Raw genomic sequence first — 72,089 nt, 5'->3', positions numbered from 1 at the left:
GGGTTTGTCCTTATTGGAATAAGGAGCAGTGCAGCAAAAAATAACTTATCCCCTATCCAAAGAATAGGGGATAAGTTATAAGTTACAGGGGGTTTGAGAGCTGGGACCCCTGGGGATCTCCTGAACGGGGCCCTGGCGCTCTGCCAGATGCGGCTGTTCCGACCTCTGCAGGAAGTCACTGCTCTCTGTAACTTATCCCCTATTCTTTGCATAGGGGATAAGTTATTTTTCACCACACAACTCAGCTATTAACCATTTGGATCCCTCTGTCAAAACTTACAGCGTCATCTAAACGGCCTTTATGTGCATCACTGGTGGTACAGTTATTCAGTTGCATTTTGGGGAGGTGATTCATTTTAGTTCTCATGGCCGCTTAAAGGGGTTCTCCACTGCCTTGCTTCCGGAGCTCCGCTCCCGTGCGTCTGGAAGTTTATTGTTCCGAACGCTGTGTGCGGGCTTCTGTGTTCAGGGCCGCCTCTCGTGACGTCACGTCCGCCCCCTCAACGAAAGTCTATGGGAAGGGGGCGTGATGTCCTGCGCCGGCTCCCGCGATATGAAGCGGGATCGCGCCGCGATCCCGCATCATATCGCGTCGGTCCCGGCGCTCATCAACGGCCGGGACCCGCGGCTAATACCACACATCGCCGATCGCGGCGATGTGTGGTATTAACCCTTTAGAAGCGGCGGTCAAAGCTGACCGCCGCTTCTAAAGTGAAAGTGACCCGGCTGCTCAGTCGGGCTGTTCGGGACCGCCGCAGTGAAATCGCGGCATCCCGAACAGCTGACAGGACACCGGGAGGGCCCTTACCTGCCTCCTCAGTGTCCGATCGGCGAATGACTGCTTCGTGCCTGAGATCCAGGCAGGAGCAGTCAAGCGCCGATAACACTGATCACAGGCGCGTTAATACACGCCTGTGATCTGTGTAAAAGATCAGTGTGTGCAGTGTTATAGGTCCCTATGGGACCTATAACACTGCAAAAAAAATGTAAAAAAAAAGTGTTAATAAAGGTCATTTAACCCCTTCCCAAATAAAAGTTCGAATCACCCCCCTTTTCCCATAAAAAAATAAAACAGTGTAAAAATAAATAAATAAATAAACATATGTGGTATCGCCACGTGCGTAAATGTCCGAACTATAAAAATATATCATTAATTAAACCGCACAGTCAATGGCGTACGCGCAAAAAAATTCCAAAGTCCAAAAAAGCGTATTTTGGTCACTTTTTATACCATTAAAAAATTTATTAAAAGTGATCAAAAAGTCCGATCAAAACAAAAATCATACTGATTAAAACTTGAGATTACGGCGCAAAAAAGGAGTCCTCATACCGCCCTGTACGTGGAAAAATAAAAAGTTATAGGGGTCAGAAGATGACATTTTTAAACGTATAAATTTTCCTGCATGTAGTTATGATTTTTTCCAGAAGTGCAACAAAATCAAACCTATATAAGTAGGGTATCATTTTAACCGTATGGACCTACAGAATAATGATAAGGTGTAATTTTTACCGAAATATGCACTGCGTAGAAACGTAAGCCCCCAAAAGTTACAAAATGGCGTTTTTTCTCTTCGATTTTGTCGCACAATGATTTTTTTCCGTTTCGCCGTGCATTTTTGGGTAAAATGACTAATGTCACTGCAAAGTAGAATTGGTGACACAAAAAATAAGCCATAATATGGATTTTTAGGTGGAAAATTGAAAGGGTTATGATTTTTAAAAGGTAAGGAGGAAAAAACGAAAGTGCAGAAACGGAAAAACCCTGAGTCCTTAAGGGGTTAAGGCCTCTGTGGGTGTCAGGACTCTTCCTATGGCAGCCTCTAGCACAGTGTTTCCCAAACCAGGCAGCCTTCCAGGTGTTGCCAAAACTACAATTCCCAGCCAAAGGCTGTCCAGGCATGCTGGGGGTTGTAGTTTGCCAACATCTGGAGGCACCCGGGTTGAGAAACCCTGCTGTAGCCATAGAGCACGGATGTAATAGATCAATGAAGTGCCTTCATACTGCATTGATCTGTATGAGCAATCCAAAGATTAACTCATACAAGTCCCATAGAAGGATTAAAAAAGTGTAAACAGTAAATTGCAAACATGGTTTTAAAAATATAAATCAACTTCTTTCATAATAAAAGTTTAAGTCACCTCCAATAAAAATGTAAAAAAAAAAAAAAAAAAAAACACCAAAAATCTTATTTGGTTTTCCTGTAAGAGCTCTTAAAATATGTACCTATTGATCCCGTACAGTGTAAGGAAAAAACTAAGCTAAATGACAAAAGAGCATTTTTTGGTCACATCCCAGAAAAAAAAATTCCGATCTACGCCAAATTGTTCCCAATAAAAACGACATGGAGCAGCCCTTTTTTTTGCAATTCTGACCACCGTCACTTTATGTATTAATAGGTCTAAGATGCTTTTACCGATTTTTCTGATTCTGAGACTGTTTTTTCATGACATATTCTACTTTATGTTAGTGGTAAATTTTCGTCGTTACTTGCATCCTTTCTTCGTGAAAAATCCCAAAATTTCATGAAAATTCTGAAAATTTTGCATTTTTCTAACTTTGAAGCTCTGTGCTTGTAAGGAAAATGGATATTCCAAATAAATTATTTATTGATTCACAAATACAATATGTCTACTTTATGTTGGCATCATAAAATGGACATATTTTTACTTTTTGAAAAAATTTGAGGGCTTCAAAGTAGAGCAGCAATTTTCAAAATTTTCATGAAAATTGCAAAATCTGAAGGGACAGATGTTACAAAACTACAACTGTAATAGTGGTCTCCAAACTGCGACCCTCCAGATGTTGCAAAACTACCACTCCCAGCATGCATCTGGGCATGCTGGGAGTTGCAGTTTGGCAACCACTAGAAGGGTAGCAGTAAAGACCGCTTACTGCCCCCAACCCCCCCCCCCCCCCCACCGTTGTTTCCCTACCTGTGCCACTGATCTCCGCAGTCTCCACCGATGATCGGCGGTCTCCACGGCATCTTCTGTTCAGGTACCCGCCGCCATCTTCTCCCCTCCATTCTGCCTGACATCCAGGGGTGGGCAGAGCGGGGGGGGGGGGGGTTCCATGGCAACCCCCTGTTGTTCACTGCCATTGGTCAGAATTCATTTCTGACTAATGGCAGGGGATATGAGGAGATTGCAGCGCTGCAACCTTGCTCCTATCCCTCAGGATGATTGGGGCTGACAGCTCCGATCATCCCTATTTTCTGGGCAATTGGGTCACCAGAGACCCAGTCAGCCCGGAATTGCAGAAAATCGCATGTCTGAATTGACATGCGATTTTCTGCGATCGCCGACATGGGTGGGTCTCAGGACCAACCTCGGCCATGTGCCGTGATGCATCTTGAATGATTTCAGCAGGCATCCCAGACCGTCCCACACCGGCTAGCGGTGAGGACTGGAATTCCCACGGGCGTATGCATACGCCCTACGTCCTTAAGGACTCGGGATGCAGGGCGTATGCATACGCCCTACGTCCTGAAAAGGTTTTTGAAACAGTTTCAGGGATCAGAAAAATTGTAGGCATACACATTTTTTTAAACTAGTAAATCATAAAAAAAAAAAAAACACTACATAAATTGGTTATTGTAATCATACCGACCTGAAGAATAAAGATAACCTGTCCCTTTTACTGCATTGTGACCGGCATATAAACAATCCACCACATAAGGAAAACATTGTATTTCAGCTCACAAGCAACTTTCTTTCTGTTTCGCAGCACACTTTATGGTAAAATGAAGGATGTCATTACAAAGTACGATTGGTCCCCCAAGTGGTTAATGCTGTATTTCCCAACCATGGTGCCTCCAGCTGTTGCAAAACTATAACTTTCCTGGTTGGGAAACACTGGGTTAATGAGTAGTGTTGGGCGCGAATATTCACAATGTGAATATTTATTGCAAATATGGCATATTTGTGAATTCTCGAATATTGTGAATATAGCGCTAAATATTTGCAATTACGAATGTTCGCATTTTTTTTTCACAGTACATATCACAGTGATCATCCCTCCCTGCTTCCAGCTCGTGGTGTAAACGAGGCTCCAATATTAGTTACTGCGTCAGACTGCGAATATTGATTTTCGCGCATATTGATCCCTTCCTTTTTTTTAGTTCTTTCCCCACGTGATATTGCGCATACGCATGCAAATTTTATGGTGAATGCACATGCAAATTTTATGGCGCATAGTAAAAAAAAGGCAGAGAATATTGCAAATATGCAAATGTTGCGAATATATGACAAATATTTGTCCATATATTCGCCAAATATCGCAAATTCGAATATGGCCTATGCCGCTCAAAACTATTAATGAGTGGTACACTACTGAGTGGTCTGTCAGAGATGAGGGTCTCTTGGTGACAGTACTGTGGAGGCACTGAGGCTGGCACTTTTGCTGGGCCTGTAAGTATGGATGAAGTGTTAGGCTGGGTTCACACCACGTTTTCTTAAATACGGTTCCCGTATACGGCTGGGAGAAGGGGGCGGGGCTTAATCGCGGCGCCCGCACTCAGCCGTATTCGGCAACCGTATTTATTGCATGTCTATGAGCCGACCGGAGTGAACCGCAGCCTCTGGACGGCTTCCTTTTCGGCCGTATGCGGTTTCCCGACCGTAGGCAAAAACGCAGTCGACCACGTTTTTGCCTGCGGTCGGGAAACCGCATACGGCCGGAAACAAAGCCGACCGGAGGCTGCGGTTCACTCCGGTCGGCTCATAGACATGCATTAAATACGGTTCCCGAATACGGTTGAGTGCGGGCGCCACGATTAAGCCTCGCCCCCCCCCCCCTCCTCCCAGCCGTATACGGGAACCGTATTTAACAAAACGTTGTATGAACCCAGCCTTACACACTGGCACCTTAGCTGACTGACAGTGGTGACACATAGGTCAATGTTTTGCACATCCTTTAGACATAAGTATAACCTGTGGTCATGGTCTGTAGGCTCTTCCCTCATGTAGTCCCATCGCTCCCTCTCACATTCTGCCGCCATGTCTCTTCTGTTCCCTGTGACAGGACAGGCTGCTCATAAACTGATAACACCCGGGAATCTGTGCAGCAGCTCCCTGCACTGACCATAGAGATGAGTATAGGGAGAGGACAGAGAGGACTGTGGAGCTACATGCTGCACTGCTCTCTCTATGATCGGGACAGTCTTAGGACAGTGGTTTCAAAATGAAAGAAGCGATCTGATTGGTTGCTATAGGCAACTGGCCAACTTTTCCTTTACACAGGTTTTGATAAATCTCCCCCATTGGCCCTTATTTACTAAGAGTGTTGTGTAGGTTTCTTTGTGGGTTTTAATTCCCTGCAATTTATTTTCTAAGGTTTCCCTACATTTTCCACTTTCCCTACACTTTGCTATTTTCACGCACGCTCTGATCTGTGGGGTTTTCCTCAGCTCAAACCCACCACATTTTACGTGGAAACCTTGGTAAATATGTTGTTTTTTGTGAAAATGTCAGGAACATGCCCCTTTCGGAGATCATTTTCCAGGCGGCCACACCCCTTTTTTGGGGTTTTCTTAGCAAAATGGAGAGTTAGTAGGGGTTTTTCCAATTCTGGGGCAAATTCTGGCGCAATGCGACAGAATCTGGCGCACAACCCGACAAAACATGTTGGGTTTGCAGTAGTAAATTGCAGAGGGCCATTTTGTAATGATTATAGTATAATTCATAGGCTTTACTTTTCTCTATAACAGGTAGTGTTGAGCGGCATAGGCCATATTCGAATTCGCGATATTTCGTGAATATATGGCCGAATATTGGTCATATATTCGCTAAATTTGCATATTCGTAATATTTGCGTTATATTTTTGCATAAGCGAAAATTTGCGTATGCGGAAATTAGCATATGCAAAAATTAGCATAAACGAAAGTACGCATGTGCGAAAATTAGCATATATAAAAATTTGCATAAGTGAAAATTTACATATGCGAAAATTTGCATATGCTAATTTTTTCATATGCAAAAATTCGTACGCCAGTCTCACACAGTAGTATTAGAGCCTTCTTTACACCACACAAGCTGGAAGCAGAGAGGGATGATCACTGTGATGTGTACTGTGTAAAAAAATAAAAAATTACGAATATATAGTGCTATATTAGCGAATATTCGCCTATTCTCGAATATGCAATATTCGTGCATAAAATTTGCATTGCGAATATTCACGAGCAACACTAATAACAGGCCCCCTGTTCCTCTCCCAATCTCCCCAGTCCCTCGATTTACAGTTAATGTCTTCTCTAACCGGAGTTGTTTACTTTTCTTCACTATCTGGCCTAGACCGTCATTAAGATTTCTCCCATACAAGACTTCTCCATAGAACCAACCAAACAAACATTTTAGGCTTCTCTCTGCAGTACAATACCCACCTATTTACAAACCCCCCATGTTTATTGTCACATACAGTAATAGCACCCGCTTTGCATTCCCATAAAATAGTTAAGCCCCCTCTGAGCCCCCAAATATAGCTGTAGGCCCCCAAACTTCCCCCATATATAGTTGTAGGCCACCATACTGTCCCGTTTTGTTGCTCCACTGCTCCTCTGGTCTGGGGACCCATTGTTATGGCTCATAGTAGTAGGTCCCCGGTCTGCAGGGGCAGTGGAGCAACAAAGCTGATGGTAGTTACTGCAGCAGCAGCCCAGTGCCCGCACTACCCCTTTGCTGTCCTCCTGCTCCGCTCCTCGGAGCAGTGACGTCAGACTACAATTTCTTTCAAAGTGGTCCAGACCAGTAACCAGTGGCTGTGATTGTGTACCCTGGGGGGTACTGGTACCCCAGGATGAGAACCGCTGGCTTAGGAGCCTCTGCCCAATCATAACTCAGCTTCAGTTTCAGGAAAAACAGGTTTTAATTGGGGGGGGGGGGGGGGGCACGGCCTGATCTAAAGGGGGTCATGGCCCCCTCTGCCCCCCCCCCCCCCTAGTGACGCCAGTGTGCCCAGGCAAAGTTGGTTTTCCTCCTTTTTCTATTGGTAAGAAATTGTGCATAACTCCTCTCTCCAGTTGCATTGTCAGCACATTAATGGATAGAATAATTGACCAATAGGACATCAAAAGCAAAGAGAAATAAATGCCAGATCATTCTGTCCTGGGGGACAATTAGACCTGTAATAGGGGACTCATTTTGACCTTTGCTATGGCGCCCTCTCTTTCCAATGAACGTCATTGAAGAAAGGCGTTACACTAAACACTGAGCTCACATATTAAACATGGAAGGGAAACGGAAATTTACATGAGTTAGTCTACCCTTCACATTATAAATATATACAGTATATCCCATAAGTGACTCCACCCTTCACATTATAAATATATACAGTATATCCCATAAGTGACTCCACCCTTCACATTATAAATATATACAGTATATCCCATAAGTGACTCCACCCTTCACATTATAAATATATACAGTATATCCCATAAGTGACTCCACCCTTCACATTATAAATATATACAGTATATCCCATAAGTGACTCCACCCTTCACATTATAAATATATACAGTATATCCCATAAGTGACTCCACCCTTCACATTATAAATATATACAGTATATCCCATAAGTGACTCCACCCTTCACATTATAAATATATACAGTATCTCCCATAAGTGACTCCACCCTTCACATTATAAATATATACAGTATATCCCATAAGTGACTCCACCCTTCACATTATAAATATATACAGTATATCCCATAAGTGAGTCCACCCCTCACATTATATATACAGTATCTCCCATAAGTGAGTCCACCCCTCACATTATATATACAGTATCTCCCATAAGTGACTCCACCCCTCACATTATATACAGTATCTCCCATAAGAGAGTCCACCCCTCACATTATATATACAGTATATCCCATAAGTGACTCCACCCCTCACATTATATATACAGTATATCCCATAAGTGACTCCACCCCTCACATTATATATACAGTATCTCTCATAAGTGAGTCCACCCCTCACATTATATACAGTATCTCCCATAAGTGAGTCCACCCCTCACATTTTATATATATATACAGTATCTCCCATAAGTGAGTCCACCCATCACATTATATACAGTATCTCCCATAAGTGAGTCCACCCCTCACATTATATACAGTATATCCCATAAGTGTGTCCACCCCTCACATTATATTTACAGTATATCCCATAAGAGAGTCCACCCCTCACATTATATATACAGTGTCTCCCATAAGTGAGTCCACCCCTCACATTATATATACAGTATATCCCATAAGTGACTCCACCCCTCACATTATATATACAGTATATCCCATAAGTGAGTCCACCCCTCACATTATATACAGTATATCCCATAAGTGACTCCACCCCTCACATTATATACAGTATCTTCCATAAGCGAGTCCACCCCTCACATTATATATACAGTATATCCCATAAGAGAGTCCACCCCTCACATTATATATACAGTATATCCCATAAGTGAGTCCACCCCTCACATTATATATACAGTATCTCCCATAAGTGAGTCCACCCCTCACATTATATATACAGTATATCCCATAAGTGACTCCACCCCTCACATTATATACAGTATCTTCCATAAGTGAGTCCACCCCTCACATTATATACAGTATATCTCATAAGTGACTCCACCCCTCACATTATATACAGTATCTTCCATAAGTGAGTTCACCCCTCACATTATATACAGTATCTCCCATAAGTGAGTCCACCCCTCACATTATATACAGTATCTTCCATAAGTGAGTCCACCCCTCACATTATATATACAGTATATCCCATAAGAGAGTCCACCCCTCACATTATAAATAGTATCTCCCATAAGTGACTCCACCCCTCACATTATATATAGAGTATCTCCCATAAGTGAGTCCACCCCCCACATTATATACAGTATCTCCCATAAGTGAGTCCACCCCTCACATTATATATACAGTATCTCCCATAAGTGAGTCCACCCCTCACATTATATATACAGTATCTCCCATAAGTGAGTCAACCCCTCACATTATATACAGTATCTCCCATGAGTGAGTCCACCCCTCACATTATATATACAGTATATCCCATAAGTGAGTCCACCCCTCACATTATATATACAGTATATCCCATAAGTGACTCCACCCCTCACATTATATATATACAGTATCTCCCATAAGTGACTCCACCCCTCACATTATATATACAGTATCTCCCATAAGTGAGTCCACCCCTCACATTATATACAGTATCTTCCATAAGTGACTCCACCCCTCACATTATATATACAGTATATCCCATAAGTGAGTCCACCCCTCACATTATATATACAGTATATCCCATAAGTGAGTCCACCCCTCACATTATATATACAGTATCTCCCATAAGTGACTCCACCCCTCACATTATATATACAGTATCTCCCATAAGAGAGTCCACCCCTCACATTATATAAAGTATATACCATAAGTGAGTCCACCCCTCACCTTATATATACAGTATCTCCCATAAGTGAGTCCACCCCTCACATTATATACAATATCTCCCATAAGTGAGTCCACTCCTCACATTATATATACAGTATCTCCCATAAGAGAGTCCACCCCTCACATTATATATACAGTATATCCCATAAGTGACTCCACCCCTCACATTATATATACAGTATATCCCATAAGTGACTCCACCCCTCACATTATATATACAGTATCTCTCATAAGTGAGTCCACCCCTCACATTATATACAGTATCTCCCATAAGTGAGTCCACCCCTCACATTTTATATACAGTATATCCCATAAGTGAGTCCACCCCTCACATTATATATACAGTATATCCCATAAGTGACTCCACCCCTCACATTATATATACAGTATATCCCATAAGTGAGTCCACCCCTCACATTATATATACAGTATATACCATAAGTGAGTCCACCCCTCACATTATATATACAGTATCTCCCATAAGTGAGTCCACCCCTCACATTATATATATACAGTATCTCCCATAAGTGAGTCCACCCCTCACATTATATACAGTATCTCCCATAAGTGAGTCCACCCCTCACATTATATATACAGTATCTCCCATAAGTGACTCCACCCCTCACATTATATATACAGTATATCCCATAAGTGACTCCACCCCTCACATTATATTTACAGTATATCCCATAAGAGAGTCCACCCCTCACATTATATATACAGTATATCCCATAAGTGAGTCCACCCCTCACATTATATATACAGTATATCCCATAAGTGACTCCACCCCTCACATTATATATACAGTATATCCCATAAGTGAGTCCACCCCTCACATTATATACAGTATATCCCATAAGTGACTCCACCCCTCACATTATATACAGTATCTTCCATAAGTGAGTCCACCCCTCACATTATATATACAGTATATCCCATAAGAGAGTCCACCCCTCACATTATATATACAGTATATCCCATAAGTGAGTCCACCCCTCACATTATATATACAGTATCTCCCATAAGTGAGTCCACCCCTCACATTATATATACAGTATATCCCATAAGTGACTCCACCCCTCACATTATATACAGTATCTTCCATAAGTGAGTCCACCCCTCACATTATATACAGTATCTCCCATAAGTGAGTCCACCCCTCACATTATATACAGTATCTTCCATAAGTGAGTCCACCCCTCACATTATATATACAGTATATCCCATAAGAGAGTCCACCCCTCACATTATAAATAGTATCTCCCATAAGTGACTCCACCCCTCACATTATATATAGAGTATCTCCCATAAGTGAGTCCACCCCCCACATTATATACAGTATCTCCCATAAGTGAGTCCACCCCTCACATTATATATACAGTATATCCCATAAGTGAGTCCACCCCTCACATTATATATACAGTATCTCCCATAAGTGAGTCCACCCCTCACATTATATAAAGTATATCCCATAAGTGACTCCACCCCTCACATTATATACAGTATCTCCCATAAGTGACTCCACCCCTCACATTATATATACAGTATATCCCATAAGTGAGACCACCCCTCACATTATATATACAGTATATCCCATAAGTGAGACCACCCCTCACATTATATATACAGTATATCCCATAAGTGAGTCAACCCCTCACATTATATACAGTATCTCCCATGAGTGAGTCCACCCCTCACATTATATATACAGTATCTCCCATAAGTGAGTCCACCCCTCACATTATATAAAGTATATCCCATAAGTGAGTCAACCCCTCACATTATATACAGTATCTCCCATAAGTGAGTCCACCCCTCACATTATATACAGTATATCCCATAAGTGAGTCCACCCCTCACATTATATATGCAGTATATCCCATAAGTGAGTCCACCCCTCACATTATATACAGTATCTCCCATAAGTGAGTCCACCCCTCACATTATATATACAGTATATCCCATAAGTGACTCCACCCCTCACATTATATACACTATCTCCCATAAGAGACTCACCACCTCACCTTATATATACAGTATCTCCCATAAGAGTGTCCACCCCTCACATTATATAAAGTATATCCCATAAGTGAGTCCACCCTCACCTTATATATACAGTATCTCCCATAAGTGAGTCCACCCCTCACATTATATACAGTATCTCCCATAAGTGAGTCCACCCCTCACATTATATACAGTATCTCCCATAAGAGAGTCCACCCCTCACATTATATACAGTATCTTCCATAAGTGAGTCCACCCCTCACATTATATATACAGTATATCCCATAATTGAGTCCACCCCTCACATTATATATATACAGTATCTCCCATAAGTGACTCCACCCCTCACATTATATATACACTATCTCCCATAAGTGAGTCCACCCCTCACATTATATACAGTATCTTCCATAAGTGAGTCCACCCCTCACATTATATATACAGTATATCCCATAAGTGAGTCCACCCCTCACATTATATATACAGTATATCCCATAAGTGAGTCCACCCTCACCTTATATATACAGTATCTCCCATAAGTGAGTCCACCCCTCACATTATATACAGTATCTCCCATAAGTGAGTCCACCCCTCACATTATATACAGTATCTCCCATAAGAGAGTCCACCCCTCACATTATATACAGTATATCCCATAAGAGAGTCCACCCCTCACATTATATATACAGTATATCCCATAAGTGAGTCCACCCCTCACATTATATATATACAGTATCTCCCATAAGTGACTCCACCCCTCACATTATATATAGAGTATCTCCCATAAGTGAGTCCACCCCTCACATTATATATACAGTATATCCCATAAGTGAGTCCACCCCTCACATTATATATATACAGTATCTCCCATAAGTGACTCCACCCCTCACATTATATATAGAGTATCTCCCATAAGTGAGTCCACCCCTCACATTATATACAGTATCTTCCATAAGTGAGTCCACCCCTCACATTATATATACAGTATATCCCATAAGTGAGTCCACCCCTCACATTGTATATACAGTATCTCCCATAAGAGAGTCCACCCCTCACATTATATACAGTATCTTCCATAAGTGACTCCACCCCTCACATTATATATAGTATCTCCCATAAGTGAGTCCACCCCTCACATTATATATACAGTATCTCCCATAAGAGAGTCCACCCCTCACATTATATACAGTATCTTCCATAAGTGAGTCCACCCCTCACATTATATATACAGTATATCCCATAAGTGAGTTCACCCCTCACATTATATATACAGTATATCCCATAAGTGACTCCACCCCTCACATTATATACAGTACATCCCATAAGTGAGTCCACCCTCACCTTATATATACAGTATCTCCCATAAGTGAGTCCACCCCTCACATTTTATACAGTATCTCCCATAAGTGAGTCCACCCCTCATATTATATACAGTATATCCCATAAGTGAGTCCACCCCTCACATTATATACAGTATCTCCCATAAGTGAGTCCACCCCTCACATTATATACAGTTTCTCCCATAAGTGACTCCACCCCTCACATTATATATACAGTATCTCCCATAAGTGAGTCCACACCTCACATTATATACAGTATATTCCATAAGTGACTCCACCCCTCACATTACATATACAGTATATCCCATAAGTGAGTACACCCCTCATAATATATACACTATCTCCCATAAGAGACTCCCCACCTCACCTTATATATACAGTATATCCCATAAGTGACTCCACCCCTCACATTATATATACAGCATCTCCCATAAGAGAGTCCACCCCTCACATTATATATACAGTATATCCCATAAGTGAGTCCACCCCATACATTATAGATACAGTATATCCCATAAGTGAGTCCACCCCTCACATTATATATACAGTATCTCCCATAAGTGAGTCCACCCCTCACATTATATATACAGTATCTCCCATAAGTGAGTCCACCCCTCACATTATATATACAGTATATCCCATAAGTGAGTCCACCCCTCACATTATATATACAGTATATCCCATAAGTGACTCCACCCCTCACATTATATATACAGCATCTCCCATAAGTGAGTCCACCCCTCACATTATATATACAGTATCTCCCATAAGTGAGTCCACCCCTCACATTATATATACAGTATCTTCCTTAAGTGACTCCACCCCTCACATTATATATACAGTATATCTCATAAGTGAGTCCACCCCTCACATTATATATACAGTATATCCCATAAGTGACTCCACCCCTCACATCATATATACAGTATATCCCATAAGTGACTCCACCCCTCACATCATATATACAGTATCTCCCATAAGTGAGTCCACCCCTCACATTATATATACAGTATCTCACATAAGTGAGTCCACCCCTCACATTATATATACAGTATCTCACATAAGTGATTCCACCCCTCACATTATATACAGTATATCCCATAAGTGACTCCACCCCTCACATCATATATACAGTATCTCCCATAAGTGAGTCCACCCCTCACATTATATATACAGTATATCCCATAAGCGAGTCCACCCCTCACATTATATATACAGTATCTCCCATAAGTGACTCCACCCCTCACATTATATATACAGTATATCCCATAAGTGACTCCACCCCTCACATTATATACAGTATATCCCATAAGTGTCTCCACCCCTCACATTACATATACAGTATATCCCATAAGTGACTCCACCCCTCACATTATATATACAGTATATCCCATAAGTGAGTCCACCCCTCACATTATATATACAGTATATCCCATAAGTGAGTCCACCCCTCACATTATATATACAGTATATCCCATAAGGGAGTCCACCCCTCACATTATATATACAGTATCTCCCATAAGAGAGTCCACCCCTCACATTATATATACAGTATATCCCATAAGGGAGTCCACCCCTCACATTATATATACAGTATATCCCATAAGTGACCCCACCCCTCACATTATATATACAGTATCTCCCATAAGTGAGTCCACCCCTCACATTATATATACAGTATCTCCCATAAGAGAGTCCACCCTCACATTATATATACAGTATATCCTATAAGTGACTCCACCCCTCACATTATATATACAGTATCTCCCATAAGAGAGTCCACCCCTCACATTATATATACAGTATATCCTATAAGTGACTCCACCCCTCACATTATATATACAGTATATCCCATAAGGGAGTCCACCCCTCACATTATATATACAGTATCTCCCATAAGAGAGTCCACCCCTCACATTATATATACAGTATATCCTATAAGTGACTCCACCCCTCACATTATATATACAGTATATCCCATAAGTAAGTCCACCCCTCATATTATATATACAGTATTTCCCATAAGTGAGTCCACCCCTCACATTATATATATAGTATCTCCCATAAGTGAGTCCACCCCTCACATTATATATACAGTATATCCCATAAGGGAGTCCACCCCTCACATTATATATACAGTATATCCCATAAGTGAGTCCACCCCTCACATTATATATACAGTATATCCCATAAGTGACTCCACCCCTCACATTATATACAGTACATCCCATAAGGGAGTCCACCCCTCATATTTTTTCATAAATATTTTCTTCTATCTTTTCATGTGACAACACTGAAGAAATTACTTTCTGTATCATAACTCTTTCATTCCTGTATGCCATGATATTTTGCTTTGGATTATTCATGTTTTCTCTAATAAAACATTGTTTAACCCCTTCCCGCTATAGGACGTATGCATACGTCCAATCATCCAACACGTTTGCACAATTGGACATATGCATACGTCATAGCGATGTCCGCCACTGCCGCGGCCAGTGCAGGAGATCGGCGACGGGACCTGGCTGTTAATCCCGGCCGGAGTCCCGCCGCAGCTGCTGTAGCCGCGATCGTGCTGGTCCCAGCATTAACCCCCTAGATGCCGTGATCAATCCTGATCACGGCATCTATGGTGTTGACAGGGGGAGCGCTCTCCCTTTGTTCGCAAACGGTGGTGCCGCGATGCCACAATGCCAAGTCCGTAATGATGTGTACTATAAAACTATAATGTAAATGATCCTGCACGGTTAACGCCGTTAAAAAAAAGCATTAAAAAAAGCACAAAATTAGCCAATTTTGGTGCAAATAGCGGAATAAAAAAGATCAAAAGGTAGCACGTAGCACAAAAATTATACCAATAAAAAGTAAATCTCATCCCGCAAAAATAATCCCTTACTCAATGGAGTCAGACGAAAAATAAAAAAGTTACGGCTGTTGGAAAATGAAGGGCAGAAAAAAAATTTTGCTCATAAAGGGAAAAAGAACATAGAAAGCTATATAAAATCGGTATCGCCATAATCCTGCTGACCCACAGAATAAATATAACATCACTTTTACCACACAGTGTACATCATAAAAATAAAAAAAGCCAGAAATTTTCAGTTTTTTCACAATATTTAACTGTTTTTCACAAAAAATGCTGCATGTGTCAACAAAAATGCAGCACTTATATAAAGTACAATATTTCACGAAAAAACAATCTCAATCGCTCTGCTCACAAAAAGCGTTCTAAAGTTATTACCATTTAAAGAGATGCATGTCAAATTAAAAAAATAGAGTCTGATCATTGAGGTAAAAAATGGGTCCGTCCTTAAGGGGTACTCTGCCCCTAGACATCTTACCCCATATCCAAAGGATAGGAGATAAGATGTCAGATCGCCGCAGTGCCGCTGCTGGGGAGCCCAGGGATCCCCGCTGCGGCACTGCGCTATCATTACAGCACAGAGCGAGTTCGCTCTGTGCGTAATGATGGGCGATACAGGGGACGGAGCCGCGTAATGTCATGGCTCCGCCCCTCATGACATCACGGCCCGTCCCCTTTATGCAAGTCTATGGCAGGGGGCGTGACGACCGCCGCGCCCCCTCCCATAGACTTGTATTGAAAGGGGCGGGCCATGATGTCACGAGGGGCGGAGCCATGACGTAGCGATGCTCCGGCCCCTGTATTGCGCGTCATTACGTGCAGAGCAAACTCACTCTGTGCTGTAATGATAGCGGGGTGCTGCAGCGGGGATCCCGGGGATCCCCAGCAGCGGCACCGCGGCGATCTGACATCTTATCCCCTATCCTTTGGATAGGGGATAAGATGTCTAGGGGCGGAGTACCCCTTTAAGGGGTTAATTTGGATACTCTGGTGCCACGTGGAATGATTGTTGACTTTGCAATGTTTGCCTTTTTGGAGCGGTGAAAAATATTTCTGTTGGTGAGAAACGATTGACAATGCCGCTATCACAATATCTTGAATGAAACTTATACAGGTAAATATATAAGGAACACAGGAGTTGAACCCAAACATCACTGACAAAGGAATCTGTGTAATATCAAAACACATTGGAGATTTTTGGTTCCCTTTGTGTCTTGTAAATATGTCACTTATGGCTGGAAAATACATCAGTAAGCTGTGGGGGAGGTTGCAAGACGCCACCAGTCAGGGCAGTCTTCTGGTGCCATCCATAAACACAAGGCAGCAGTGTGGGCAATAATACACGTATTAACACAACCATCCAGCGCCAATGTAATCACATATTCCAATTATAAAGTGTGCAAAATTTCCTTTGGCATAGCCACCAATAATTTTTGAGTTACTTTTTTCTTAGGCTAAGTTTGGAATACATTGGCCCGGATTTACTATTGTAAACCCGACTTGTTTTGTCAGGTTGTACGCCAGAATCTGGCACATTGCACCATAAATTCTGTCTGCACCAGAATTTGCGCCCGAATTCTGTCTCATTGCGAAAGAAATCTATCTACGACAGAATTATGTCTGCGCCAGAAATGAAAACCCGACCAACTCTCCATTTTACTGTGAAAACCCAAAAAGGGGCGTGTATGTCAGGAAAGGGGGCATGGTCACATAAAAGGGGTGTGTTCCCAGTCAGAGTCAGCGCACGACTGGCTGGGATTTGTAGTCCCTACACACATTATCTTATGCAAAATGTAAGAGGTGCAGATATATATATATTATATAGCACTCCAGGGTAGCAAAACACAGTTGGTGTGTGCAAGCGATCACTGGGGCCGTGGTCCTGGGTCCAACAAGGCAGATAGCAAAAAGAGGACTTGACAATGGCGGTGAGAGAAACGTAGTCATTGTACCTATGGAATAAAGCTACAAATTTTCTTGGATATGCTGCAGTCAACCTTTTTGATATATTGTAGGGAACAGCTCACACGGTTCGGTCGACAATGACAGTATTCACACAGGCAGCAGGTTTCAAACATCCAAGAGGATGTTTATTTAACTGATTTTAGGCTCAAAGCAGGAAGGTTCAGACCTGGTAGGTTGGAGCTGCAGTTCTGGCTGTGGCTGCTTCTCATCTCAGTCTCTCTCCAGCACTCAAACCCGAACAGACGCTTGTTATATGGCTTCCTCCCTTGTAATCAGCACAGGAAGCCTCACCTGAGAACACCTTGGAGTAGGGAAACCCGTTGTGGTCTAGGGGTGTGGACTGGAGCACTCCCACGTCCAACCTTAAATACAAAATAACATTAATGCTTATGAAGAAATATAAAATCCCATGCCTTCCCCAATATCGTGCCACACCCCTACCCTTCAATTCCCTGGTTGAACTTGATGGACGTATGTCTTTTTTCAACCGTACTAACTATGTAACTATGTAACCTGTCCTCCAGTCCAGGAGATCCAGCCCATGTAACTTAAACAAAAGATCCCCAGCAAACTATGCTCTGCTAAAGCAGCATATAACCTTCTGGATTTCCTTTTTTGTGCCTTGCTGAGGAAACCAGGTGAAATATATACCCCATCCACCACTTTCCCGTACACTTTGCCACAATATGTATATATACACACATATATATATATATATATATATATATATATATATATATATATATGCGCTAAGAGCCTCAATTTTTTGACCAATGTGTGCTGCTGCAATCCTCTTTTTTTGTATACTCTGCATTTGCCATGGCAGTGTGCACCCGTGTATTAGGCTGTTGTGCTGGCTATCTTTCTTTTTTCTTGTATGTACAATTCAGGGGGAAATGGCACCCTCTTTAGCTGTGCACCCCTCCCCCTTTTTAACAGGTGGAGTTTTAAATGGATCCAGCATGTCACCCAGTCAGAGGCTATATGCCCAGCAGAGGTGAGTGGATAGTTGAGCGTTAGGCTCAGAATTTGTGTTAGGGTCCCATCCTAAATGAGGCCACCTCCCCGTGGTGGATGGGGGACACGTTTTGATCAAAAAGTGCGCTAAGAGCCTCACTTTTTTGACCAATGTGTGCTGCTGCAATCCTCTTTTTTTGTATTCTCTCTCACTCTGTGTTTCAGGATCAGATCAGGGCTGGGTGATCACTCAGTAGTGGATCTGTCATTTATATGTGTGATAACAACTCAGCATGATTTACATGGGACTGGCAGTGATCTAACATTGTGTTTAGAGTTTACTTTGGCAGGAGATGACTATGAGCATCTTCACATAAGGCTCCCAATATTGTCCATTCTTACCCATGTTGTACAGTCAGGACTTATGGAGCACCAAACTATACAAATCCTTAATATCCACAACACACTTCTACCTGAAAGGGTTAAATACACTCCATCTGCAGCCACTGACCTGCACAGGTGAATGCTCTCTATTGCCCCCTGTTATCAGCCATCTGTCAGGCTAAGCTTGTAATATATTTTGAGGAACAGAGAACTACTATCTGTTACAGTATGGCTTCTATTATGTGAGAACCTGTTGTAATAACAGTGGAGTTATTGTGTGGTGGGCTGGACTACTATAAAGTATATAGGCCCCATGTAATGGCTTGGCCTTTCCTACTATACAATATATATGCCATAATTAAGGGCTTGGCCTTTACTGTACAATTTATAGGCCCAAATTAAAGGCTCGGCTAGTACTAATCAATATATAGGCTCCAATTGAGGGCTCAGCCTGAACCATACAATATATAGGCCCCAATTTAGGGCTCGGCCTGTACTATACAATATATAGGCTCCAATTGAGGGCTCGGCCTGTACTATACAATATATAGGCCCCGATTGAGGGCTCAGCCTGTACTATACAATATATAGGCCCCAATTGAGGGCTCGGCCTGTACCATACAATATATAGGCCCCAATTGAGGGCTCGGCCTGTACTATACAATATATAGGCCCCAATTGAGGGCTCTGCCTGTACTATATAATATATAGGCCCCAATTGAGGGCACAGCCTGTACTATACAATACATAGGCTGGGTTTTTGGAAAAGGACAAACCATAACTGGAAGAGGACATAGATGAAAATCGAGGATGATAACTGTAGTTACAATAGAATAGCGACATCCCTGTAGAGCAGTTATCCTGGTTATTATTTGCACATTTCTCTAGGGGCAGATAAACTGCCCAGTCAGTCTAAAAACTAGACACAAAACACCTCAAATATATTGTTCAAGTGACTGATTAAGGTGTTCGTTTTGACCGTTGGTTTCAGGGTTAAAGGCAGAGGAGAATGGTAAAGAGATGTTACATTTTTCTACAGAAAGCCCTTCAAAATGTTTACATAAATTGGACACCCCTGTCAGACAAAACATTCAGTGGAATACCATGCAAGCGAACAAGATGCTTCAAAAATAGCAGTGGGCAATTGACAAAAGGAGAAATAAATGGCACATTTTGCTGAACCTGTCAACTACCACCAAGAAAACATATTTACCCTGCAGGTTAGGCAAATCCATAATGGAATCCATGAACAAATGTGACCAAGGTCTCTAAAGTAAAGCAACTGACAGAGTTGACCCACTAGTCGAGTTCTAGTCTTAGATCGAGCACAAGTTTCACACGCAAAGACATAGGCCACAATATCCCAAGTCATGGATGGCCACCAGTACTACCTGGAGACCAAATGCTTAGTACCACTGATGTCAGGGTGACCAGAGTGCACAGAGCCATAGCATTCCTCTAGCAAATTTAGATGTAACTGACAAGGCCCAATAGTTTTCCATGAGGAACATTGTTGGGAGCTAGATCTTGACCTCCTCTTAGATCTTAGCTGAAAACGTTAAATCCACAGTTAACACCACAATATCTGCAGGCAGAATAGTAACAGGTTTATACCGGGTAGGAGGGCTGTTGTTATAAAACCTACTAGACAGGGCATCAGCATTAGCATTGCTTTACCCAAGTAGATGATCACACACTTAAATCCTGGTTTTGCCAGGAATTAACAACAAAGACCACCTAAGAGTGTGTTTTACCCGATAAAATGCTCATAGGTAACAACAATAACTGTGCGCCTAAGTGACCTCCCCGGTGACCACTTAGGCACTTAGGAAATGTCCAGCTTTGTCAAAATATAGACACAGATTCTTACATAGCCTTCATAGCTCATAAAGGAATCAATGTGGAACAAAGTTGCATGGGTTCTTTCTCATATGTAGAACAAGAACCAGGACCAAGCCAGGGGCTTGGTGGGGCAGCAGTGAGGCTGCCTGGCCACTGGATCATTCCCCATGCGGGCTGGGTGTCAAGGGGGCTGGTGGTCGCCGCCCAGCGCTATGCCAATGTAAGGTTAGGGACCCACTCTGACTAGATGGCTTTGACGTGGCGAGTGGGCTGTACTTTATGATCAAAATGTATACTAACAACCTATTAGTTTTTGAAATTTTGTTGAGAAGCGAGTAGATTAAAATACAAATGGTGGATATTTCTGTTTCCCTATTTTTGTTCTTCCTCTTATGTAGGTTGACAAGTGGGAGTGGAGAAGGACCTGAAAAATGTCATGGCCTGGTTAAATGTGTTAGGAGAGAAATAGCTATCCCACAGATTTCTTAAGAAATCAGCCAAACCCAACCTAAACTGACAACACAAGGCAGGTTCGTTACACGGGAAAGCCATGCAACACTTTTTGAAATCCGCACAGTAGTTCTCTACAGGCCTACGACTATGTCTTAATGTAACCAACGGTGACTATCGAAGCAGCCCTACCATTCTTGTCATAGTAACAACCCAAACCATACCTACATAACTATTCCTACTCTTTGTGCCTCAGACCCTGAGGAAATAGGATTCAAATGAAAGATTGCAACTTTCTCTAAACATTACAAATGTTTTCCTTTCACCGGAAAAGTGGCCCAGAAGCTTTACCTGTGGTTTGAAGGGAACCAAGGAAAGGGTGACAGGAACTTGTTATTTTCTAATATCTAACTCTCAAATTTGTGTGGCTCATGATGCTGCTTGGATAGGGTACAGTGCACACATATGCTTGAGCCAACCACTGTCCCAACATAATTGGACGATCCACCATAAATGGTAGTCCTCATAAGGCGATGGTCCCTGCACGGGGCTAAGTGCTCAGTACTTGAGGGAGGTCAGAAAGGCCAGTTCAACAACACAAGGGTAGATAAACCACAGGGCGGGCAGAGTTATGACAAGCAAAGGTCAGACCTAGAGAACAGCAAAATACAATGGTAGCAAGTAAAGTGATAGTCAGGTCACAAGGAGAGGTTAGGGTACACAGGTTTGGTCACAGAAGATACAAAGAACAGGAACGTTAGTGAAAGGTAAGAACCACTATCACAGGCAACTCAGCTTGACAACTCCCTGTTCTCCCACCTCCAGGAGTGAGCAATGGCGCTGCAGCTGATTGGCCAGGTGCTCCAACATCCTGCCTGGCACGGACCAGCCTCATCAATAGACAGGGCTGTCATTCTGAAAACACACTATGCTGCTGGCCACAGCAAATAAAGGCTGGAGGCTGTGCTGGATCCCACACATGTAGACATGTTACATATCTGCGTCCCAAAACGGCAGTGTCAGCACTCAATCCAAGCTGCCCTGAGCCCAGTTTTACAGGATCTTGATGAGTTAAAAGCCAGCGTGTGCTACCTCGGCCACAGCTTTGAACATGGCCTTACTGCCATTAGGTACTGAGGTGAGATCCTCAGACCCCTTGTGAGACCATATGCTGGTGCGGTTGGCCCTGGGTTCCTCCTAATGTAAGACAATGCTAGACCTCATGTGGCTGGAGTGTGTCAGCAGTTCCTGCAAGAGGAAGGCATTGATGCTATGGACTGGCCCACCCATTCCCCAGACCTGAATCCGATTGAGCACATCTGGGACATCATGTCTTGCTTCATCCACCAACGCCGCGTTGCACCATAGACTATCTAGGAGTTGGTGGATGCTTTAGTCCAGGTCTGGGAGGACATCCCTCAGGAGACCATCCACCACCTCATCAGGAGCATTCCCAGGCATTATAGGGAGGTCATACGGGCAAGTGGAGGCCACACACACTACTGAGCCTCATTGTGACTTGTTTTAAGGACATTACATAAAGTTGGATCAGCCTGTAGTGTGGTTTTCAACTTTCATTTTGAGTGTGACTCCACATCCAGACCTCCATGGGTTGATAAATTTGATTTCCATTGATAATTTTTGTATGATTTTGTTGTAAGCGCATTCAACTACGTAAAGACAAAAGTTATTCAAACGATTAGTTCATTCATTCAGATCTAGGATCTTTTAGCTTAGTGTTCCCTTTATTTTTTTTGAGCAATGTACTTTATTCTGTAGATCCATATGATTAAAATGATAACCAACTTATATAAGTTTGCTTTAGTTTTACTTCTTATAAAAATACTTTTTGTCTGAAAATTTTTACAATTGTCCTATTCTGACTGCTATAACTTTTTTATTTTTCCATATAAAGGGATGTGTTAGGGCTAATTTTTTTTGCCGTGATCTGTAGTTTTTATTGCTACCATTTTTGTTTTGAAGGGACTTTTTGCTAGCTTTTTATTCATTCTTTTAATGCATACTGAGTGACCAAAAATATGCAATTCTGGACTTTGGAATTATTATTATTATTTTTTTGGTGTATACGCCATTGTCCATGCGGTTTAATGTTTAGTGCCGGAGTACCCTTTTCACTGTGGTGAATATGTAGAAGATCTGACCCACAGTTAGCTGTATTACGATTTCCAATCACCGGGCATTAAGCAAAATGATCATGACTTGCAATACACTTAACACTGACTCCTGCCGGAATCAAATATAGAGTCCTGTGGCAACAGAAGAGCATTTGTACAGCTTCTATCTTTTCTGGATTGAGAAACTTCTCTCTTTTCGTGAAGTTAAAATATAAATGTAGAAATAGATATCCCTTTAGTGTGGACTGGAAAGTTCATGTTCTTGGGTAAATAATTACCCAAACTACACATGGGGTGATGTCTCACTGAGAATAACCCAGAGCTAAATTGACTTAGTTAGCAACCTAAAACAGGATTAAATGGGTTGACCAGTAGAAATTTTAACATTTGCTATTGCCACCAGCCTGCCTACAAAAAAAAAAACAAAAAACAAACAAACAAAAACAAAAAACTTTTTAACTTACCTTTCTCCACTCCTCTTTCCACTGGGATCAGAATGCCCCATCTACGCTCTGTGCTGACAGTCTGCTTCACTGAAGCTGTAGAAGTGACATCACATATCTGCTCAGCCAATCCCTAGCTGCAACTGTGTCCCACCTCGTCTAGTGACTGGCGAGTGGCAAGATCAGTTCTCCTGGCTGTGGATGCTACGCTCTGCAAATGCAAAGTCATAGGCCGCAGATGCACCGTGAAACCAGAGCTACAACAACCAATTGCTACTTCCCCATCTTTTCAATGAAAAGAAAAAAAAATGTGCAGCAACATTTAGAACGTCCCTCGTACATTGAATTACACAACAGTATCAAAGAGCACAGTTGACTACAGCCTGACTGCGTTGGTAATGGCCTGAACTGACAGATGTCCACCGGTGAGGTGGATATACAACTCTGTTAAATTCACTGAAATTGGTCAAGCAGAAGGGAATTACTACTCCTTCATCCATTCTACATAGTACTAGTAAGCTTATGTGCTGCTGTGTTGTATCGATCCATTATTGTAGGTAGTGACAATTCGGAGTAAGAGGGGGAACATTGACTCAAACAAAAAAGCAGTCCATCCATAAAAAAATATGCAGCCAGAAGAGCTGCATAATCTGAAGAATAAACTCCAACAAATGGAAAAAACTAAGCCCATACATGAGGTCTGTTATCATTTATAGGTTTAGATTAGACTGACTAATAACAAAGCTCTTTCCTCCAGGGCTCAACAAATCCCAAGCATCAAGTTGTCATAGTGGTTGAGAATTTCATCTTGACATCTATGTGTTTGACATCTATGAAATATTCAATTCGCCATGAATGCGAATATCGCCGCGATTCTATCACGCAAATCGCTTCATTAAACTTCATTTACTGTGGTCCAGGCCTCAGGGTATCTAAAATGGCGGATCCACATGTCAGTACACGGGGCAAGGAACGCTGGGAAGGCAGGAAGGGAAGTAGGCGGGATGACCCTGAACCACATGCAGCATGCAGTCTATCAGCAGACAGTCACCCCTTTGATGTCACAGCCCTATATATTCGGCAGCCAATTTGCGGCTCGTCATATCATTCATTACACTGCATAAATATAGGACAGAATTTGCTGTGTGTGTTACACAGAAAAACTCATTCCAGCAGCGTTTTACATCCTAGTCACATGAGCGTTCTGGTGGACAGAGAGCAGTGTTTTTTTCACTGAAAAGGATTTTTACTGCAGCCATTAATCTCCCAGTCACTTTCTACAGCAGTGTATTACAGAGAGGGGCAGAGAGCTGTGTTTTGCCTCATACATTTCAACAAGCTGCCTCAACTTTATAAACCTTAGCAGAGGAGGCAGGAATAATTTTTCAGCGCAATTCTGTGTCTTTGTTCCTCAACAAATCATCTGCTGGTTATACTAGTCTGTAGATGGTATAATACCCAGTAGTCAATTCCTAATAGTCTTAGACAGAGTGCAATTTTGTGTTTAGTACACAGCTTTTTTGTGCTGCAGCACTGTTGCGTACTGCTGGTCTTGTGCAAAAATAGTTTTCTTTAAGCGTACTGTACCACATTTTTCAACTCTCATAAGTGCATACCACATACGTACATCTAAGTAGTGTACTATTTTGTACTTGTTAATCTGTCAAGGGCCTAGATACTGTGAAAATCCAAGCAAAAGTAATCACCGGCTGGTGTTTTACGAAAATAAGTTTCTTTAAGTGCACAGTAGCGCATTTTTCTGCCCTCATAAATGCATACCACATACCTACATCTAAGTGGTGTACTATTTTGTGCCTGTTAATATGTCAAGGGCCTAGATACAGTGAAAGGACATGAAAAAGTAATCACCGTCTGGTATTTTACTAAAATACGCTTTTTTAAGTGTACTGTACCACATTTATCTGCCCTCATAAGTGCATAACTGCATATCAAATAAGTACATCTAAGTAGTGTACTATTTTGTACCTGTTAATCTGTCAAGGGCCTAGATACAGTGAAAGGACATTCAAAAGTAATCACCAGTTGGTGTTTTACTAAAATAAGTTTTTTTAAGCATACTGTACCGCATTTTTCTGCCCTCATAAGTGCATACCACATATCTACATCTAAGTAGTGTACTATGTTGTACCTGTTATTCTGCCAAGGGTCTAGATAGAGTGAAAGGACAGCTAAAAGTAATCATCGGCTGGTGCTGTACTCCATTACGTCTATTGAGCATACTGTAGCGCATTTTTCTGCTCTCATTAGTGCATACCACATACGTATATCTAAGTTGTGTACTATTTTGTACCTGTTAATCTGTCAAGGGCCTAAATACTGTGAAAGTCCAGGCAAAAGAAATCACTGGCTGGTGTTTTACAAAGCGTACTGTGTACTATTTTGTACCTGTTAATCTGTCAAGGGCCAAGAAACAGTAAGAGTCCAGGAAAAAGTCATCACTGGCTGGTGTTTACTAAAATACATTTCTTTAAGTGTACAGTAGCAAATTTTTCTGCCCTCATAAGTGCATACCACATACCTACATCTAAGGGGTGTACTATTTTATACCTATTAATCTGTCAAGGACCTACATACTGTGAAAGGACAACCAAAATTTATCACCGGCTGGTGTTTTACTCCAATACGTTTTTTTAAGCGTACTCTACCGCATTTTTCTGCCCTCATAAGTGCATAACTGCATACCACATGTGTACATCTAAGTAGTGTGCTATGTTGTACCTTTTAATCTGTCAAGGGCCTAGATAATGTGAAAGTCCAGGCAAAAGTAATCACCGACTGGTATTTTACTAAAATACGTTTTTTTAAGTGTACAGTAGGGCATTTATTCTTTTCTCATAAGTGCATACCACATAACTACATCTAAGTGGTGCACTATGTTGTGCCTGTTAATCTGTCAAGGGCCTACATATTGTGAAAGGACAGCCAAAAGTAATCTGGCTGGTGTTTTACTCAATACATTTTTTAAGCATACAGTAGCGCATTTTTCTGCCCTCATAAGTGCATACCACATTCCTTCATCTAAGTAGTGTACTGTTTTGTTCATATTAATCTGTCAATGCCCTGCATACTGTGAAAGGACAGCTAAAAGTTATCACCAGATGATGTTTTACTCCAATACGTTTATTAAAGGGGTACTCCAGCATTTAGACATCTTATCCCCTATCCAAAGGATAGGGGATAAGATGCCTGATCGCCGGGGTCTCACCGCTGGGGACCCCGTGATCTTGCACGCAGCACCCCAGTTAAAATCAGTCCCCGGGGCATGTTCGCTCCGGGTCTGATTACCGGCGACCATGGGGCAGGCTGCGTGTGATGTCACGCCTCCGCCCCTCAATGCAAGCCTATGGGAGGGGGTGTGAAAGCTGTCATGCCCCCTCCCATAGGCTTGCATTGAGGGACGGAGCGTGACGTCACACGGGGGCGGAGGCGTGACGTCACACGCCGCCTGCCCCGTGGTCACCGGTAATCAGACCCGGAGCGAATATGCTCCGAGGACTGATTTTAACTGGTGCATGCAAGATCACGGGGTCCCCAGCGGCGGGACCCCCGCCATCAGGCATCTTATCCCCTATCCTTTGGATAGGGGATAAGATGTGTAAGCACCGGAGTACCCCTTTAAGCATACTTTAGCGCATTTTTTTGCCCATATAAATGCATTACACATACGTACATCTAAGAAGTGTACTATTTTGTACCTGTTAATCTGTCAAGGGCCTAGATACAGTGAAAGGAGAAGCAAAAGTAATCAACTGCTGCTGTTCTAGACAAACACCGATTTAAGAGTAGTGAAGTGTTTTGCACTCGCCTCATATACGCACTAAGGATGTCAGGCAGAGAAGTGTCAGGATGTGCACAGGGGAGTGGCAGAGGCCTAAATTCATCAGGCAGAGGTCGCAGCAGACTAGGGGCGAGTGGCAGCAGGAGTTGCCACGAGAGGGAAGAGCTCCCGGTATCAGCTAGCGGTCGTGTCTTGACCAGCAACCCATCTGCCGTCGATTGGTTAACACGGTCATCCACTTCATCACAAGTGACATCTGATACCCCTAGTCAGCAGTCGGTGGGTTCCTCAGAAACAACCCTCAGCTGGCATGGCCCGGGAGCAGTCCCTGTCCTCCCATTGCCTCTGTCCTATGCTGTTCCCTCCCCTAAAGAATTACCTTATTCTGTGGGTTCAGCTTCCCTATTCAATGAGGACGATCTAATAGAGGACAGTCAGCAGCTACTGCCCAGCCAAGAAGAGGAGGAGACATCTGCTGCTTCCCCCCGCTAGGCGGGCAAGTAGTGATGAGGAGAGTGACGTGGGAGGCGGTGTTGCCAGGGTTCAGGGTCCTGAAGCAGACACTGTTGAGGAACCTGAGGAGGACATCAGTGAAGTGCAGATACTTGTTGATGATGATGAAGCCGATCACATTTGGGAGTCGGGTGCAGAAGGGGCTTCATCATCATCAGGAGAAGAGAGTTGCAGGTTGCCCGTGAGGCAGCAGCTGAGCCAGCAAGGTAGTAGCATGGTTGGCAGTCAGCATGGTGGCAGAAGTAGAAATTCTGGAGCCAAACGGGCCTGGGGGAGACCACCTGCTTCGCGGCAGCCTTCCTTTGCTGGAAGTAGTGGAACAGGGGTTCCTGGAGATGGTGGCAGTAGCAGTCAATTAGTGCGGACTGTTGGTGAGAAAATCAGCTATTTGGCGGTGTGGCAGTTTTTCATCAAGTATCCAGAGGAGGTTCACATGGCCACATGCAAGATATGTTGGCAGAAGGCGAAGCTTGGCCAGGGTCCCAATGTTGGCACCACGGCCCTGCGTCAACATATGCTTTGCCACCATAAAGTGGCCTGGGGGAATCGTGGCTCCGATGTAGTGGTTCAGACTGCTGCATCACCCTGTGGCACGCCGTTCCCTCCTTCAGCCAGCCAAGGCTCCACCACCTCAGCCGAAGTGAGCTGTGTGTCATACCCTCCTTCTGTCGCTCCAGATGCTCCTACTTCTCCTACTTTTAGTCAGCCATTCTGCCAACAATCCATCGGCAGAGCCATGTCTAAGAGATGACAGTATGCGCCCACTCATCCAATGGCGCAGAAGCTGAATGTGCTCCTATCCAAGTTGCTGGTGCTGCAGTCCCTCCCTTTTCAAGTTGTGGACTTTGCACCTTTCAGAGAACTGATGGTTAGTGCTGAGCCGAGGTGGAGAGTGCCAAGCAGTAATTTCTTTGCAACAAAGGCAGTAACAGCCCTGCACAATTTTGTGGAAGAGAAGGTCGGCCGGTCCTTGAGCCTGTGAGTGTGTACCAAAGTGCACTGCAGCGCCGATGTCTGGAGCTGTAACTATGGTCAGGGACAATACATGTCCTTTACGGCTCACTGGGTTAATGTGGTTCCTGCAAAGCCACAACACCAACTTGGACAGGTCACACCGCTTCCTCCTCCACGCTCTCACGCCGTTGGTCCTGTGACAATGTGCGACTCCGCTTCCTCATCCTCCTCTGTGTCCTCGGCCTCCACTGCCCAGACAAGTCTCAGTGGCCCTTCAGCATACCATGTGTGCAGGGCACGGCGGTGTCACGCTGTTCTTCACATGGTTTGCCTTGGTGAACGGAGTCACACAGGGGAGGAACTGATTAAAGTAATTCATAAAGAAATTGGATCATGGCTTACTCCACGAAAACTGGAAATGGGAACCATGGTGACTGACAATGGGAAGAACATCTTGTCTGCGCTGCGATTGGGAAGGCTGAGCTATGCGCAATGCATGGCAAACGAGTTTAATCTGTTTGTGAAGCAGTTCCTGAAGTGTTTCCCCAATTTGCAAGACATGGGAAGGAGACTTTGCATGCAATTCAGCCACTCGTAAACCGCAAAGCACACCCTCCTTGAGCTGCAGTGTCAGAACAGTATGCCCCAACATAGTCTGATTTGTGACGTTGCCACACATTGAAATTCCATCCTCCATATGTTGGACCGACTGTACGAACAGAGAAAAGCCATCACCGATTTCTTGATGATCCAAGCGGATAGGGGGTAATCCCCTGTGTAACTTCAATGTGAACCAGTGGCAACTCATAAGTGACACCTGCCGTTTGCTCAGGCCCTTTGAGGAAGAAAAATTACTAGTAAGTCACCAGAATTACGGGAGGACGAGGTAATTCCAATGCTTCCTTTCTTATAGCACGTGTTGGAAACGATGGCTGGTTAGAGCACTAGAGACGTGGCGCCAACATCTCACGGCCACATGAGTCCTGTGGGGGTTTAACTGGAGGAGGAGGGGGAGGAGCACAGTGGAGTACAGTTTAAGTTTTGCCAAATGGGCATTTTTTCTAGTAATCTGACAGGAAAGGAGGAGCAAGAGCAGCCAGAGGAGCTGGAGGGTTATGAGGAAGGCGAGACAGAGGACCCAGACACACCGTGGTAGTATGTAGTGGAGAAAGAGGCAGGGTGTCCCTCCGAGTCACTTGTACAAATGGCACGATGCATGCTCACTTGCTTGCGTAGTGACAGCCGAATTGTCACCATTTGGCAGCAGGATGACTTCTGGATCTCACCTTTTTGGACCCTTGCTACCGCCACAAAATAGGGGCCTTTTTTACACCCACTGAGAGGGAGGACAAACTGACCTTCTACAGAGACATCCTATGTATTCAGTTGGCCGATGCCTATTGGCGCCACCGTCCATCCTCTCGCAGGTCTTAATCGGGGGGACCCCTGCGCTCACCTTCCACTGCCATGGCTGCTGGGGAGGGGTGGGGTGGCAGGAGCAGTACCAGCTCCATCATCAGCAGCCTGTGTCTACAGTCGCTGATGAGTAGCTTTCTTCACCCACATAGTGAAGCAACTCATCAGCAGCAGGTAGACCTGGAGCAGGACATGAACCAGCAGGTGGGTGCATACCTTGACATGCCCATGGCATCACACCTTGAAGATCCTCTGGACTTCTGGGCAGCCAAACTTGATTTGTGGTGGCAACTAGCAGAGTTTGTCCTGGAAAATCTGTCCTGCCTGGCCAGTAGTGTGCCATCAGAGTGGGTGGTTAGTGCGGCGGGGGCCATAGTCACCCCGAAAAGAACTCGTCTGTCCACTGAAAATGTGGAGAGACTGACCTTTGTGAAGATGAATCAGGCATGGATCTTCCAGGATTTCCACCCACTAATGCCTGATGCATCAGAGTAGATTGACCATGGTGCCACACCAACACCTCACAAATATGGAAAGTGCCAAACAGATTTATGGCGCTGCTTCCCAGTTACAAACATTCCTCTGCATCAGACCTTTTTTCACCCCCCTTTCGTCACTGGGTACTGGAATTGCCACCCACCACACCACTCTGTCACCGGGTCACTTTCAGGACTACTTATGCTGCTGTCACCTCCAGGCTGTCTAATTCAGTCACTATATGGTCTCTTGTCATGCTTCAGCCAACTCCAGGCTGTGCCATTCAGCCACTATATGGCATCCTCATGCTGCCACAATCTCCAGGCTGTGCCATTCAGTCACCATATGGTCTCCTCATGCTTTAGCCACCTCCAGGCTGTGCCATTCAGCCACTATATCGTCTCCTCATGCTTCAGCCACCTCCATGCTGTGCCATTTAGGCTCTATATGGTCTCCTCATGCTTCAGCTAACTCCAGGCTATGCTATTCAGTCACTATATGGTCTTCTCATGCTTCAGCCAACTCTAGCCTGTGCCATTGAGCCACTATATGGTCTCCTCATGCTTCAGCAACCTCCAGGCTGTGCCATTCAGCCACTATATGGTCTCCTCATGCTTCAGCCACCTCCAGGTTGTGTCATTCAGCCAATATATGGTTTACTGATGCTGCTCGGCCTGGGCCTTAACATTTTTTTATGGTAGCACTAGCTACCATAAATCTTCAATTTAAATTTCAAAATTAATCTTTTAATCTTAGGAATTGTGAAGCCCTAGTGTCTATTCATGCTGCTGCCAACTCCAGGCTGTCATTCAGACAATATATGGTCTCCTTATGCTTCAGCCAACTCCAGGCTGTGCCATTCAGACACTATATGGTTTCCCCATGCTGCCACAAACTCCAGGCAGTCATTCAGCCACTATATGGTCTCCTCATACTGAAGCCTCCAGGCTCTGTCATTGTGCTGCCATGTGACATGTGACTCCTTGTTATATTTGGTTCTTTGTACCCACACGCCGGGGCCCGGGACATTTAAACTTGGGAGTTAAATTTCAATTTCAAAATCCTCATTTTCAATTTCAAAATCTTTAGCTACCATAAATCCTCAATTTAAATTTCTAAATTCACCTTTTAATTTTAGGGATTGTGAAACCCTTGTGTCTACTAATGCTGCTGCCAGCTCCAGGCTGTGTCATTCAGCCACTCTATGGTCTCCTCATGTTTCAGCCACCTCCAAGCTGAGTCATTCAGCCACATGGTCTCCTCATACTGATGCCACCTCTGGGCTCTGTCACTGTGCTGCCATGTGACATGTGACTCCTTGTTAGATTTAGTCCTTTGTACCCACACGCCCTGGCCCGGGACACTAAAATTTCAATTTCAAAATCCTCGGTTTCTATTTAAAAATCTTAAATTTCAATGGTCTCCTCATGCTTCTGCCAACTCCAGTCTGTGCCATTCAGAAACTCTATGGTCTCCTCATGCTTCAGCCACCTCCAAACTGTGTCATTCAGCCACTATATGGTCTCCTCATGCTGCCAACACCTCCACGCTGTGTCGTTTAGCCACTATATGGTCTCCTCATGCTGTCAACACCTTCATGCTGTGTCATTTAGCCAATATATGATCTCCTTATGCTTCAGCCAACTTCATGCTGTGCCATTCAGACACTATATGGTCTCCTCATGCTTCAGCCAACTCCAGGCTGTGCCATTCAGACATCATATGGTCTCCCCATGTTGCGAAAAACCACAGGCAGTCATTCAGCTACTAAATGTTCTCCTCATACTGATGCCACCTCCAGGCTCTGTCATTGTGCCACTGTGTGGCAGTGATTCTAAAAGCGATGTCGGTAATCTGTATGTCATACTGAATAACAGTATTATTTCACTACCCCAGCACACTTCATATGTGTGTTAGAACAAATCAAAGTGTTCTATACCCCTATTGAGGATCTCTGTAGGTCAGAAATAGCCGTTTTTAATAGATTTGCCGCAAATAAATTCAGATCAAACCAAAATTTTTTGGGGGAAAATTCGGGGAATCAGTCGAATCGAATTTTTCAAAAGTTCACTCATCTCTAATAGCCAAGCACCGTATCAGTTGGATAAACCCAGAAGCGTATGAATCTAGCACTGAGCTGCCTGTGCCGAGAATGACACTGTTCTGTGCTGCCCCTGGTGGTCACTGCCAGTAGCTCCTTTTTTCCTTTCTCTCAGAGGTTCCTGAAGACTGTTCACCCAGCCGGGTATCCTGCTTCTATCCAGGTGTTAAATGCAATAAATCTGCTGCCACCTGCACTGCTATTAACAAGCCCCAGGCCTCTTGCTCCTGTAACCCTCCCTCCTGCTGCACCTTCTGTCACTGCTTTCCCCCTTTCTCCTGCTGCGCACACCTGGCACTGTTGTCATCCTCCCTCCCTGCTGCACCTCCTGTCTCCTTTCCTCCAGCTGCACCTCCCATCACCCTCCCTTATCCTCCATCACCTGTCATTTCTTTCACCTCCATCCTCTAGCAGCTCTTGTAACCCTCCCTTCCTGTTGCCCCTCCTATCATTGTTGTCATTCTCCATACTGCTGCACCTCCTGTCACTGCTTTAATCCAAGTTCTTGTTGCATCTTCTGTCACTGCTGTCACGCTCCCTCCAAAAAAAAAGTCAAAATGAAATACATATAGTTGTCACAACTATTAACTCCTTCCCGACCCATGACGTACTGTTATGTCATAGGTCGGGTGAGGGGAATATAGCACGGACCCGCGTGTCTGATTTGCATATGGCAGATGCCCGCTGACATATGTTGGTAATGATGGACATTAGAGATCACTACGACTTCTGTCATATGAATGATTAAATGCCATGATTTATAGAGATCACGCTATATAAACATTAAGTGGCGGTAATCCCTAGTGTTTAGTGCCATCGGGCTGCCAATGGGTTGGTGGGGAAGTTCAGGGCCTTACCTCTGCTCCCTGGGCTTCCATGGATTGGTAATTGCTGAAGGCTGCTTTAGACAGGTCTTAGCAGTTGAGTAGCGATAACATGGATCAATGTGATGTAATAGCCATCTATTGAAGGCTTATGACAGGTCCCTACAGGGGCCAAAAAATTTGTAAAAAAAAAAAAAAAGAAAGACTCACATAGACTTGCATTGAGGGGGCAGGGTTTGATGTCATGTGGGGGCGGGGGTATGACATCACAAGCTCCTGTCACAAGCTGGTGGTGCAAAAGATAAGCCATAATATGGATTTTTAGGTGGAAAATTGAAAGGGTTATAATTTTAAAAAGGAAAAAACAAAAATGCAAAAACTGAAAAACGCTGAGTCCTTAAAGGGGTACTCGGCCCCTAGACATCTTATCCCCTATTTAAAGGATAGGGGATAAGATGTCAGATCGCTGTGGTCCCACTGCTGTGGACCCCCGGGATCTCCATTGCGGCACCCCACTATCATTACTGCACAGAGCACACTTGCTCTGTGCGTAAGGACCGGCAATACAGGGGCCGGAGCATTGTGACATCATGGCTCCGTCCCTCGTGATGTCACGGCCTGCCGCCTTAATGCAAGTCTATGGGAGGGGGAATGATTGCCGCCACGCCCCCTCCCATAGATTTGTATTGAGGGGGCCGGCTGTGACATCACAAGGGAACGTAGCCGTGAGGTAATGATGCTCCGGCCCCTGTATCGCCGGTCATTACGCACAGAGCGAGTGTGCTCTGTGCAGTAATGATAGCGGGGTGCCACAGTCGAGATCCCGGGGGTCCCCAGCAGCGGGACCCCGGCGATCTGACATCTTATTTATCCCCTATCCTTTGGATAGGGGATAAGATTCTAGGGCCGGAGTACCCCTTTAAGGGGTTAAGCATTGGAGTGGAGTGTTGGGCACTTCAGGGGCTTATAAATGTATGTTTTGCTTTTTGTTGAAGTTGCACCAGTCCTAAACTAAATTTCAGGGGAGTACAATACCCCCAGTTCCCACAAGACCATGCTCTGGATGGTACGGGGACCCCTAGTGGTCTTTTTTTTTATAAGCCATGATTTCTACAAAAAGGGGATTAAAAACTTTTATGAAGCAAGATTAACCCATTAACCCCTTCAGGACCAAGCCCATTTTGGCCTTAAGGACCAGAGCGTTTTTTGCACATCTGACCACTGTCACTTTAAACATTAATAACTCTGGAATGCTTTTAGTTATCATTCTGATTCCGAGATTGTTTTTTCGTGACATATTCTACTTTAACGTAGTGGTAACATTTTTTGGTAACTTGCATCCTTTCCTTGTGAAAAATCCTAAAATTTGATGAAAAATTTGAAAATTTTGCATTTTTCTAACTTTGAAGCTCTCTGCTTGTAAGGAAAATGTATATTACAAATTAAAAAAAAATTTATTCACATATACAATATGTCTACTTTATGTCTGCATCATAAAAGTGACGAGTTTTTACTTTTGGAAGACACCAGAGGGCTTCAAAGTTCAGCAGCAATTTTCCAATTTTTCACAAAATTTTCAAACTCACTATTTTTCAGGGACCAGTTCAGGTTTGAAGTGGATTTGAAGGGTCTTCTTATTAGAAATACCCCACAAAAGACCCCATTATAAAAACTGCACCCCCGAAAGTATTCAAAATGACATTCAGTCATCATTTTAACCCTTTAGGTGTTTCACAGGAATAGAAGCAAAGTGAAGGAGAAAATTCACAATCTTAATTTTTTACACTCGCATGTTCTTGTAGACCCAATTTTTAAATTTTTACAAGGGGTAAAAGGAGAAAATGTATACTTGTATTTGTAGCCCAATTTCTCTCGAGTAAGCACATACCTCATATGTCTATGTTAAGTGTTCGGCGGGCGCAGTAGAGGGCTCAGAAGGGAAGGAGCGACAAGGGGATTTTGGAGAGTACGTTTTTCTGAAATGGTTTTTGGGGGGCATGTTGCATTTAGGAAGCCCCTATGGTGCCAGAACAGCAAAAAACCCTCACATGGCATACCATTTTGGAAACTAGACCCCTTGAGGTACGTAACAAGGAATAAAGTGAGCCTTAATACCCCACAGGTGTTTCACGACTTTTGCATATGTAAAAAAAAATTTTTTTTTTCACTAAAATGTGTGTTTCCCCCCAAATTTCACATTTTTCCAAGGGTTAATAGCAGGAAATACCCCCCAATATTTGTAACCCCTTCTCTTCTGAGTATGGAGGTACCCCATAAGTTGACCTGAAGTGCACTATGGGCGAACTACAATGCTCAGAAGAGAAGGAGTCATATTTGGCTTTTTGAGAGCAAATTTTGCTCGGGGGGCATGTCGCATTTAGGAAGCCCCTATGGTGCCAGAACAGCAAAAAATACCCACATGGCATACCATTTTGGAAACTAGACCCCTTGAGGAATGTAATAAGGAATAAAGTGAGCCTTATTACCCCACAGGTGTTTCACGACTTTTGCATATGTAAAAAAAAATTTTTTTTTTTCACTAAAATGTGTGTTTCCCCCCAAATTTCACATTTTTCCAAGGGTTAATAGCAGGAAATACCCCCCAATATTTGTAACCCCTTCTCTTCTGAGTATGGAGGTACCCCATAAGTTGACCTGAAGTGCACTATGGGCGAACTACAATGCTCAGAAGAGAAGGAGTCATATTTGGCTTTTTGAGAGCAAATTTTGCTCGGGGAGCATGTCGCATTTAGGAAGCCCCTAAGGTGTCAGAACAGCAAAAAAAACCACACATGGCATACCATTTTGGAAACTAGACCCCTTGAGGAACGTAACAAGGGGTACAGTGAGCATTTGCCCCCCACTGGTGTCTGACAGATCTTTGGAACAGTGGGCTGTACAAGTTTTCATTTTCATGGACCACTGTTCCAAAGATCCGTCAGACACCTGTGGGGGGTAAATTCTCACTGCACCCCTCATTACATTCCGTGAGGGGTGTCGTTTCCGAAATGGGGTCACATGTGTTTTTTTTTTTTTTGCGTTTGTCAAAACCGCTGTAACAATCAGCCACCCCTGTGCAAATCACCTCAAATGTACATGGTGCGCTCTCCCTTCTGGGCCTTGTTGTGCGCCCCCAGAGCACTTTGCGCTCACATATGGGGTATCTCTGTAGTCGGGAGAAATTGCGTTACAAATTTTGGGGGGCTTTTTTCCCTTTTACCTCTTGTGAAAATGTAAAGTATAGGGCAACATCAGCATGTTAGTGTAAAAAATAAAAAAATTTTACACTAACATTCTGGTGTAGACCCCAACATTTCCTTTTCATGAAGGGTTAAAGAAGAAAAAGCCCCCCAAACCTTGTAACGCAATTTCTCCCGAGTACAGCGATACCCCATATGTGGCCCTAAACTGTTGCCCTGAAATACGACAGGGCTCCAAAGTGAGAGCGCCATGTGCATTTGAGGCCTAAATTAGGGATTTGCATAGGGGTGGACATAGGGGTATTCTACGCCAGTGATTCCCAAACAGGGTGCCTCCAGCTGTTGCAAAACTCCCAGCATGCCTGGACAGTCAACGGCTGTCCGACAATACTGGGAGTTGTTGTTTTTCAACAGCTGGAGGCTCTGCTTTGGAAACAGTGGTGTACCGGACGTTCTTATTGGGGGAGGGGGGCTGTGTAAGGGTATGTGTATATGTAGTGTTTTTAACTTTTTATTTTATTTTGTGTTAGTGTAGTGTAGTGTTTTTAGGGTACAGTCACATGGGCGGGGGTTACAGCGAGTTTCCCAGCGCAAAATTTGCTGCATCTCAAGATGCGAGAAACCCACTGTAAAAGCCTCGCCCATGTGAATGTACCCTGTACATTCACGGGGGTGGCGGGGCGGGGGGGGCTTGCATCAGCTGTTGCAAAACCACAACTCCCAGCATGCATGGTCTGTTAGTGCATGCTGGGAGTTGTAGTTTTGCAACAGCTGGAGGCACACAGGTTAGGAAACACTGAGTTAGAAACAGACAATGTTTCCCAACCAGTGTGTCTCCAGTTGTTGCAAAACTACAACTCCCAGCATGCCCAGACAGCTGAAGGGCATGCTGGGAGTTGTAGTTCGGCAACATCTGAAGGGCCAGATGTTGCTGAACTAAAACTCCCAGCATGCCTGGACAGTCAGTGCATACTGGGAGTTGTAGTTTTGCAACAGCTGGAAGAGCACAGATTGGAGACCATTATACAATGGTCTCCAAACTGGGGCCCTCCAGATGTTGCAAAACTACAACTCCCAGCATGCATGGTCTTTTAGTGCATGCTGGGAGTTATAGTTTTGCAACAGCTGGAGGCACACAGGTTAGGAAACACTGAGTTAGAAACAATGTTTCCCAACCAGTGTGTCTCCAGCTGTTGCGAAACTACAACTCCCAGCATGCCCAGACAGCTGAAGGGCATGCTGGGAGTTGTAGTTCGGCAACATCTGAAGGGCCAGATGTTGCTTAACTAAAACCCCCAGCATGCCTGGACAGTCAGTGCATGCTGGGAGTTGTAGTTTTGCAACAGCTGGAAGAGCACAGATTGGAGACCATTATACAATGGTCTCCAAACTGGGGCCCTCCAGATGTTGCAAAACTACAACTCCCAGCATGCCCGGACAGCCAAAGGCTGTCTAGGCATGCTGGGAGTTGTAGTTTTCAGACTCCTAGAAGCAGCAGTGAAGATCTTCACTGCTGCCTCTGAGGACCACATACTTACCCGTCGCTGCTCGTCCACGTGGCCGGTCCCGCGCTGCTCCTCGGTCCCGCCGCTGGATCAGGTAAGTCCGCCGGTCCCCACGTGTTCCCCCCCGAATGCCGCAGGTCCCCGCGAGCCCCTGCAGCGCTTCGTCCCCCGTTCTGCCCGACTTCCAGGGGCGGGCAGTGCGGGGGATCTGAACTTTCACCCCAGATCACTGTGATTGGTCCACAGGGACCAATCACAGTGATCGCTGACCAGGACCATCAATTGATGGTCCTGGGGGTGAAGCAGAAGTTGTCCCCTGCTGGAAACAGTGGGACTTCTGCCAGTTAACCCGTGCGATGCTGCGCATCGCCGGGTTAACTGAATGTCATTTATAAACGCCGGGATGCGCGAACGCACTGCACAACCCGGCGTTTATATATGCCATTCTGCGGGAAGGGGTTAAGGACCCGGGCTTTTTCAGTTTTTTCCTTTTCAATTTTTCCTCCTTAACTTTAAAAAATCATAACTCTTTAAAATTTTCCCCTAAAATTCTATATGAATGCTTATTTTTTGCGTCACTAATTCTACTTTGTAATGACATTAGTCATTTTACCCAAAAATCTACGGTGAAACAGGAAAAAAAATCAATGTGCGACAAAATTGATGAAAAATCACTATTTTGTAAGTTTCGGGGGCTTCCGTTTTTACGCAGTACATTTTTCGGAAAAAATGATACCTTATCTTTATTTTGTAGGTCCATACAGTGAAAATGATACCCTACTTGTATAGGTTTGATTTTGTATCACTTCAGAAAAAAATCATGAATACATGCAGGAAAATGTATATATTTAAAATGGTCATTTTCTGACCCCTATAACTTTTTTATTTTTCTGTGTTCAGGGTGATTTATGGGCTCATTTTTTGTGACGTGATCTGAAGTTTTTAGCGGTACCATTTTTGTTCTGATCAGACTTTTTGATCACTTTTTATTCCCTTTTTTGTGGTATAAAAAGTGATCAAAAATTAGCTATTTTGGACTTTGGAATTTCTTTGCACGTACACCATTGAACGTGCGGTTTAAAAAGCGGTATATTTTTATAATTTGGACATTTCCACACGTGGCGATACCACATATGTTAATTTTTATTTACACTGTGTTTTTTCTATTCTTGGAAATGCCGGGTGATTCATACTTTTATTAGGGGAAGGGATAATTGAAAGGGTTAATGATTTTTTTTACACTTTTCTTATGCAATATTATAGCTCCTATAGGGAGCTATAACATTGCATTAACTGATATTTTTCACTGATTGATCCATCCCCATAGGAATGGATCAATCAGTGTTTTCGGCGATTGATTGCTCAAGCCTGGATCTCAGGCTTGAAGCATTCAATCAGCGATTGGACTGCAGGAAGGAAGGTAAGAGACCTTCCTCCTGTGCTACAGCTGTTCGGGATGTCGGGATTACACCGCGGCGATCCCGAACAGCCCCCTGAGCTAACCGGCAACTTCCACTTTGGTTTTTAGCCGCGCGACTCAGCTTTGAGCGTGCAGCTAAAGGGTTAATAGCGCGCGGCACCGCGATCAGTGCCGCGCGCTATTAGAGGCGGGTCCCGGCGTCACTATGACGCCGGGCCCGCCGCGATATGATGCGGTGTCACCGTATGACCCCGCGTTATATCGCAGGAGCGGGACCCAGGATGTACCCATACGCCCTGGGTCCTTAAGAGGTTAATGTTTTGCCAAAATGTACAACCTATAAAAAAAGTTTTTATTTTTTTATTTTGTTCTTACAATGCCCAATAAGTTCTTCTGTTTGAGAAACAACAAATATCCTACCATGTCTCACAGGTACAGCATGATTGAATCCATATCTTCTTATAGAAATACACAGACATTTTTGGAGATCTTAGATTATCTTGGTGATGTAGCAGCTGTAAACTGTTCAGAGAAAATGTATATAAACTGCAGCTCGTATCAGGTCAGTGCCAAAGAACTGGAGATCTGTAAGACCGTCATCGTGCCGGGGAAATGAAGCTCCTGTAAAGATCATGGATTTGCCTTGTGTTATTTATTGTGTGTTTTCTGTTCTATTTTACCTGCTCGTCCTGTGCGCCGTATCCTGGGGAAAAATAACATCAGTTCAATCATCACCGTGTAATCTGACATCCAACAAGCCAAGATTCCCTTATAAATATTACCAGGAAGGGGACATCATCATCGGAGGAATCTTTACTGTGAATTGGCATCGTTTTTTTCTTCAGTCTTATGAGTTCTTACACCCACGGATCCTGTGCACAATGTACCGTATATACTCGAGTATAAGCCGAGTTTTTCAGCACGATTTTTCGTGCTGAAAACACCCCCCTCGGCTTATACTCGAGTGAACTCCCCCACCCGCAGTGGTCTTCAACCTGCGGACCTCCAGAGGTTTCAAAACTACAACTCCCAGCAAGCCCGGGCAGCCATCGGCTGTCCGGGCTTGCTGGGAGTTGTAGTTTTGAAACCTCCGGAGGTCCGCAGGTTGAAGACCACTGCGGCCTTCAACATCATCCAGCCCCCTCTCACCCCCTTTAGTTCTGAGTACTCACCTCCGCTCGGCGCTGGTCCGGTCCTGCAGGGCTGTCCGGAGAGGAGGTGGTCCGGTGGCATAGTGGTTCCGGGCTGCTATCTTCACCGGGGGCGCCTCTTCTAAGCGCTTCGGGCCCGGCCTCAGAATAGTCACGTTGCCGTGACAACGACGCAGAGGTGCGTTCATTGCCAACGTACTTCTGCGTCATTGTCAAGGCAACGCCTCTATTCCGGGCCGGAAGCGCGGAGAAGAGGCGCCCCCCGGTGAAGATAGCAGCCCGGACCACCTCCTCACCGGACCACCTCCTCACCGGACAGCCCTGCAGGACCGGACCAGCGCCGAGCGGAGGTGAGTACTCAGAACTAAAGGGGGTGAGAGGGGGCTGGATGATGTTGAAGGCCGCAGTGGTCTTCAACCTGCGGACCTCCGGAGGTTTCAAAACTACAACTCCCAGCAAGCCCGGACAGCCGATGGCTGCCCGGGCTTGCTGGGAGTTGTAGTTTTGAAACCTCTGGAGGTCCGCAGGTTGAAGACCACTGAGGGCGAATGATGAGAAGAGGATGATGAAGGGGGGGGGTGGGGATGATGAAGGGGGGTGGGGATGATGAAGGGGGGGGTGTGGGATGATTACAAGGGGATGATGAAGGGGGGATGTGTGGGATGATAAGGGGATGATGAAGGGGGGATGTGCGGGATGTTAAGGGGATGATGAAGGGGGGATGTGTGGGATGATGACAAGGGGATGATGAAGGGGGGGATGTGTGGGATGATAAGGGGATGATGAAGGGGGGATGTGTGGGATGATAAGGGGATGATGAAGGGGGGATGTGTGGGATGATAAGGGGATGATGAAGGGGGGATGTGTGGGATGATAAGGGGATGATGAAGGGGGGATGTGTGGGATGATAAGGGGATGATGAAGGGGGGATGTGTGGGATGATGACAAGGGGATGATGATGAGGATGTTAATGACGGGTCTGGATGATGACAGGGGGGGATGAGGTATTTCCCACCCTAGGCTTATACTCGAGTCAATAACTTTTCCTGGGATTTTGGGTTGAAATTAGGGGTCTCGGCTTATACTCGGGTCGGCTTATACTCGAGTATATACGGTAAGTTAATATTCCTATACTGTACAAAGAAAAGCATGTAACCACGGGTAACTATGGGTTTTAAGGGTTTTCCGGTGGAAAACAATATATATTTTTTAAATCAACTGGTACCAGAAAGTTAAGCAGATTTTTAAATGACTTCTATTTAAAAATCTTAGCCCTTCCAGTACTTATCAACTGCTGTATACTACAGAGGAAGTTCTTTTCATTTTGAATTTATTTTCTGTCTGACCACAGTGCTCTCTGCTGACACTCTTTTTATTAGAAAAATACAAAACTTATCAAATACAAAACACAAAGCAAGCTTAACCAGCTATAACATAAATAAGAAATACTCTAGAACCAAAAACAAAACCTCATAAACAAAACCCTGCCTAACCGGCCAGCCCAGCTTTACTAAGATACTAAAATACTAAGATATTAAAATATGCCCAAAATATCTAAATCAAACACTCACACGCTTACCGAAAATGAACATAAGAAAAATAAATAAATAAAATAGCACAACTTGGCTTGTCAAAATATAAACATAAAAGTTATCATTACCCGACTATAACTCAAAACCATCCATACTTGGGAACACGCAACAAGAAAACTAAACAGAAACCTAAAAAAAAAAAAAATTATTATGTTTTTTTACATTTTATTTTTTATATATTTTTTTTTACTTATTTTTTTTACATTATTTATATTTTTTTATATATATATATATATATATACATATATATATATATATATATATACATATATATACACATACACACACATACATATTTTTTTATAAACAAAAAACAAAAAATTTAAAATAGCAATAATAATAAGAATAATAATAATCAAAATAATCACATCACACATACATTCACTTACAAAATGTCCAAATTAACTGGATCCTCTATCCGGGACTAACGAAAATACCAAAGAAAACATAAAACAGACCAAATAACTGAAATAAACAAAATAAATCACATATCAACACAACAACTGGTCCGGCTACCATAACGCTATAACATGAAACAATATGAAACAATATAGATATAACACAATATACTTCCAAATTTACTAAATATACTATATAAATAAAATATAATATAAACAAAATATATGCACTACAGAAAACACCTACAAAATCAATAGAAAACCCTAGGAAAAACCCTACACTAAAACTGTACCCTCACCCATATCACCCATGGGTCAGAGTCCATACCGTTCTTACAGTTCACAAAGTCCAGTCCTTAACTGACCCATGTCAGGTGCCCCAAAGATGAACACCAACACCCACAAGCACACCCTCCCCACCTAGCACTCCTCCCAACCAACTTATACACAAACTTATACACACTGAACCACAAACCACTTTAGGCCCAAGTTTGGTCGCCTGTAAGCCCTTCATACCATATCAGCTTAAAAACAAAACAAAAAGCTAGTGTGCACATGCATCAGCCCACCACCAGGGAGAAGGATGGCAGACTTGATACATTCAAAATAATTTTACACTCTTTCCCTAACTCCCCCTACAATTCTCCCTAATCCTATCCCTCCATTCAAACTAACCCTGTTCTCATCCTATCTCTATCCCTATAACACTGTCCCTAACCAAAATAAAGGTACTCTACCTAAAAGGTCTAGTACCTAGGGCACATCAAAAGAAAACCCTCTCCATAGGAGAGAAGCCCTACTGTTGCCAAGACTGCCATACTCCAAAGACCTGATCTTCCCGAGGTCACCAGTGATGTTCCTACAGACCTCCACCTCGGAGAGGATTTTCTGTTGGGTCGACACTAAACACAGTGCATTCCACGTGTAGTACCTAACCACTAAACTAAGAATAAAGTGCCCCGATCTCGGCCACCCAGGTTCCTGAATGCCCCATAAGCCCACTCCTGATAGGTAAGGCCGGCAAGTTGACTCCAGCCGATGGAAGCGCCCACCCGGTTGTAAACCCCTATATTAAAGGGACAATGAAGCAGGAAATGGTCCATGCTTTCCAGCGTGTCCCCGCACTCTTCTCGGGGACATCCCCGGTCATCAGAGTTCCTACACTTCAAATTGTCCCTCACATATAGCTTCCCCTGAAAGCAGCGCCAGGCCAAATCCCAAAACTTCTGGGGGATCCTTTTCATGTTTAAAAGGTACAACCCCACCATCAGATCCCGACCTGGGCAGTCCCTGAGCGCCAGAGGCTTCTGGAAGTGGGTCAACAGAACCCGTTTGTCAAGGAACTGCCTTGACTGGGTCCTGATCTCCCACACTCCCAGACCCCACCGACGTATCGCCTTCAGAGTCGGGGTAGCGTAAGCCGGAAGATATCCATGGGGCGTACGGAGGTCCTTCACTTGCCCTCCTGTCTCCCATTCCTGGAAGAAAGGCCGAAACCATTCCCTGCAGGAGAGTACCCACGGAGAAGCCCTCTCTGACCAGAGGTTTGAGATGTTAGCTTTCAAGAAGGTGTTGGTTAAGAACACCACAGGGTTTACCATAGATAAACCCCCTAGTCTCCTCGTGCGGTACGTAACCTCCCTCTTGACTAGGTTCATCCTGTTTCCCCATAACAGTTGGAAAAACAGGCTGTAGATCCTAGTGTAGTAAGCCTCTGGCAAGATACATACGCTGCCCAGATAGATAAACAAGGGGAGCAGGTACGATTTGATCAGGTGTACCCTTTCCCTGAGGATCATAGACCAACTCTTCCATTGGTCCACCTTCTGAGCGGCATCCTGGAGCTTACCATCCCAGTTTTTGGTGGGATAATCATCCTGGCCGAATATGATGCCCAAAACTTTTGATGACTCTTGGGGCCCTGGAAGGGTGTCCGGGAGATCAAACGTGGGATCTCCCCCTCCCAGCCAGAGACTCTCACACTTATCCCGGTTGATCTTAGACCCGCATGCCTCCGAATAGCGGTCCACTTCCGACATCACCACATCGACCTCCTCTCGCGAGGACACGAAAATGGTGACATCGTCAGCGTACGCCACCACTCTCTGGGCGACATCCAGCTCCGCCAGACTCATCCCGACTCCCGCCAACGGCCCACGATCTACCCTCCGGACGAAGGGATCGATTGCGAACACATAAAAAAGCGGGATCAAAGGACAACCCTGACGGACTCCGGACCCCACCTCAAAAGAGCGGCCAGACCAACCGTTCACCAGTGAGAAACTCTCTGCCCCTGCATACAAGATCTTAAGCCAATTAACAAAATGACTCGGTAAGCCATATCTCAGGAGGACGGACCAGAGGTACTCGTGGTTCACCCGATCAAACGCTTTGGCCTGATCCAGGGACAGCAAGTACCCCTTCCAGAAACCCGCACTACTCCGCTCCACTGCCTCCCTCACACTAAGGACCTCACTTAAGGTGCTTCGGCCTGGAACAGAGCAGTGCTGGGCCCCCGAAAGGAGCCGGGGTGCAAACTTCACCAGCCGATTAAACAGTATCTTAGCCAGAAGCTTCCTGTCCGTATTGAGAAGAGCTATGGGCCTCCAATTCTCAATACGGCTGGGATCTTTACCCTTTGACAAAAGAATCAAGGCTGACCTCCTCAATGACTTCGGCAGAGTGCCCGAGGAGAGACACTCATTGAATACCTCAGTCTAGAGGGGAGCTAAAGACTCCTTAAAGGTCCTGTACCACTCGGATGTTAAGCCATCCGGACCTGGCGACTTCTTAGGGGCAAGCCCCTCGATCGCCAGTCTCACTTCCTCTTCCCTGATTTCTTCTGCCAAAACATCAAGAGAGGGGTCTACCATTGGCTCAGGAATGGTTTCAATCAGGAAAACCGACATCTTGTCTCGATCTAGACCTTTCCTCCCCAAGAGGTGCGAGTAGAAGGATCTGACGACCTCCAAGATCCCTGATCTGGACCGATTCAGAGATCCTGTACTATCAATCAGTCCTGAAATGACTTTACAACTCACTGACATCTTACAGTTTCTGTAAGGGTCGGGCGAGCGGTACCTCCCGTAATCCCTCTCAAAAACCAAAGATGCGTGCCTATCATACTGACACCCCATCAGCAAGGATTTCACTCTGGAGATATCTTCTTGGCTACCTCCAGTCGAGAAGAGAAGCTCGAGTTTCCTCTTCAGTCCCTGATACAGGCGATACCTGTTCAGGGACCTGAGGCTCGAGAGCTGGCGGAAGAACCCCGCAACCCGCTTCTTGAATATCTCCCACCACTCTGACTTACTACTACATAGGCCCAGTAAAGGTACCTGACTCTGAAGAAAATCCTCAAAGGACTCTCTTACCTCCGCTTCCTCCAGGAGGGACAAATTCAGCTTCCAGTAACCTTTACCCATCCGGGGGGTCTCTGAAACATTCAGGGAAAACAAAATCATACAGTGATCGGAGAACTCCACCTCAACCACGGACACTGCAGAAGAGACGGCTTCCTCCTTTAAATAAAACCTATCTATCCTAGACCTGCGACTACCTTGATGATAGGTGAAACCCGCGTGGCCCGAGGGGTTCCGGATGTGGGCATCCTCTAGGCGAGCTTCTCTAGCTATGCTAATCAGTGCCACACTATCGCAAGTCAGCGGACCATTGGAGCCTCTCCTATCTTGGGACCTCCTGACATTATTGAAGTCCCCTCCACAGATCACCTGCCAACTCGTAAAAAGAAAGGGCTTAATCCTCATAAAGAGATCTTTACGGCCCCGCTTAGTTTGCGGGGCGTAGATGTTAATGAGCCGGAGCTCCTGCCCCTTCATGAGGACATCTAGGATCAGGCACCTCCCCATTTCTAATTCAATAACTCGTCGGCATTCAACAGGAGCGGTAAAAAGGACCGCCACCCCACTATACGGCTCAGCCGCAAGAAACCAGTGGGAGGGACCGCGCCTCCACTCTCTCCTGGCTTTTACCAGGGAGGCTAGATCTGACAACCTGGTCTCCTGTAAAAAGAAAATGTCGGCTTCAACGCGGCCGAGAAAATCAAAGGCTGCAAATCTAGCCGTATCAGATTTTATGCTGGCACAATTAATAGATGCCAGCGTCAATGGGGTGAGTGCCGCCATACAGGGTGATTGAGTTAGACGGCCTTCTATCCCTTACACCTTCTTCCTCTCCTTTCCCCCACCCCCATCTGAGTCAGAGGAAGACCCCTTACCCCTTTTAAGGCTGTGGGATAAATCCATCCCAGGATCTTTACCTTTGGAATCCAGAGTTGCCTTTCCCCTTGAGGAACCCACCTCAGGAGTGGAAGGCTCGGCGCCCCCTTGAGGCTGCACCACTTCCCGCCCCTCTTCCTCCCCCTCAAGAGGAGGAGGCGAGATAGTATCCCCGAGGGCCTCATACCGATTTGAGAGGACGATCAGAGGGTCGGAGACTGGGATGTTCCTTTTCAGGTCTGGGGCTGTAACAGAAGAGAGGAACAGAACCTCCTTACTTTTTCCCCTTTTCCTCCTCCTCTTCTTTTTACGGTCACCATTTAGTTTCTGCCCTCCCTCCTCCCCCTCATCCACTGTTTCGTATTGGGAAGAACTGGAGGAGAGGGCAATCTCACCCTCCTCTCTGCGAATTCTCCCGACCTCCTCATCCAACTCAGTCTCACCCAAAACCTCAGATTGCTGACCAACTGAGCCCGTGCCTGGAGAGGGACCCAGAGCCACCCCTGGCACCTGGGAAATCTCCTGGACCCTCTCCAACCTGTGCTTCTCCTCTCGCCTCAGCTTAGAGGGGGTCTTGTGCTTCTCCCTCACTGGTTTTGGTGCCCCTTCTCCATGGCTGGTCCCTTCCCCCACTGAGGCAACTGACAGGCTCTCCCCAGCAGGAGTGGTCGCAGCATAGGAAAAGAAGCGCGGACACCGGCTGAAAGGGTGACCTAAGTCACCACACAAGTTACACCTAATCTGCCCACAGGTGGCTGCCAGGTGACCCACCCCACAGCAGAGGGCGCATATCTGCTGAGTGCAGTTTGCACTAAAATGGTTGGGGTCACCACACCTGTGACACAGCTTCGGCTGCCCTTTGTAGAAGACCTGAATCCTGTCGCGTCCAAGGAAGGTGGCCGAAGGGATGTGGGTGACTGTGTTCCCTGAACGCCTGAGACGGACGGAAAACATCCAGGCCCCAGACCAGATCCCGTGTTCATCAAAATTCTTTCGGGGGACGTCCGTCACCTCCCCGTACCTGCCCAGCCAGGTCATGATATCGTAGCATGAAAGTGACTCATTACGGGTTAATACGGTCACCTTCTTCTGCATGCTTTGGCGGGATACCGCTTTTACAGCACAATCACGCCATCCGGGCTCGTTCTTCATCAGCTCATAATTAGACCAGAAAAGATCAAGTCCCTCTGGCCTAACAAAGCTGACGTCAAACTCGGAGGAGCCGAAGGGGTGAATCAGGGCAAAGATGTCCCTAGCCCTGAAACCCATCTGGAGCAGAAGCTCCACCACCTTGCCCCTTTGGGGGCATGCATCATTGCCAGTCCACACCAAACAGGCCACAATCCTGCAGCCAGCCTCCTGCCCGGGTGTATGGAGGGACCATACGATCTCCCCATCTTTTTCTCGGAACTCTCCAAGACTATGTCTCTTCACCCAAAAAGACAGGTCCACCTCCTTTCCCTCTACCTGGAGCGTCCTCTCTCCTTTCCTAAGCGCCTCCAGGAGGCGCCGCTGCAAGTGACCATTTCCAGATTCCAAAGGTAAAGAACTCCCTGAACCTCCCGAACCCCCAGCCGCCACACTTGCATAACTCCTGGCGACTGGGGGGCAGCCGGACCAGACCCTGACACACCAGAGCCACCAGCACTTACACCACAATCATTCCTCCCATCCATGACACTCCTCCTATTCATACCACTACCATTCCTCTCATCCACAGCACTACCACTCCTCCCATCTGCACCACTACCACTCCTCTCATTCACAGCACCACTCCTCATCCACAGCACTTCCACTACTCCCATTCACAGCACTACCACTCCTCTCATCCACAGCACTTCCACTCCTCCCATTCACAGCACTACCACTCCTCCCATCTGCACCACTACCACTCCTCCCATCTGCACCACTACCACTCCTCTCATTCACAGCACCACTCCTCCCATCTGCACCACTACCACTCCTCCCATTCACAGCACCACTCCTCTCATCCACAGCACTTCCACTCCTCCCATTCACAGCACTACCACTCCTCCCATTCACAGCACCACTCCTCTCATCCACAGCACTTCCACTCCTCCCATTCACAGCACTACCACTCCTCCCATTCACAGCACTACTCCTCTCATCCACAGTACTTCCACTCCTCCCATTTACAGCACTACCACTCCTCCCATTCACAGCACTACTCCTCTCATCCACAGCACTTCCACTCCTCCCATTCACAGCACTACCACTCCTCCCATTCACACCACTACTCCTCTCATCCACAGAACTTCCACTCCTCCCATTCACAGCACTACCACTCCTCCCATTCAAAGCACTATCACTCCTCTCATCCACAGTACTACCACTCCTCTCATCCACACAGGTATTACTAAACCCTTTCAGTGCAGTAACTTTTTCACTCTTACTTTTGGCTGAGCTGGCCGGGATAGACTGTAATGTTGCAGGTGCCGATGTCACTAACTCTGCCTCTGGCATCACATCTCTGCCACTGATGTCACTAGTTCCATCTCCTGACGTCACTTCCATGAGCAGGGCCGCCCCTCCTCCTTCACCATGTGACGTGTAGGAAATCCCCTCCCTCACAGGGGAAGTTTCCATTATGTCAGCACTTGCACTGAACGACCGCATGGACTGTCCAGCTGATGCCCAGACACTCCCCCCCCCCTCACAGGGGAATGCCCTGCAACACCAGCAATGCTCAGGGGACCGCCTCCCACTTCAAGCCTGTCCTGCCCTTCCCTACCGACAGGACAGGAGGGCTTCTCAGCATCTCCCTCCGCCATCTTGGATTTCACACTGTAACTCTTTTTATTATAAAAATGAAAAACAAATCTGATACAAAACATAAAACAAAAACAAGCTCAACCAGCTATAACAAACATAACATAAATAAAATTACAAAAACAAAATCTGCCTAACCGGCCAGCCCAAATTTACTAAAATATACTTTTACTTTTTTCCTCATACCAAAAGACAAAAAACACACACAAACACTCATTCCAAAAAAAAAAAAAAAGAACATAAAAATAGCCCAACTTGGCTTAAAAAAAAAAAAAAAAAAAAAAAATTTATAAAACATAAAATAAAGCACGACTTGGCTATAAAACAAAAGAAAAGGAACATAAAAGTAGCACAACTTGGCTGTAACTCAAAAATTACCCTTACCCAGGGAAAAAAAAAAAAAAAAAAAAAATAAAAAAAAAAAAATAAAAAAAAAAAATAAAAAAAAAAAAAAAAAATTATTTTATAATATTTCGGCACAACTTGCTACTAAATAACACTCTGCCTCCCAGCCAGAGATCCACCGGTGAAAGAAGGGCAGGGAAAAACAGCGCGGAGACGCGGCCGGAGAGAGGGCCCAAAGAGCACAGCCCCACGTACCGCCCCCGCACGGCCGCAAGGCCCGCGAAGCACGCCCAGCACGGCAAGAAGCCGAGGACGGCCAGAGAGGACCCGCGCACGGCCCAGAAACCGGCGAGCGCCGGACCCAAAAAGAGCAAGCCAGAAGCAAAGAAGAGGACAACACCGCCGAAAAGCGAGACCGCGAAGCCGGAGGCGAGGAGAGCAGAGACACCAGAGGGGAGCAGCCCCCCCAAGGAGGAAAAAATTAAATATAAAATTTTATACACAAACATGTATTTAACATGCATATACGCAAGCATACACATACACACATATATATATATATATACATACACATGTATATACACATAAACGCACACATATATATACACATAAACACATATGACACCACTTAACTACTGACCTGACTGCCACTATACACTATATAATATAAAATAATATAAAACAATATAAATACAAAACACAATATATACAAAAATCACTGAAAATACACAAAAATATACTACAGAAAATAACGGAAAGCACCTACACTAAAACTGTCCCCTCACCCACACCACCCCTCCTGTACATGGGTCAGAGTCCATACCGTCCATACCGTTCTCAAAGTCCAGTCCTTCACTGACCCATGTCAGGACCCCAAAACACCACAAAACCACCACCCACAAATACACCCTCCCCACCTAACACTCCTCCCAACCAACTTATATACTCTTAACCACAACCCCTTTTAGGCCCAAGTTTGGTTGCCTGTAAGCCCTTCATACCATGTCTACTAAAAACAAAACAAAAAGCTAATGTGTACATGCATCAGCCCACCACCAGGGAGAAGGATGGCAGACCTGATACATAAATCATTTTATACTCTTTCCCTAACTCCCCCTACAATTCTCCCTAATTCTATCCCTACAATAAATCTGACCCTGCCCTCACCCTATCTCTACCCCTATAACACTGCCCCTAACCAAAAATAAAAGGTACTCTACCCAAAAGGTTTAGTACCTAGGGCACATGAAATGAGAAACCTCTCCACAGGAGAGATGCCCTACTGGTACCAAGACTGCCATACTCCAAAGACCTGATCTTCCCGAGGTCACCGGTGATGTTCCTACAGACCTCCACCTCGGAGAGGATTTTCTGTTGGGTCGACACTAAGCACCGTGCGTTCCACGTGTAGTACCTAACCACTAAACTGACTAAAAATAAAGTGCCCCGATCTCGGCCACCCAGGTTCCTGAATGCCCCATAAGCCCACTCCGGATAGGCAAGGCCGGCAAGTTGACTCCAGCCGATGGAAGCGCCCACCCTGTTATAGACCCCTATGTTAAAGGGACAATGAAGCAGAAAGTGGTCCATGCTTTCCAGCGTGTCCCCGCACTCTTCTCGGGGACATCCCCGGTCATCAGAGTTCCTGTACTTCAGGTTGTCCTTTACACATAGCTTCCCCTGAAAGCAGCGCCAGGCCAAGTCCCAAAACTTCTGGGGGATCCTTTTCATGTTTAAAAGATACAACCCCACCCTCAGATCCCGACCTGGGCAGTCCCTGAGCGCCAGAGGCTTCTGGAAGTGGGTCAACAGAACCCGTTTGTCAAGGAACTGCCTTGACTGGGTCCTGATCTCCCACACTCCCAGACCCCACCGACGTATCGCCTTCAGAGTCGGGGTAGCGTAAGCCGGAAGATATCCATGGGGCGTACGGAGGTCCTTCACTTGCCCTCCTGTCTCCCATTCCTGGAAGAAAGGCCGAAACCACTCCCTGCAGGAGAGTACCCACGGAGAAGCCCTCTCTGACCAGAGGTTCGAGATGTTAGCTTTCAAGAAGGTGTTCGTTAAGAACACCACAGGGTTTACCATAGATAAACCCCCTAGTCTCCTCGTGCGGTACGTAACCTCCCTCTTGACTAGGTTCAACCTGTTCCCCCATAACAGTTGGAAAAACAGGCTGTAGACCCTAGTGTAGTAAGCCTCTGGTAAGATACATACACTGCCCAGATAGATAAACAAGGGGAGCAGGTACGATTTGGTCAGGTGTACCCTTTCCCTGAGGGTCATAGACCAACCCTTCCACTGGTTCACCCTCTGAGTGGCATCCTGGAGCTTACCGTCCCAGTTTTTGGTGGGATAATCATCCTGGCCGAATGTGATGCCCAGAATTTTTGCTGACTCTTGGAGCTCTGGAAGGGTGTCCGGGAGATCAAACGTGGGATCTCCCCCTCCCAGCCAGAGACTTTCACACTTATCCCGGTTGATCTTGGACCCGGATGCCTCCGAGTAGCGGTCCACCTCCGACATCATCACATCGACCTCCTCTCTCGAGGAGACGAAAATAGTGACATCATCAGCGTACGCCACCACTCTCTGGGTGACAGCCGGCTCCGCCAGACTCATCCCGACTCCCGCCAACGGCCCACAATCTACCCTCCGGACGAAGGGATCGATTGCGAACACGTATAAAAGCGGGCTCAAAGGACAACCCTGACGGACTCCGGACCCCACCTCAAAAGAGCGGCCAGACCACCCGTTCACAAGCGGGAAACTCTCTGCCCCTGCATACAAGATCTTAAGCCAATTAACAAAAGTAGTTGGTAAGCCATATCTCAGGAGGACGGACCAGAGGTACTCGTGGTTCACCCGATCAAATGCTTTGGCCTGATCCAAGGACAGCAAGTACCCCTTCCAGAGACCTGCACTACTCCGCTCCACTGCCTCCCTGACACTAAGGACAGCACTTAAGGTGCTTCGGCCTGGAACAGAGCAGTGCTGAGCCCCCGAAAGGAGCCGGGGTGCAAACTTCACCAGCCGATTAAACAATATCTTGGCCAGAAGCTTCCTGTCCGTATTGAGAAGAGCTATGGGCCTCCAATTCTCAACACGGCTAGGATCTTTACCCTTTGACAGAAGAATCAGGGCTGACCTCCTCATTGACTTCGGCAGAGTGCCCGAGGAGAGACACTCATTAAATACCTCAGTCAAGAGGGGAGCTAAAGACTCCTTAAAGGTCCTGTACCACTCAGATGTTAAGCCATCCGGGCCTGGCGACTTCTTGGGGGCGAGCCCCTCGATCGCCAGTCTCACTTCCTCTTCCCCTATTTCTTCTGCCAAAACATCAAGAGAGGGGTCTACCCCTGGCTCAGGAATGGTTTCAGTCAGGAAAACCGACATCCTGTCTCGATCTAGATCCTTCCTCCCCAAGAGGTGCGAGTAGAAGGATCTGACGACCTCCAAGATCCCTGATCTGGACCGATTCAGAGATCCTGTACTATCAATCAGTCCTGAAATGACTTTACTACTCACTGACATCTTGCAGTTCCTGTAAGGGTCGGGCGAGCGGTACTTCCCGAAATCCCTCTCAAAAAACAAAGATGCGTGCCTATCGTACTGACACCTCATCAGCAAGGACTTCACTCTGGAGATATCCTCTCGGCTACCTCCAGTCGAGACAAGAAGCTCGAGTTTCCTCCTCAGACCCTGATACAGGCGATACCTGTTCAGGGACCTGAGGCTCGAGAGCTGGCGGAAGAACCCCGCAACCCGCTTCTTGAATATCTCCCACCACTCCAGCTTATTACTACAGAGGCCCAGTAAAGGTACCTGACTCTGAAGAAAATCCTCAAAGGACTGTCTCACCTCTGCTTCCTCCAGGAGGGACGAATTCAGCTTCCAATAACCTTTACCCATCCGGGGGGTCTCTGAAACATTCAGGGAAAACAAAATCATACAGTGATCGGAGAACTCCACCTCAACCACGGACACTGCGGAAGAGACGGCTTCCTCCTTTAAATAAAACCTATCTATCCTAGACCTGCGACTACCTTGATGATAGGTGAAACCCGCGTGGCCCGAGGGGCTCCGGATGTGGGCGTCCTCTAGGCGAGCTTCTCTAGCTATGCTAATCAGTGCCACACTATCGCAAGTCAGCGGACCATTGGAGCCTCTCCGATCTTGGGACCTCGTGACATTATTGAAGTCCCCTCCAAAGATCACTTGCCGACTCGTAAAAAGAAAGGGCTTAATCCTCATAAAGAGATCTTTACGGCCCCGCTTAGTTTGCGGGGCGTAGATGTTAATGAGCCGAAGCTCTTGTCCCTTCATGAGGACATCTAAGATCAGGCACCTCCCCATTTCTAATTCAATAACCCGTCGGCATTCAACAGGAGCGGTAAAAAGGACCGCCACCCCACTATACGGCTCAGCCGCAAGAGACCAGTGGGAGGGACCACGCCTCCACTCTCTTCTGGCTCTTACCAGAGAGGCTAGATCTGGCAACCTGGTCTCCTGTAAAAAGAAAATGTCAGCTTCAACGCGGCCGAGAAAATCAAAGGCTGCGAATCTAGCCGTATCTGACTTTATGCTGGCACAGTTAATAGATGCCAGCGTCAATGGGGTGAGTGCCGCCATACAGGGTGATTAAATTAGACGGCCACACCCTTTACTTTTTCTTTCCCTTCTTTTTAGCCCCCTCATCTCCCGAAGAAGATGAGAGGGCAGGACCACTCTTAGTTCTTTTTTTTGATTCAGTTTGGTCCATTTGATCCCCATCTACGTCCGGCCCCGGTCTAGCCCTGCCCTCCAAGGAAGGAGCCTCAATAGGACAGGGCCCAGTTCCCCCTGGAGGCTCCTTCTTCCTAGGCACCTGGCCCTCACCTTCCCCCTTCAAGGAGGGGGAGGAGATGGTATCGAGGACGAGGTACCGGTTTGACAGGTCAATCAGAGGGGGGGCAATCAGGCTTCCGTTTTGGACCTGGCCCGTAGTACGGGGAACAGAGGGCTCTGACCTCTTCTTTCTCCCTTTTCTTTTGCCCTTGTCTTTCTTTTTAGGCCTCTCTCCACTCTCCTCATCCACACTTTCATAGTGGGAGGAATCGGAAGTGTCGGCCATATTGCCCTCCTCTTTGCGCAGCATCCTGACCTCCTCATCCAGCACGTCCTCCTCCTGGGCTTCAGTGGTTACAGGGCCAGCTTCAGGAGCAGGGGCCGGAGCTACCCCCGCCACCTGGGCACTCTCCAGCTCCCTACTCCTCCTCCGATTTTCCTCCCGCCTTAGTTTGGCGGGGCCCTTTTTCCTCCTCACTAGCCCTGTTGCGCCCCCATCCCTGCCCGTGCTCTCCCCAGCCGAGGCAACTTCACAGCTCTCCTCAGCCGGAGCGGCCACTGCACGGGCGAAGGCGCTAGGACAACGGCTGAAAGGGTGCCCGAGGACACCGCACAGGTGGCACCGGATCTGCCTACAGGATGCGGCCAGATGACCCACCCCACCACACAAAGCGCAGACCTGCACAGTACAGGCTGCGCTAAAGTGGGTGGGGCTGCCACACCTGTGACAGACCTTAGGCTGCCCCTGGTAGAAGACCTGGATCCTATCACGTCCAAGGAAGGCGGCTGACGGAATGTGGGCAACTGTACTCCCTGAACGCTTGAGTTTGACGGAAAACGTCCAGGCCCCGGACCAGATCCCGTGCTCATCAAAGTTTTTCTTGGGCATGTCCGTCACATCCCCATACCGTCCGAGCCAGGTCATGATGTCATAACAAGAAAGCGACTCGTTACGGGTCAAAACGGTCACTTTCTTGACAGAGTTCTGACGGGAAATCGCCTTTACGGCGAAATCCCGCCAGCCGGGCTCGTTCTTCGCCACTTCGTAGTTCGACCAGAAGAGTTCAAGACCCTCCGGCCGAACGAAACTGACGTCAAACTCAGACGAACCATAGGGGTGAATCAGGGCAAAGATGTCGCTCGCCCTGAATTCCATCTGAAGGAGGAGCTCAACTACTTTTGCGCGAGGTGGGCACGCATCCTCGCCCCTCCAAATCAGACGGACCACATTCCTACGGTTATTGTCCTGCTTGGATGTCGGGAGGGACCAGACCACCTCCCCATTCCTCTCTCGAAAAGCCCCCAAACCGTGCCTCTCTATCCAGAAAGACAGGTCGACCTCACCCCTTCCCTCTACCTGGATCGACCTGTCACCCCTGCGTAGAGCCTCCAGGAGGCGCTGTTGCAAGAGGCCTCCAGAGCCGGACGAAGACGGGGACCCCCCTGAACCCCCGGCAGCGACATTCGCATAGCTCCTAGGAGCAGTCACTACCGGGGGGGCAGCCGGACCAGACCCAGAACCAAACCCAGAACCACTAATAACACCATTCACACCACTCCTCTCATCATCTTTCTTCCCATTCATATCACTACTACTCCCACCATCATTCACTCCACTGACTCTCCCACATACACTCCTCTCATCCACAACACTTCCACACTCAGCATTCTCACATCCAGCACTCTTATCCTGACTAACATTTTCTGGGCTGGCTGGGACTTGTAGTGTTGCAGGTTTTATTACACTCTTTTTTTCTGGCTTAGCTGCCGGGGTCGATGCTGATAGTTCCTGCTCCATAGCTGAAGTCACTTCCGGAGTCTGGGGCTGCCCCTCCGGGCGCACCCCAGCTACTCCCACAGTGCCAGCACCTACTTTTCCCAACCACACGGGTTCTGTGGATGATGCCGGCGCCCGGACACTCCCCCCCCCTCACAGAGGAGTGCCCCGCAGCGCCCACAGAATACACAGTACTCGGAGGACCGCCCCCCGAGCACACAGACCTACCACTCTCCTCCACCGGCACCCGGACACTCCCCCCCCCTCACAGGGGAGTGCCCCGCAGTGCCGGTAATGCCCATAGCACTCGGGGAACCGCCCCCCGAGCACACGGCAGCATAGCTTGCCTCGCCACTGCCCACCATCAGCCCATCCTGCCCCTCCCTACCGGCAAGATGGGTGGGCTTCACATCTATTGCGCCCTCTGCCTTTTTTGACGCCATGCTGTACCCCCCATGCTGGCTCTGTTCCACCACAGAAACGGGGTCTGGCAGTCTGGGGGGCCCAGCAGCCTGAACCAGCTTTGCAGCTGGCCCAGACTGCTGGAAGGGAACAAACACATATTGTACTGTTTCCTGAATCTTTTGTTTCTTAGCTTTTCGCTTCACCACCACATCCTCACACTGATCTTCTCCAAAGGTAAAATTCTGGAGGTGGGCTGGGGACTCCTGCATTATGATCGCCCTCAACAATCCCCCAGCCTCACTTTCCACATCCTCCTCACTATCGCTTGCTGGTAGTGCCACCTGTGCTGGCTCAATGTAGCTGTCCTGTGTTTTGGTGTCATAGGGAGTAGCCACAGGAACAGCATCCATCTCCACAACTTGTGCACTTTCTTCCACCTTCTCCTCCTCCTTTACAGCTTCACCACCATCCTCGCTATCTTCACCGCCACTACTCTCCCCAACATCCACCTCCACCTTACCTGGGGATTTCGTGGCGGCAAACCGGCTGTCGTTTTCAAGCTTTTCCTTAAAGAGACCGCTCCCCTCCAAGATCTCTGCTCTCCTCTCCTCCAGCTGCACAATCTCAGCTTTCAGTGCTGCGATCTTTTTCCTTAACTCTGGCCTGTTCTTTTTTGGTGCAGTGTTCACCAGATTCTGAGCGCCTCGCAGATCTTCTCTGGCCAACTTCAGATCCTTGCCGCACCGATCATACTCAGCAAACCTCACGGCCAGGCGGGAGCAGTAGTTGGCACTGGACTCCTTGGGCCCTCGCTCTACCCACAACTCCACACTTCTCCTCCTCGCCTTTTGTCCACCAGATCTCTGGCTGGTACCTGTTGCCGGGGGAGCAGAGCCTGCATTGCTGCAGACTCTGCCAGATCTTCTACCCCGGGCCGGAATGGCTGTTGCTGTTTGCTCTCCACCCCCCGCCAGCCTTGAAGAACGGGAGGTGGAGGCCAGGGACGCCATGCAGGGAGGCTCTCCCGAGGAGGCTGCCACACTCCTGGGGAGGCTGATGAAACACCTGCTCTGGTCTGCTGGAAGTCTCTGGAGCACACAAAGAGACACACCCGAATGAGCTGCACACCAAACTGCTCAGGACTACAGGAAGTGCTCTCTGCTGACACCTCTGTCCATGTCAGGAACTGTCCAGAGCAGAAGCAAATCCCCATAGCAAACCTCTCCTACTATGGACAGTTCCTGACATGGACAGAGATGTCAGCAGAGAGCACTGTGGTCAGACAGAAAAGAAATTCCTAAATAAAAGAACTTCCTTTGTTCCTTTGAACTTTCCTTCAGCTGATCAGTACTGAAAGGATTAAGATTTTTGAATAGAAGTAATTGACAAATCTGTTGATCTGTTTAAATCAGTTGATTTAAAAAATATATATAAATTCCACCTGCAGGTGGCCAGTAGGTAAAGTGGTGGAAGGTAGATATGTGCCAAGTAGGTTGGTGGATCAACTAGTAAACTTCCATGGTTGTCAAGGAAGCCGATCCGGCAGTACGTTTCAGCACTCCCATACAGCTAAGTTGCAGCAAAGAAACTGCAATATATGTGCCACCGTTGTCCTGGGGTTCGGTGGGGAAAAAAGAGCATTTTTAGTCAGTAGCAGTAGGTTACTGACCTGTGTGTAATTAGCATAGCTACCATGCAGCTTCAAAGGGGTACTCCACTGGAAAACATTTTTTTTTTTTTAAATCAACTGGTGCCAGAAAGTTAAACAGATTTGTAAATTACTTCTATTCAAAAATCTTAATCCTTCAAGTTCTTTTCTTTTTGAATTTCCTTTCTGCCTGACCACAGTGCTCTCTGCTGACACCTCTGTCCATTTTAGTAACTTTCCAGAGTAGGAGCAAATCCCCATAAAAAACCTATCCTCCTCTGGACAGTTCCTAAAATGGACAGAGGTTTCAGCAGAGAGCACTGTGGTTAGGCAGAAAGGAAATTCAAAAAGAAAAGAACTTCCTGTGGATCATAACAGCAGCTGATAAGTACTGGAAGGATTAAGATTTTTTTAATGGAAGTAATTTACAAATCTGTTTAACTTTCTGGCACCAGCTGATTTAAAAAAAAATGTTTTCCAGTGGAACACCCCTTTAATGGACTCTTTTTCTGGAACGGCTGTAGTGTGGGTGGGAGGCCGTTCCCATAGTGTGGTCCGGGCTTTACTGGACCTGTTAGGCCTTTAAAGCCTGCTGCTCCTGGACCTCAGGTGAGGAGATTGTGAACCTTAGGAGTTATTTGCTATGTCCTTCACATCGTGCTAACGGCTGGAGAAAACACAAAGCTGCCCCTGTAATCAGGACGGAGAAAAACCGGTGTCTCTGCACTAGGACTGACCACCACTACATGGTTATGTAAGGACTTTATGCTGGAGTCATGTTTTGTTTTGTGCTGAGTTTAAAGTCTGCAGTAAAGCCTTCTGCTGAACTGTTCTGTTCCTGCTCGTTTTTTTTTTTTTAATATAAACCCTTTTAGTTTTGCACCAACATTCTGCTTGTTTGCCTACCATTTGTGCAGCTGATTCCCACACATCAGAGTACCCCTTTATTTCGTTAGATAGCTGCAGCCAATTAAAATTTATACAAAATCCATTACTTTTTTACAATACATCCTAGATCTCATTTCACACAAAATGTTTTCAATAAGTATGCAATAAAGAACCAAGTTATCACCCAGTAAACATGTATTTTTATTGGGGGAAAAAACCCACAGTACACACAGCACTACCAATACGCAAAAAAAAAAAAAAAAAAAAAAAAAAGCCGGAAAGTGTCTTTAACTCAAAGTTGATCACAGTCCACAATACAATTAGTGTTACTGCCAGCCTTATGTGGGGGAACTACAACCTAATGCGGGGGAACTGTACTGCCAACCTAATGTGGGGGAACTATACTGCCAACCTAATGTGGGGGAACTATACTGCCAACCTAATGTGGGGGAACTATACTGTAAACCTAATGTGGGGGGAACTATACTGCCAACCTAATGTGGGGGGAACTATACGGCCAACCTAATGTGGGGGAACTATAGTGCCAACCTAGTGTGGGGGAACTATACTGCACCTAATGTGGGGGAACTACAACCTAATGTGGGGGAACTACAACCTAATGTGGGGGAACTGTACTGCCAACCTAATGTGGGGGAACTATACTGCACCTAATGTGGGGGAACTATACTGCCAACTTAATGTGGGGGAACTAAACTGCATTGATATTTATATGAGTGCCGGTCTGTTTTATGTATGTGTGCATGCAAGCAAGAGTGTGTGTGTGTATATGTATGTATGTATGCTTTAGGGTGCAATAGGCTGCACAGGCCTTTGATGCAGTGACAAAAGTATGCTTTATTCCCTCATGTCTCAGTAAGGCTGGGTTCACATATGTCCAGCAACTGGCATGGGTGAACTCAGCCTAAGGGTACATTTACACGGGTGGATTTATTTGTGCGTTTCCCACTGCATATTTGAAAGGGGACGGGGTCTTCTCGGCTGTCCGCAGCAGATTTTCCGCTGCGTAATTTCCGCTTTGGAAAATCCACCGCAAGCCCCATTGAAGTTAGTAGGGTCTGCGGTAGATTTTTATGGCAGAAATTACGCAGCGGAAAATCTGCTGCGGACAGCCGAGAAGAGCCCACCCCCCTTTCAAATACACAGCGGGAAACCCGCAAATAAATGTGCCCATGTGAACGTACCCTTAATCTTGACGCAACTGATACCACAACATGCATTGTCTTCAGTTGTGTAGCAGGGGAAGGCAGCAAGCTTTAGCCAGCATCTGTAGGTTAGGTTTCTACACAGGGTTTTTTCTGGCAATTTTTGGAAAACTGACACTGCAGTTTTTGTGCCAAAGTCAGAAGTGGATCAAGCCGGAGGGAGAAGTATACTTCCTTTTATGCTTTCTATTCCTTTTGAATACACTTCTGGTTTTGGCTCAAATATTGCAGTAGCAGTTTTCCAAAAAACGTCAGAAAAATAAAAAAAACTGTGTGGAAACCTAGCCCTAGGATCTCTGTTGAAACCTTTGTAAACTGTTGGATCATTAGGTAGGCAAACTTCATTAAAGGGGTACTCCGGTGGAAAACTTTTTTTTTTTAAATGAACTGGTGCCAGAAAGTTAAACAGATTTGTAAATGACTTCTATTAAAAAATCTTAATCCTTTGAGTACTTTTTAGAAGCTGTTTGCTACAGAGGAAATTTTTTTATTTTTTTTATTTATTTTTTGTCTTGTCCACAGTGCTCTCTGCTGACACCTGATGCCCGTATCAGGAACTGTCTAGAGCAGGAGAAAATCCCCATAGCAAACCTATGCTGTTCTGGACAGTTCCTGAGAGCACAGTGGACAAAGTGGTACTCCGCTGCTCAGTGTTTTGAACAATCTGTTCGGAACGCTGGAGCCGGCGCCGGTAGCTTGTGATGTCATAGACCCGCACCCTCATGATGTCATAGACCCCCCCATGACACCATGCCCCGCCCCCTCACTGCAAGTCAATGGGAGGGGGCGTGACATCATGACTTGCATTGAGGGGGTGGGGCGTGACATCATGAGGGGCGGGGCTATGACATCACGAGCTCTCGCGCCGGCACCAGCCTTCGGAACAGTTTGTTCCAAATGCTGAGCAGCAGAGTACCCCTTTAACCTTCTAAGTACACAGCAAATTTTCATTTTTGGTTTTTTATTTTTCCCATTTCCCTTTTCCATCTACAGGGCCAATAAAAAATGTTGGTTAGGTGAAATGGAAAATAAAAAATGCAATTTTCCAATTTGAGGGATGGTTCATTTTTATCCTGTGATAAATCTGGCATCTTCCTTAGATAAAAACAATACCCAATTTGTATTGATTTTGTCTTTGACTTTTTGATCACTTTCCGGCATCCCAGTGGCTGAATCCCCCCCCCCCCCCCCCTTTGGATAGGGATAAGATGTCTAGGGGTGGAGGTCCCCCTTTACAGTCTTTGAAGTGTGGAGGTAGCCTGAGGGCTTACCTCATGTCCTGTGCCGGCTCTGGACCAGGACCAGGCTTTATCAATCAAGCACAGAGCACACAGATCAATGTGGTTCTATGAAACCACATTGATCTGTATGAGGAATCAAACGATTCCTCCTAAAAGTCCCCTAAAGGGACTAAAAAAAAAAAAAAAAAAAGTTTAAGAACACAATCATTAACCCCTTCCTTTTTAAAAGTTTAAATCACCCCCATTTCCCAAATTCCATATAAAAATATATAAACATAATAAAAATAAACATATGTGGTATCGCCGCGTGTGTATATGTCCGAAATAAAAATATATTGTAAATTAAACCGCACGGTCAATGGTGTATGCACAAAAAATTCCAAAATAGCGTATTTTTGGTCGCTTTTTATACCATAAACAAAAGGAATAAAAGCGATCAAAAATTCCGATCAAAACAAAAATGGTACCAATTAAAACTTCAGATCACGTCCGTCACAAAAAATGATCCCTCATCCCACCCCGTAAGCGGAACAATAAAAAGTTATAGGGGTCAGAAAATGACAATTTTAAATGTATTGATTTTCGTGCATGTAAAGTAGGGTATCATTTTAATCGTATGGACCTACAGAATAAAGATAATGTGTCATTTTTACCGAAAAATGTATTGCGTAGAAATGGAAGCCCCCAAAATTTACAAAATGGTGTTTTTTCTTCCATTTTGTTGCACAATGATTTTTTTCCGTTTCGCCATAGATTTTTGTATAAAATGACTGATGTCATTACAAAGTAGAATTGATGGCGCAAAAAATAAGCCATCATATGGATTTTTAGGTGAAAAATTGAAAGGGTTATGATATCGTAAGGAGGAAAAAACAAAAGTGCAAAAACAGAAAAATGCTTGGCCCTTAAGGGGTTAAGGACCAGGCCAATTTTAGTTGTTGCATTTTCGTTTTTTTCCTCCTCCTATTCTAAAAATCATAACATTTAAATTTTGCACCTACAGTCTCATATATGCGCTTGTAATGGCATAAATAATTTTATAAAATCTGTGGCAAAACTAAAAAATAAATATTTGTGGGGTGAAATTGAAAAAAATAATTTTTGTAACTTTTGAGGGCTTCCATTACTACACAGTGCACTTTATATTTATTCTGTAGGTCCATACAGTTACAAGGATACTCAATTTACATAAGTTTTATTTTATTTTACTACTTTAACTTCTTAAGGACCAAGGACGTCCCCGGACGTCCTGGTGTTTCTCTGGTCTCTGCCGCCCGCCGGGCAGAGATCGGAATGGCGTTCCTGCTGAAATCCTTCAGCAGGCATGCCGTGCAAATGCCGAGGGGGGTCATCAGACCCCTCCCCCATGTCGGCGATCAGAGCAAATCGCGAGTGAATTTACACTTTCGATTTGCGCAGATTCTGGGTCATACGGGTCTATGGTGACCCGGTGACCCGGAATAGAAGGGGATCACGGTTGACCATGACACCCAGGATTCCCCTGTAGAGATAGGAGTGAGATGGCAGGGGTTCCACCCCTCCTATCCCTGCTATTGGTGATCTAGACGCGACCACCAATAACAGATCGGGGGCGGGGGGCTTTACTTTCGGTTTCCCCATTCACAATAGGCGGGGCAGGACGGGGAAACCGACAGGCACCGGGCGCCAAAGTCCACTCACCCATCAGCGACGGCAGTGGGCGACGATCGGCAGCGGCAGCGGGCGACGATTGGCGGAAGAGGACGGCGATGCAGCTCCCTGGATCCTATGGAAGCCGGTGAGTTACTTAGCAACATCTGGAGGGCTACAGTCTGAGACCACTATAGTGGTCTCTAAACTGTAACCCTCCAGATGTTGCAAAACTACAACTCCCAGCATGCCCAGAGAGCTTTTAAGGCATGCTGGGATTTGCAGTTTTGCAACAGCTGGAGGTCTTCAGTTTGAGACCACTGCACAGTGATCTCTATACTGTGCGCCTCCAGATCTTGCAAAACTACAACTGATAGCATGCCCACACAGCAGTTTGCTGTCCGGGCATGCTGGGATTTGTAGTTTTGCAACATCTGGAGGTCCACAGTTTGGAGACCACTGTGCAGTGGTCTCTAAACTATAGCTCTCCAGATGTTGCAAAACTGCAAATCCCAGCATGCCCAAACAGCAAACAGCTGTCTCTGCATGCCGCGAGTTGTAGTTGCGTACCTCCAGCTGTTGCATAACTACATCTCCCAGCATGCCTTTCGGCGATCAGTACCTGCTGGGAGTTGAAGTTATGCAACAGCTGGAGGCACACTGGTTGGAAAATGCTGAGTTAGGTAACTGAAGGTTTTCCAACCAGTGTGCTTCCAGCTGTTGCAAAAGTACAACTTCCAGCATGCACGGTCTGTCAGTACATTCTGGGAGTTGTAGTTTTGAAACAGCTGGAGGTTCCCTCCCCCCCCCCCCCCTCCCAGTTAGTTTTCTGCTTCAAGTTTGGGCTGCGGCAAATTTGTTGACGCAGCACAAACTCCTAGCGGTAAACGCCCGCCAGTGTGAATGTACCCTAAAAACACTACACTACACTAACACATAATAAATAGTAAAACCCTAAATATACACCCCCTTACACTGTTCCCCTCCACCCCCCCCCCCCTCCCAGTAAAAATGAAAAACGTATCGTTCGGCAGTGTTTCAAAAACGGTGCCTCCAGCTGTTGCAAACCATCAACTCCCAGCATTTCTGGACAGCCATTGACTGTCCAGGCATGCTGGGAGTTTAGCAACAGCTGGAGGCACCCTGTTTGGGAATCACTGGTGTAAAATCCCCCTATGTCCACCCCTATGCAATCCCTATGAAGTCCTCAAATGCGCATGGCGCTCTCTCACTTCAGAGCCCTGTCATATTTCAAGGAAACAGTTTAGGGCCACATATGGGGTATCTCCGTACTCGGGAGAAATTGCACAACAAATTTGGGGGGCTTTTTATCCTTTTACCACGTTATGAAAAGTAAAAGTTGGGGTCTATACCAGCCTGTTGGTATAATTTATTTTTTACACTAACATGCTGGTGTTGCCCCATACTTTTTATTTTCACAAGCGGTAAAAGCAAAAAAAGACCTCCAAATTTGTAACGCAATTTCTCCTGAGTACGTAAATACCCCAGATGTGGCCGTAACATGTTCTACGGACGCACAACAAGGCTCAGGAGTGAGAGTGCACTATGTACATTTGAGGTCTAAATAGGTGATTTGAACAGGGGTGGCTGATTTTACAGCGGTTCTGACATAAACGCAAAAAAAAATACCAACATGTGACCCCATTTTGGAAACTACACCCCTCACGGAATGTAACAAGGGGTATAGTGAGCCTTAACTCCTCACAGGTGTTTGACAAATTTTCATTAAAGTTGGATGGGAAAATGAGAAGAAAAAATTTTTTTCACTAAAATGCTGGTGTTACCCTAAATTTTTTATTTTCACAAGGGAAAATAGGAATAAAGCCCCCCAAAATTTGTAACCCCATTTCTATTGAGTAAGAACATACCCCATATGTGGATGTAAAGTGCTCTGCAGGCGTACTACAATGCTCAGAAGAGAAGGAGCTCCATTGGGATTTTGAAGAGAAAATTTGTCCGGAATTGAAGGCCACTTGTGTTTCCAAAGCCCCATAGAGCCAGAACAATAGACCCCCCCCAACATGTGACCCCATTTTGGAAACTACACCCCTCATGTAATGTTATAAGGGGTACAGTGAGCATTTACGCTCACCGTATTGCTTGTTACGTTCCTCAAGGGGTCTTGTTTCCAAAATGGTATGCCATGTGTTTTTTTTTTTTTGCTGTTCTGGTGCCATAGGGGCTTCCTAAATGCGACATGCCCCCCCGAGCAAAATTTGCTCTCAAAAAGCCAAATATGACTCCTTCTCTTCTGAGCATTAAAGTTCACCTGTAGTGCACTTCAGGACAACTTGTGGGGTACCTCCATACTCAGAAGAGATGGGGTTACACATTTTGGGCGGTATTTCCTGCTATTAACCCTTGCAAAAATGTAAAATTTGGGGGTAAACACACATTTTAGAGAAAAATTTTTTGTTTTACATATGCAAAAGTCGTGAAACACCTGTGGGGTATTAAGGCTCACTTAATGCCTTGTTACGTTCCTCAAGGGGTCTTGTTTCCAAAATGTATGGCATGTGTTTTTTTTTTGCTGTTCTGGCACCATAGGGGATTCCTAAATGCAACATGCCCCACAAAAACCATTTCTGAAAAACGTACTCTCCGAAACCCCTTTGTCGCTCCTTCGCTTCTGAGCCCACTTTACATAGACATATGAGGTATGTGCTTACTCGAGAGAAATTGGGCTACAAAGATAAGTATACATTTTCTCCTTGTAAAAATTCAAAAATTGGGTCTACAAGAACATGCGAGTGTAAAAAATGAAGATTGTGAATTTTCTCCTTCACTTTGCTGCTATTCCTGTGAAACACCTAAAGGGTTAAAATGCTGACTGAATGTAATTTTGAATACTTTGGGGGGTGCAGTTTTTTATAATGGGGGTCATTTGTGCAGTATTTCTAATATGAAGACCCTTCAAATCCACTTCAAAACTGAACTGGTCCCTGAAAAATTGTGAGTTTGAAAATTTTGTGAAAAATTGGAAAATTGCTGCTGAACTTTGAAGCCCTCTGATGTCTTCCAAAAATAAAAACATGTCAATTTTATGATTCAAACATAAAGTAGACATATTGGAAATGGGAATAAAAAAATTGGGGGAATATCCATTTTCCTTACAAGCAGAGAGCTTCAAAGTTACAAAAATGCAAAATTTTTCATCAAATTTTGGGATTTTTCACCAAGAAAGGATGCAAGTTACCACAAAATTTTACCACTATGTTAAAGTAGAATGTCACGAAAAAACAATCTAGGAATCAGAATGATAACTAAGAGCCTTCCAGAGTTATTAATGTTTAAAATGACAGTGGTCAGATGTGCACAAAACCCTCTGGTCCTAAGGTGTAAAATGGCCTGGTCCTTAAAGGTGTACTCCGCCCCTGGCATCTTATCCCCTACCCAAAGGATAGGGATTAAGATGTTAGATCGCTGCGGTCCCGCTGCTGGACCCCAGGGATTGCCGCTGCGGCACCCCGCCATCATTACTGCACAGAGCGAGTTCGCTCTGTGCGTAATGACGGGTGATACAGGGTCCGGAGCAGCGTGACGTCATGGCTCCGCCCCTCATGACATCACGGCCCGTCCCCTTAATGCAAGTCTATGGCAGGGGGCGTGGTGACCGCCACGCCCCCTCCCATAGACTTGTATTGACAGGGGCGGGCCGTGACATCACGAGGGGCGGAGCCGTGATGTAACGATGCTCCGGCCCCTGTATTGCCCGTCATTACGTGCAGAGCGATCTCGCTCTGCGCAGTAATGATAGCGGGGTGCTGCAGCAACAATCCACGGAGTCCCCAGCAGCGGGACCCCGGCAATCTGACATCTTATCCCCTATCCTTTGGATCCTTTAAGGGGTTAATAAAAGCCTAACTACATGCACCAAAATTTATATCTTTAAAATTGTCATCTTCTGACCCCTATATAATTTATTTTTGGAACTCATGAGGTCTCATTTTTTTGTACTGTGGTCTGTAGTTTTTACCGGTACCATTTTTATTCTGATGGGACTTTTTATTCGCATTTTATTAGTTTTTTATGGCATATGAAGTGATCAAAAATGCACAACTTTGGACTTTTGTGTTTTTTTTTTCACGTACCACATCGACTATACGGTTTAACTAACCTCATATTTTAATAGTACGGACATATATGCAAACGACGGTACCACAGATGATTATGTTTATTTATGATTACATTATTTAATTAAAAAAACTGGGAAAAAGAGGGTGATTCCAACTTTTATTAGCAGCAACCTATGTGTAGGAGAGGCGTGAGCTGGTTACTACCTGCCAACAAGGAATCGGATCAGAGGATATACAAATCAGGCAGCAGTGGTTGGGAATGAATCGGAGGTGCTGTTCGCTAGCTACCACCAGTCCACCAATGTCTTCTGTCTGCTTGTATCTACATTTTCCAATGTTTAGATGTTTACAAAAGTTATTTCTTAGTATAGGAGATTTCAACATAGTTATGGACCCGCATATTCGCCAGAGGTGTTTCTCTTACTCCAGCCTCTGGGCCTTGAACCATTCCACTTGCTTCCCTATTTAATGAGGTAGGCTATCTTGATGTTTACAGACACCGTTATTTCAGTGCCCAGGTATATTCATGTTATATAATAGTAGGAATGCCCTTGCACGTATAGATCTTGCATGTAGTAAGTAGTGATGTCGCGAACATAACATTTTCGGTTGGCGAACGCGAACTTCCGCAAATGTTCGCGAACTGGGCGAACCGCCATTGACTTCAAAGGGCAGGCAAATTTTAAAACCCACAGGGACTCTTTCTAGCCACAATAGTGATTTAAAAGTTGTTTCAAGGGGACTAACACTTGGACTGTGGCGTGACGGAGTGGGATCCATGGCAAAACTCCCATGGAAAATTACTTAGTTGATGCAGAGTCTGGTTTTAATCCATAAAGGGCATAAATCACCTATTATTCCTAAATTCTTTGGGATAATGTGCTTTAGCCCCCTTTAGGCAGCACATAGAGCCCCCCTTTAGGCATCACATAGTTAGATCCCCCCTTTAGGCAGCACATAGATTCCCCCATATTAGGCAGCACATAGTTAGAGCCCCCCTTTAGGCATCACATAGTTAGATCCCCCCTTTAGGCAGCACATAGATTCCCCCATATTAGGCAGCACATAGTTAGAGCCCCCCTTTAGGCAGCACATAGAGCCCCCTTTAGGCAGCCCATAGAGCCCCCCTTTAGGCAGCACATAGATTCCCCCATATTAGGCAGCACATAGTTAGAGCCTCCCTTTAGGCAGCACATAGAGCCCCTTTAGGCAGCACATATTTAGATCACCCTTTAGGCAGCACATAGATTCCCCCATATTAGGCAGCACATAGTTAGAGCCTCCCTTTAGGCAGCACACAGAGACCCCTTTAGGCAGCACATAGATTCCCCCATATTAGGCAGCACATAGTTAGATCCCCCCTTTAGGCAGCACATAGATTCCCCCATATTGGGCAGCACATAGTTAGAGCCCCCCTTTAGGCAGCACTGGTTTTATTTCACAGCCAAAAAAGTTATTTTTAATTTTTTTATTTGAACAACTGTCACACCAAATGTGATTTGCACTAGTGTGACAATGAGCAAAAAAGGTTTCCAGCGGAGTTCCCCTTTTAAGCAGAGGTCCCCAACCAGAAGTTGCAAGACACACGTACTGAACTTATAGCCCTTTTAATACTGTAGTTAGTTGCTTGAAGGAACTTAAGTTTTACACTGGAGGACACACGGACTGATATTTGAGCCCTAAAAAGGGCTTTTTTGGGTTCTGTCCTTAAAGCAGATGTTAGACTAGTGCATTAGGAGTAAAGTGGACCCTGAATACACCACCTAGGAGCAACCTAGCTATCGCTTTCCCTATTACAGCAGGAGCAGCTTCTCTGTCCCTGCACTTTCTAAGCCTGCAGCATGCCGAATGAGGGTAAAATGGCATCCGTGCAGGAGGCAGGGGGGTCTGGAAGGGAGGGACTGCTGCTGATTGGCTGTAATGTGTCTGCTGACTCTGACTCACAGGGTCAAAGTTTACCGCAATGTTAAAGTATAGGGGCGAATCGAACTTCACATATGCTCGTCTGGCGATGCAAACAGGAACATGCTAAGTTCGCCGACGAACAATTCGTGACATCTCTAGTAGTAAGTCACTTTTTTATTCTCAAATGGTAGACATAGCTTATAGAACCCGTGCCATCTCTGACCATTCCCCACTACTAGTGGACCTGTCTCTCTCCTCCCTGACTGGTCCCCAGAGGTGAAAAATACATCCCTTTTGGTTGGAATTCATAGGGCCGCCAGACAGGACTCTGGATCGACTACCTCTTTTCCTGCAGCACAATTTGGCTGAGGGATCATCGGTTTTGGTGTCGGAAACCCTTAAAGTGGATGTCTGGCTCTACCATTCCATACATAAAGAAAAGAAAACCCTAGTAGGGATGTGGAGCTGACTTCTAGGTCTTCAGAGTTGGAAGCTAGGTACAGTACGTTGCAGATTCAACAACATTTTAATCACTATCTCTGGGTTTACAGTATATGTTGCCTTTAAATAAAAAAAATGAACAGAAAGTTGTTTTTCACAAGAGTTTTAGTTTGAACATGAGAACTAGAGATAAGCGAATCGAAGCTAATGAACCTGAATTTGTTACGAATTTCATTAAATATTCGTTTCGCAACGAATGCAAATATCGCAGAGATTCTATAGCGTGAATCGCTTCATTAAACTCCATTTACTGCAGTCCAGGCTCCAGGGCATCTAAAATGGTGGATCCACATGTCAGTACATGGGGCAAGGAACACCGGGAAGGCAGGTAGGCAGGATGACCCTGAATCATAGGCAGGATGCAGCCAGTCACCGCTGTGATGTCACAGCCGTATATATTCGACAGCCTTTATGCGGCTTGTCATATCATTCAATACACTGCTTAGAGATAGGACGGTTATTGCTGTGTGTGTGTGTTACACAGAAAAGCTCATTTCAGAAGCGTTTTTCATCCTAGTCACATCAGCGTTCTGGTGGACAGAGAGCAGTGTTTTTTTCACTGAAATTAATTTTTACTTCAGGCATTATCCTCCCAGTCACTTTCTACAGCAGTGTATTACAGAGAGGGGAAGATAGCTGTGTGTTGCCTCATACATTTAAACAAGCTGCCTCAGCTTCATAAACCTTAGCAGAGGAGGCAGGGATAATTTTTCAGCGCAATTCTGTGTCTTTGTTCCAAAACAAATCATCTGCTGCTTATACTAGTCTGTTGATGGTATAATACCCAGCAGTCCATTCCTAATAGTCTTTGACAGAGTGAAATTTTGTGTTTAGTACACAGCTTTTTTGTGTTGCAGCTCTTCTGTGTTCTGCTGGTGTTGTGCAAAAATATGTTTTTTTTAAATGTACTGTAGCACATTTTTCTGCCCTCATAAGTGCATACCACATATGTACAACTAAGTGTTGTACTATTTTGTACCTGTTAATCTTTCAAGGGCCTACATACTGTGAAAGGACAGCCAAAAGTAATCACCGGCTATGGTTTTACTCAAATAATTTTTGAAGCGTACAGTAGCAAATTTTTCTGCCCTCATAAGTGCATACCACATACCTACAACTAAGTAGTGTACTATTTTGTACCTGTTAATCTGTCAAAGGCCTAGATAGTGTGAAAGTCAAGGCAAAAGTACAAACCTGCTGCTGTTCTAGACAAATACTGTTTTAAGCATAGTGAAGCGTATTGTATTCCCCTCAGAGAAGTGCCAGGACGTGCTCAGAGGAGTGGCAGAGGCCTAAATTCATCAGGAAAAGGTCGCAGCAGACTAAGCTGAGTGGCAGCAGGAGTCACAGTGAGAGGCCGGAGCTCCCGGTATCAGCT

The sequence above is a fragment of the Hyla sarda genome, chromosome 1 (genome assembly GCF_029499605.1).
Source record: "Hyla sarda isolate aHylSar1 chromosome 1, aHylSar1.hap1, whole genome shotgun sequence".
NCBI lineage: Eukaryota > Metazoa > Chordata > Amphibia > Anura > Hylidae > Hyla > Hyla sarda.
This window is presented reverse-complemented; position numbering follows the sequence as displayed.